We start from the raw sequence: 72,089 nt of genomic DNA, 5'->3' as shown, positions 1-72,089 counted from the left end.
AATTTACTTCAGCTTTGTCTGATTTGACTCTTCAGTTGAAAATGAAAATACACTGGAGAAGGAAATGATAAATCACATCATCTTTTGCATGAAAACCTCATGAAAACTGAGCACAAGCTCCCAGAGAGTTGAAAAACAGCCATAACTGTGTAAAGGGCAGAGCAAAGCAGTACCATCATCTCCATCATTTGGGATAAATCCTTCCTCAATATGGACATATATGGTATTAGAGTATTCCTTCTAAGTTTATTATTTACTAATGGCATAACAATACATTCTTTACAGTAACCTGGTGTCAGTTGATATGAGCTCCAAATATTTGAATGGATAATTGGTAGTATCAATTGGTAGTGCATGAAAATAAATTAAATAAATGCAATTTATTTAGGTCCCAGTTTTATCTCTGTGAAATCTGTTTGCTTTCAATTTGAAATACAGTTGCAAACCATTTCAAAGTTTCTCACTCCCTACCACAATTTCTTTTCTTTTTGGGTTTTTGCAAGACAAACGGGGTTAAGTGGCTTGCCCAAGGCCACACAGCTTATTATTATTATTATTATTATTATTATTATTATTATTATTATTATTATTATTATTATTATTATTAAGTATATGAGACCAGATTTGAACCCGGATACTCCTGACTCCAGGGCCAATGCTTTATTTACTGTGCCACCTAGTAACCTCTGCTACCAAGATTTCTTTGCTCACATTGACCATATTTAATCTTAGATAATGACCTACAAAAGTGATTGCTCTCTCAGCATATTGCCTCTGAATAGATTAGTTTCTCACAAAAAAGAAAAAAAAACAATTTTATATGTTGATGGTGTAGCAAACTCCTCAAAATTTGGGCAAGTTGTATATTCAGCTTATAAAACAAAAACCCTAGTCAACTAACCATTTACTTCATCCCAGAGAAAAATAAAAAAAAAACAGCTGAAAAAATGCCTCAGAAACATTTTTCAGACAAAGAAAACTATAAAGTAAAAAAAGATAAATTAGATAAAATGGAATTGGTATTTAAGAATACATCAGGATGTTACACTGATATTACAATGAAATATATCTTTCCCACAGGTTCAATGTTCTTTCCAGATCTTGGAATCATGGTTTGATTTATATTTATTCCTAAAGGCAATCCCATTGCCAGGCTCTTCTGTAATCATCTCCAGGTTTCTAAGAAAGAAATCATTGAACTTGAATATGAGCACTTGAAATATAGAAATCAATTAATGCTACAATCAAGACTTAATTCATAATTTTTTGAAGATTTGAATTCAAAGATTAATAGAGAAAATAATAGATTATATTTCAACATGTGCTTTTCCCTTTTCTAGAGAGTTGATACTATAGTATTTACAAACTCACCTCTCTTTTAGGAGATACTCAATAAGCAATAACATTAACGTCAGAGTTATAAATTTCAAGCCACCCATCTGATATGCTCCCAAAGTAGTGAACTATTCAAAATTATATGCTACTCTTCCTCTTTCTAGGGGATATCTACAGTGGCTATCTTGAATTTACATTTCTATGTGTAAGCTTGTGAGGTGGGCTTCAGGTGAAGCACTGGATAGAGCACTGGTATTGGAATCAAAAAGGGTCATCTTTGGGAATTATAAGATACTCTAATTCAGTTAATAGGTTGTGGCCTTGGCTAAGTCTCTGTACCTTGTGTGCCAGAGTTTATCTTCTGTGATAGGAGCTAGGGAAGGAAAAATGGAAACTACTCAAACAATTCTATGAAGAAAATCCTCAAATTAGGACACAATGAGTCAAATAAAACTGAACAACAAAGACACAACACACATATTATTCATTGTACATAATAAATTTATAAGAAAGGTGATACAAGTAAGGATTTTAAAAATGAGGAAGCTAATATAGCTACTTGCTTAGGGTTACTACTTATGTTGAAAGTCTCGAGGACAATATAAATTCAAGTCTTAACTCCAAATTGAATACAATTTATGCTTCATAATTTTGTTTTTAAAAATGAGATTACACTTTTCTGTATATATATATATATATATATATATATATATATATATATATATATATATATTTATACAAACAGTCTGATTTGGGGCAGAATGGAAAGGTAAAAATTGAAGTTTCTCTTTAAGTAAAAAGATGTAAGTAAAGTTGTCTTCCCCTCATAACTTTCCTAAAAGCATTTTTGACATCTTTGTTCCTAAGACTATAAACCATAGGATTCATCATAGGGATAATCATAGTGTAGAATACTGACACCATTTTGTCCATATCCATCGAATGGCTTGAGCTGGGTTGGAAATACATGAAGAAAATTGTCCCATAAAATATAGATACTGCTGTGAGATGGGAAGCACAGGTGGAGAAAGCTTTCTGGCGGCCATCAGCAGAATGAATTTTCAGGATGGTGATGAAGATTAACAAGTAGGAAGAAAAGGTGACAAGAAATGGGAAAAAGATAGTGAATGACCCTAAGATAAAGAATATTGGCTCAAGGATGTGAATATCAGAGCAAGACAGAAGTAGGAGAGGGGGAAGATCACAGAAAAAGTGATGGATTATGTTGGACTTACAGAAGGAAAGATTAAAGATGTTTCCTATGACTATGGAAGAAGATAACAAGCCACATATATAAGCACCACTGGCCAGATGTGCACAAAGAGTTGATGTCATGGTGATGGTATAATGCAGGGGCTTACATACAGCTACATGGCGATCATATGCCATGGAAGCTAAGAGGAAGCTTTCAGTATTAGCAAAAGCCCCAAAGAAAAACATTTGTGTAGCACACCCATTATAGGAGATGACCTTGTCCCCTGTGAGAAGACCAGCCATCACCTTGGGAGTAACAGATGAAGCATAGCCAAAATCCACCAGCGACAGGTTACTAAGGAAAAAGTACATGGGGGTGTGGAGAGCAGTATCCCAGGAGATCAGAACTACCATGCCCAAGTTCCCTAGTAGTGTGATGAGATAGATGAGGGTGAACATTATGAAGAGAGGAACCTGAAGCTCTGGATCATCGGTTAGTCCTGTAAGGATGAACTCATTCACTTTCGAACTGTTATCCATATATGTTATTGGAGAGTGATGTCATTCACCTGGAAACAAAGAATGGCCATTAGAAATAATTAACTCTGTATGTTGAATATTTTCAAGACATAAAAGCGAGTTACAGATCTATCTTTTATAAAAGCTTATTTGTGGACTTCCGGCCAAGATGGCGGAGAGAAGACAGGCACAGTTCTAAAGTCTCCTGATCCCTTCCCCATCTATCACATGAAACAAACCTCTTAAAAGAAATCTGAACCAGGAAACCCAGAAAGAAAAGCCAGGAGAGGAAAATCTACCTCAGGATTTGTCTCCCACAGCAGCCTTGGCTGAGTACCAGCAGGTGAGTCTGATTTCCCAGGGAAGATCAGCTAGACCAACAGCTGAATCAGAACCGGGAGTCTGAGGGCCCGAGAGCTGGACATGCTGGATCAGCAGTGGGGCTGGACGAAGGGGGCTTGGGTTGGCGGGGAAGCAGAGGCGCTGGTGTTGGTGCTGTCCCCCTGGTGCTTGGGGCAGGGGCTGCAGGGAGAGGTCTGGTGTAGGACAGTCTGAGAAACTCTGAACCCAAGCCTCCATTGCACTGAGGCCTCCTCCCAAACAAATGCAAATTATTTCTGCCTCAGGCCCAGGTGTGTGAGCAAAAGAACCAGCCCAGCTGAGGAATGACCTCAGGCCAGGGTAAAGCCCACCATTTATTGAAGGCAAAAGAATTCAATAGCTCCAATTCCCTCCCTCAAGCAAAAGGAGAAGGCCTCACAACCAAGGTCACAGACACCCCAGAGAGGGCAACCATCACCTCCTACTGGCCATCCCAAGAAACTTCACTCAGTAAAGACTTTAGAGATCCCAAGCCCAGGTGAACCAGCCCCACCCAACTCAAGGTCTTAGCATAATGAAGAAGGGTCAGTGGAAAGGTGGATCCATTGAAAAATTCCTGGAAGGGAAAGACCCCAACCCAGAGAGACCTGGAACATCTGAGGAGAATACAGTCTGGTCTCCAGCACAGAAAGACTTCCTTGAAGGAAGGAGTTTAAAAATCAACTGGAAAATTTGGGGGAGGCAATTAATACCTTGCAACAAGAAAACAAAATCTCAAAAAGTACAATTGGACAAACACAAAAAGAGAATAAATCTCTCAGATCATCAATTGGACAATTACAAAATGAGAATAATTCTCTCAGATCCTCAAATGAGCAAATGCAAAAAGAAATTAATTCTCTCAAAACCTCAATTGGTCAAATGGAAAGCTCTTTCAAAAGTAGAATCGACCAATTGGAAAAGGTTAATGAAGAAAACTCCTCCCCCCAAGAAATAATGGAGTCTACAGAAACTAATGACTCCACGAGATGGCAAGAGTCAGTTAAACAAAAATCAACAATTAGAAAAAATAGAAGCAAATGTGAAATACCTCATCAACAAAACCACTGACCTCAAGAATAGATTGAGGAGGGGAAACCTGAAAATTATAGTACTTCCTGAAACCATTGAAGAGAAAAAAAATAAAAACCTGGACTTAATATTACAGGATCTAGTGATGGAAAACCGCCCTGACATCATGGAATCGGAGGGCAAAGTAGTTATTGAAAGAGTACATAGGTCCCCACCAGAAAAAAGATCCTAAAATGAAAATACCAAGGAATGTTGTGGCCAAACTCCAGAACTATCAGATAAAAGAGAAAATCCTGCAAGCAGCCAGAAAGAAACAATTTAAATATCAAGGAGCCACAGTAAGGATCAAGCAGGACCTGGCTGCATCAACTTTAAGGGATCGAAGGGCTTGGAACAAGATATTTCAAAGAGCACAGGAGCTTGGAATGCAGCCAAGAATCTACTTTCCTGCAAAGCTGAACCTTCTCTTCCAGGGAAAAAGATGGACATTTAACGAAATGTAAGAATTCCAAAAATTTCTGATGAAAAGACCAGAGCTAAACAGAAAATTTGGATATCAAACAGGAGGTTCAAGAGACACATGAAAAGGTAAAAAAAAGGGGGGGGGGGTGGTAAAAGGAAAAAAATGCAATCCAGTAAGTTGAAACTGGCTATATCTCAGCATGGGGGGTGGGGTAGAGACTCTCATAAATCCTGAGAATCCTGAGAAATGTAACTCTAACAGAGAGAATATAACTAGCCAGAAATGCTGGACATCCATGACCTATCCATGAGACTGATATCTAATGGGATGTAACTGGCTTTAAGTCCACTGGGGAGAAAACTCTCAGGAATTTTTACTCTATTCAACAGAATATACTGAACTAGAAGGGACAGACACTCAGAATTTTCTATGACTTAGATAGAATGATCTAAAAAAATACACTACCTCCCTAAAAAGGGGGACAGGAAAGAGACGGGAGGAGGGAGGGGATTGGATGGGACAAATCTCATTACACTAAGAGGTACAAAAAACCTATGGTAATAGAGGGGAAGAAGGGAGTAGAGGAGAAACACCTGAATCTTCTTCTCATCAGACATGGCTTAAAGTCAACCTACACATACTCAGTTAACTTATAAAACATCTAACTTTTCAAGGAGTAAAAGGGGAAAAGGGGAGGGGCGACAGAGAAAGGGAAGGGGAGTGGAGGAAATAAGGGGAAATAACAAAAGGAAGGGAAGGGAACAGGGAAAGGGTAAAGAAAGGGGAGGGAGTGATATAGGAGGGCAAACACACTGAAGGGGGTGGTATTCAAAAACAAAATACTGGGGAATATGGATAAAGGGGAGAGGGGGAAAATACAAACAGAGGGAAGATAGGACAGAGGGCAATAAAGAATTAGTAATCATAACCTTGAATGTGAATGGCATGAACTCTCCCTTAAAACGAAAGCAAATAGCAGAGTGGATTAAAAACCAGAATCCTACAATATGCTGCTTACAAGAAACTCATTTGAAGCAGAGAGAAACATATAGAGTAAAGGTAAAAGGTTGGAGCAAAATATATTTTGCTTTAGCTGAAGTAAAAAAAACAGGGGTAGCAATCCTTATCTCAGGCAAATCAGCAGCAAAAATAGATAGTGTTAAAAGGGATAAGGAAGGAAACTTTATCCTCCTAAAAGGTACCATAGACAATAAAGTCATTTCAATATTGAATATATAGGCACCCAGTGGGACAGCACCCAAATTCTTAGAGGAGAAGCTGACAGAATTACAGGAAGACAGAGACAGCAAAACTCTACTAGTAGGAGACTTCAACTTCCCACTATCAGATCTAGATAAATCAAATCATAAAACAAACAAGAAAGAAATTAGGGAGGTAAATAGATTGTTAGAAAAATTAGATATGGTAGACTTATGGAGGAAACTGAATGGGGATAGGAAGGAATATACCTTTTTCTCTGCAGTACATGGAACCTATTTAAAAATTGACCATGTACTAGGACATAAAAACCTAATGATCAACTGCAGAAAGGCAGAAATAGTGAATACATCTTTCTCAGATCACAATGCAATAAAAGTCATATGAAATACTGGGCCAAGGAGATATAGACCCAGAGCAAATTGGAAACTGAATAACCTCATCTTAAAAAATGAGTGGACCAAAAAATAAATTATAGAAAGAATTAACCATTTTATCCTAGATAATGATAATAATGAAGCAACATACCAAAACCTATGGGATTTATTCAAAGCAACTCTCAGGGGATATATTATAGCTCTAAATGCTTATATGAATAAATTGGAGAAAGAGGAAATTAATGAACTAAACATGCAACTAAAAAAAATTAGAGAAAAAACAAATCAAAAATCCCCAATTAAATACCAAATTAGAAATTTTAAAAATCAAAGGAGATATTAATAAAATTGAAAGCAAAAAAACATTTAATTAATAAATAAAAATCAAAAGTTGGTATTATTAAAAAAACAATAAAATTGATAAACCTCTGGTCAATTTGATTAAAAAAAGAAAGAAGAAAACCAAATTGCTAGTATTATAAATGAAAAAGGTGAACTCACCACCAACGAGGAGGAAATTAAAGTAATAATTCGAAATTATTTTGCCCAACTTTATGCCAATAAATTTGATAATCTAAGTGAAATGGATGTATATTTACAAAAATAAAAGTTGCCCAGGTTAAAAGAAGAAGAGATTAAATACCTGAACAACCCTATCTCAGAAAAAGAAATTCAACAAGCCATTAGTGAACTCCCTAAAAAAATAATCTCCAGGGCCTGATGGATTCACAAGTGAATTCTACCAAACATTTAAGGAACAATTGGTTCCAATCCTATATAAACTCTTTGGAAAAATAGGGAAAGATGGAACTCTGCCTAACTCTTTATATGAAACCAATATGGTACTGCTACCTCAACCAGGAAGAGTTAAAACAGAGAAAGAAAATTATAGACCTATTTCCCTCATGAATATAGATGCAAAAATCCTAAATAAAATCTTAGCAAAATGACTACAACAAGTCATCACTAGGATAATACATAATGATCAAGTAGGATTTATTCCAGTAATGCAGGGTTGGTTCAATATTAGGAAAACTGTTAGTATACTCAATTATATCAATAACAAACCTATCAGAAACCATATGATCATATCAATAGATGCTGAAAAAGCTTTTGACAAAATACAGCATCCATTCCTATTAAAAACACTAGAGAGTGTAGGAATAAATGGACTGTTCCTTAAAATAATTAGCAGTATCTATCTAAAACCATCAACAAGCATTATACTCAATGGGGAGAGGCTAGAGGCATTCCCAATAAGATCAGGGGTTAAACAAGGGTGCCCATTATCAGCACTACTATTCAATATTGTATTAGAAATGTTAGCATCAGCAATTAGAGAAGAAAAAGAAATTAAAGGAATTAGAATTGGGAAGGAAGAGACAAAACTCTCACTATTCACAGATGACATCATGGTCTACCTAGAGAATCCCAAGAAGTCATCTAAAAAACTACTGGAAACAATTAGCAATTTTGACAAAGTTGCAGGTTATAAAATAAACCCCCATAAATCCTCAACTTTCCTATATATGACTAGCAAGAAACAGCAGGAAGAGCTAGAAAGAGAAATTCCATTCAAAGTAACCTCAGACAGTATAAAATACTTGGGAGTCTATTTGCCAAGACAGACTCAGAATCTTTTTGAAAACAATTATAAAACACTTCTCACAGAAATTGAATCAGATTTAAATAACTGGGCAAATATCAACTGCTCATGGATAGGTAGAGCTAATATAATAAAAATGACAATTCTACCAAAACTAAACTATCTGTTTAGTGCCCTACCAATCAAAATTCCAAAAAATTACTTTAATGAGCTAGAAAAAATTGTAAGTAAATTCATATGGAGAAATAAAAAGTCAAGAATTGACAGGAGCTTAATGAAAAAAATGCAAATGAAGGTGGCTTAGCACTACTCGATCTAAAATTATATTATAAAGCATCAGTCATGAAAACTCTTTAGTATTGGCTAAGAAATAGAGTGGTGGACCAGTGGAATAGACTAGGTGTAAAAGCAGGAGAGGATTATAGTAATCTGCTGTTTGATAAACCCAAAGAGTCAGGCCACCGGAAAAAAACTCCCTCTTTGATAAAAACTGCTGGGATAATTGGAAGTTAGTATGGAAGAAACTTAGATTAGACCAACACCTCACACCCTTTACCAAGGTAACATCCAAATGGTTACAGGACATAGACATAAAAAACAATACTATAAGCAAATTAGAAGATCAAGGACTAGTCTACCTATCAGATCTATGGAAAGGGGAACAGTTTATGACTAAGGAAGAGTTGGAGAACATCACTAAAAACCAATTAGATAATTTCGATTACATTAAATTAAAAAGTTTTTGCACAGGTAAAACCAATGTAATCAAAATCAAAAGAAAAGTAGTAAATTGGGAAACAATCTTTACAGCTAATGATTCTGATAAAGGATTCATTTCTAAAATATACAGAGAACTGAGTCATATTTTTAAAACAAAATGCCATTCCCCAATTGACAAATGGTCAAAGGATATGCAAAGGCAATTTACAGATGAGGAGATCAAGGCAATCCATAGCCATATGCAAAAGTGCTCTAAATCATTAATTATTAGAGAAATGCAAATTAAAGCTTCGCTGAGGTTCCAGCTCACACCTCTCAGATTGGCCAGTATGACCAGGAAGGATAATGATCATTGTTGGAAGGGATGTGGGAAATCTGGGACACTATTACACTGTTGGTGGAGCTGTGAACTCATCCAACCCTTCTGGAGAGCTATTTGGAACTATGCCCAAAGGGCAACAAAAATGTGCATACCCTTTGACCCAGCAATACCACTACTGGGTGTATATCCTGAAGAGATGAGGGAAAAGGGTAAAAACATTACTTGGACAAAAATATTTATAGCAGCCCTGTTTGTGGTGGCAAAGAATTGGAAATCCAGTAAATGTCCTTCAATTGGGGAATGGTTTAGCAAACTGTGGTATATGTATGTCATGGAATACTATTGTTCTATTAGAAAGCAGGAGGGACGGGATTTCAGGGAAACCTGCATGAACTGATGCTGAGTGAGATGAGCAGAACCAGAAAAACACTATACACCCTAACAGCAACATGGGAGTGATGTTCAACCTTGAAAGACTTGCTCATTCCATCAGCGCAACAATTGGGAACAATTTTTGGCTGTCTGCAAAGGAGAGTCCCATCTGTATCCAGATAAGGAGCTGTGGAGTTTGAACAAAGTACAAGGACTATTCCCTTTAATTCGGAAAAAAAAACCCAGATGTCTTATGGTTTGATCTGGTTACTTCTGAGAATTCTGTTCTCTTTAAGGATATGATTTCTCTCTCATCACATCCAATTTGGATCGAGGTACAACATGGAAACAAAGTAAAGACTTATGGAGTGCTATCTATGGGGTGGCATGGGGGAAGGGAAGCAAGATTGGGGGAAAACTGTAAAACTCAAATAATATCTTTAATAAAAATAAAAAAAATAAAAGCTTATTTGTATAAGCAATTAAGGAACACCTAGGTTTCTGTCATGGAAAATATACCACATACCCAATATTCACTCATCCATTTTCTCTTAATGACAGAGATCCTTGTATAATATTTTTCACTTTTTAAAAATCTACTGCAATTGTAACAATGTCCAAAGTAGCATTTCCCTATTCAGGAAAGAGAATATCCCTATTTTCTTTCAAAAATGAGCTTCAGAATGGGACTACTGCACCTCAGGGTTGGGGAATTTGATTTTTTTTCAGAAATATACTTTATTTGATGGAGTGAGAAAAAAAGAAAAAAGAGATCAAGGAGAAACTAAGTAAGAGGAAAGCTAATCAAGTGAGAGAAAGAAAGAGAAGACCGAAAAAGTTCGTCCGAGAATTTGCTGCAATCCTGCTTAGTCCTAGAATCATTGTAGTTTTATGATTTATGCAATGAAGTGAACTCACCTGTTGCAGAGAAGAGATAGTTGCCAGTGGACAGAAGTTTCACAGTTATGGGAACCATCTGTCTAAAAGAGCAATGGTGGATCATTTAATGATAAATTGATGATTTCTAAATTTGTTTCTGTTACAAAACCACTTCTTTTTCAATTCTCCACCACTGTCATTGTGGAAACAGAAGGTGATCACAAAAAGAAAAAAAAATATTGAAAGATTAATATTTCATCTTTCCAATCACTCATTAATGGTTTCAGAGATATCACTTAGAAGCTAATGACCTTTGCATTTGAGCAATAATATCACATTCAGGAAGTCCTCCTTGACCCATATCTCTCTATTTCAGTGCCTTCTTTATTTTAATTTTCTCTATTTTTCCTCATTGTAGCTTGCTATAAACTGATATTGGAATATATTTACATAGATATTATCAGCTCCTATTTGATAAGGACTGTATTTTGCCATAATTAGCGATCGGTCGGACAAATAGTGACAACTTAATAAATTTCTCTTGACTCACTGTACAGTGGTTACTTTCAATGTCTGAACTAAACTACATGGGGATTTAGATCTTAGACAGTCACATAGTCTATTCCCAGGTAGCTTTTTAAGCCTTTACCATATGAAGCACTGGCCAATATTGTGCATCATTCACTTAGTCTTTGCAAACTTAATTCATCTCTGCTATCTTCAGTTACTCAAAGTTTTCCTAGTAGTTATATCTAATCTTCCAAATGCCATTCATAGAAATGTGTACCTTTAAAAATCCCTATATTCAACAGAAGCAGAAAATCTCAAGTCAGCAAGTCTTCTCATACTCCAACCAAGTCAACTCACATCTGTTCAGGAGTTCCCTCTGTCAAAGCTAGTGAAAAGGCATAAAATATTGGAAAAGGAGGTTATGGAGGAAAGAAGAAAGAAAATAGATATAGTTCCGAGACACTGGGGTGCCGAAGGAATAATACATCATATGCATGAATTAGAATCTCTACTACATGAAAACAAATCTGACTGCTAAAATACCATTGGAATTTGATAGATGGGAGAGATTACAAAAGGCTTTTTTAATATTTTTAAACTGATAAAATACACTAATATAAGTAAATTCAATAACCAAAGTGGGAAAATTTGGTGGAAATCATTTGTGTTGCTTATTGGACTATTACTGATAGGAGTCTTCAATTATTTGGGCATCTGCATGAATGCCGTCTTTTATTCTGTCTATCTCTCCAAATACAGAATAGAGAGCACAACCCCTGTATGCCAAACCACCAGGTCTCTTCATGCAGTATAAGCATAAATTAGTTTTCTTGTTTGCCAGGTATATTATAAAGTTGTAAGAATTAAATAATTCATTTTGTCTTTCTCTCTATCATTGATCTACATCTCTATCTCTAATCTGCATCTCTATGCCTTTCCCTCTTCTCTGTTCTTCACTTTGCCTATTTCTCCCAGTATGCCTCTAGTTGCATATCTATCTATCTATCTATCTATCTATCTATCTATCTATCTATCTATCTATCTATCATTTATCCATCCATCCAAGCATCCAAGCATTCAAACATTCAAGCATCCAAACATCCATCGATCCATCCATCCATCCATCTCTCTGTCCATCCATCTCTCCATCCATCGGTCGGTTGGTCTGTCTGTCTATTTTCTGTCTCCTCCAAAAGCAACGATTGTATTCTTGTTGAAAAGGCATTTCCATAAAAGAACAATGTAAGATGGAGAAACAAATATCCTGTCCTACAGCTACTTCTCCAAAAGCATGAAGGATGATTAGGTAGGTTGAAAATATATGGGAATGATACAAAATTAAGGAGAACGTAAGTGAATCATGCTAAAAATTGAGATAGATAAGGAAAACTATTATCAATAAGGTTCATTGGTCTAGGGAAGAGTTAATTCCAGGCAATTAAGAAGAAAAAGGAAATAAAGTCAGATCATAGAAATTAAAACTATAGAAAGATTAAATTTGAAAGGATAGAAAGATCTCAAGAATGAAATTTTGAAGATTCGGGAAGAAAAGAATGACAATTATGCAGACAGATGGGAAAAATACAGAAAAGTAAAACAAAAGGAGAGTTGAGCAAGAATGATTGTAAAAGCAGATCCTATCTCAAAGTAATAGATTTGGAAGAGTACCAGGGTTCAGAATGAACTTAGGGAAGCCTAGAAATCTAAAGACGACGACAAAAGGAAGGTATTTTTTGTTGAAACATTGTCTACTATGAAACAAAGGATAATCAGTTAAGGAACTGGACTAATTCTCAAGGCTGAAGATACAAGGAAAATTAATGTAAAATGTAGGCAAAATTTCTCAGTTCTTATTTTGTTTCTATTTTCTCTGACAGAGAATCACAACTAAAATATGATACCAAAGGTAAAAATGAAGAGAGAAGGGAAGAAGCATTTAGGTTGCATTTTTTTTTGCGCCAATCACTTCAAAAATATTAATTTCATTCTGACAACAACTCTGTGAAATAGGGACCAATATTATGTCCATTTAAAGTTAAGGAAACTGCAACAAACATAAGTGGAGTGAGTGATCCAGCATCATTCCTTAACTGCCTGCACTGTTTTTGAAATTAAGACATCCTGACTGTAGTGCCATTGCTATATCCATTCCATGAGAGAAACTTCTTTTTAATTGGAAACATAGCTTAAATATATTGAATTTTTGAATTGTTAGAACAACTTTGTGACATACCTGGCAAATAAGAAATCTAATTTATCTTTACACTGCATAAAGAGACATAGTAGCTTGGCATGCAGGAGTGGTGCTATCTTTTCTATATTTGGAGCAACATATTCATTTCTAGAATCCCCATTTAAGAAGGACTTTGGTAAATGAAAAATTTACCAGTGGTACCAGCAAGATGGAGATGTACTTTGAGGACTTGCCATATTTGGGTGGGAAGGAACTGAGTGAGTTTGTATGAAGAAGAGAAACGATGAAGATCAAGATAAGTGTTGGGATTCAAAGTGTTTACAAATATCTGCAGGACTGACGTGGAGGATGGATTTCATTTGCTTTATTGTACTCAAACGTAAGAAGAAAATGGAAAAGTTAGAAATTAAAAAGAAATAAATTTAGTTTTGATATAAGGAAAATATTCCACTTACCCTGAAGTGCAAGGGCCTTTTTTTTAGCATGTACTGAATCTCCTCACTTGTATTCATGAGGGAAGGTCTAATCAATCTTTTGTTCAACAAGATATTGAACAGACAAAAATATTAAAATATATGTATATATGTTATAAGGAGGAAAACAGAATCAAAAGGTTTATTTCTCATTTTATGGTCTCCAAGCTCTTCTTATTGTCACTGTGACCATGGACAAGTCACCTCAGAGTCTTCATTCATAAGTCAAATAAAGAGTAAAGGTAAAAGCAATACATGATAAAACAATGAATCTCTGACACATAATCTATATCAAATTTAAAGATATTGATTCATCTACACAATTCTAAAATGAACGAACTTTTTATGGTGTTCAACTTGAGACAGACAGGTAAGAAAAATAGTTAACAAATGAAATGTTATCCCAAACACTATTAGAAATGTATAAATGTATATACTTTTATAACTATTGATGCTGATGGATTTACTTCTACCGTAAAGGAGCTGTAATGTTTAGAAAACAAACAAATAAGTTAGAGTCAAGGTTTATAACAACATTTTTCTCATATAAAAGATCATAAAATATGTACAGAATCCTATGACAATACTTTTCAATGACTTACTCAAGGTGAGTTCCTCTTGAATTCCTATTTTGAGAGAGAGAGAGAAAGAGTCCTTAGGAATCAAGGCTAACAGAGTGATTGATTTATTTCTCAGATATGCATAGGCCAAAGTAGGAAAATGGCATTTTCTCAGAAAGATTAATTATTAGGAATCTCAACATTGGAATTATATTCTTCCTTGTATAGTTATAGTTACTAATATATTCTTTAATTTCAAAGATCTTGATCAAACTTTCTGTACCACAATCTGCTCATTTGGAAACTGATAATATTACTTCGGGTATGAAGATCATACAGTAGGTGTGAGAAAATAATTTGTCAAATTTGTTAAATCCTGCCACAGATCTAAATTGTATAACTCTGGACAAGTGAGGTAAGACAATCAGCCTCAGGTTATTTATATGAAAAGGATGAAAGACATGACAATAATGCTATCTATCTCTAATAGTACTTGGAGATTTAAAATGAGAAAATTGAAGCTCTTTCCAGATATAATATAAATGTAAACTATTGTCAGTTAGGACAAGGACTTTATCTCATCTAAATTTTTTTTTATTAAATGTCACCCTAATGTTTTTAATGCAGTTCCATAAACAATATATTCTCTTAGCAATATATTCTCTTATTCTCTTAAGAGCTCCTTTGGACTACTCAATCATCTATTTCTAAAATTGCACCTTTGGTTATTAAATAATGATAAATTTCAAAAGCAATGAGTAATAGCAAGCTTTTATAGATTCTTTTCATGTTTGAAAATAATTGTCACATTTGAACCTTGGTAGTCTTGTGAAATTAGTACCACAAGTCTCTTTGCAAAATGTTTATAGATAAGGAAAAGCAAGTCAAGCAACTTACCAATGGGAATGTGTGTGACTTTCTGAGACACAAGTGTGTGTAGATCTTCCTCTCTCAAGGTACCACAAAGTTTTCAATAAAACATTTTATTCTATACATAAGCACTGAAATCTTGGTATTGGACATCTGAGAATTGAGCTGACTTTATTGACTTTATTTGGAGAAAGGTGGCTAAGACTCCAAAAAGGAGAACTAGACAAGCACTCTGTATGCCAAATTTGTCCTCTTATGTCCCAAACCTAAATTATCCAATAATCACATATGAGAACCTCTTCATTATTAACTGAGGCAAAGAGTTCAAAGATTCTTAGCATCAGAGGCCATTCCTGGTCATTTATATTTCATTGGCAGCAATAGAATTACTAAGCTCACTCTTACACTTAATTCTATGCTCTGTAATAAACAGAAAAGGAAGTAGATGAATATGTAAATAACTCAGGGAATTTAACTCACCTACTCATTACCCAGTTCTGGATTCTTTAGTGCATGGGGTGCTGTCAGTAGCTAAAGCCATGAAAGAAAAGGGACCTTTGCCTACCTTGAAGCTCTACTGCTCTTGGGAGATGGTGTTCCCTTGGAGATTCCAGATAGTTCTATTGCCTACTTATGAACAAAACAAACCATTAAATTCTGGTCTGACCATGGGGAAAAGCTGTTTTCTCATAGATGCTTTGGCATCTTGGCTTGTTGTTTGTAAAATGAGGTAGAATAGGACCTGGGCAAGGCCATTGACAAAAACTGATTTCTAGTCCTGCTTCTAACATCTCTTTGTTAAGAGACATTAATGTTACCAAACATGTCCAGCTCACATTTTTTTTCTTTAAAATAGATGAACTAATCTAAGAGCTGAGAACAACCAAGAGCTTTCAATGAAGAAAAATGAAATTATTACACAGATTATTACTGCTCTATCTGTTAATATACTTCTATTTTGTTCATTTTCATTTTACCTGGTTGACCACACTGGTAATTCATTCAGTGTTGCTTCTGCAACAATATAGCCAGAATACAAGTGTTACCGGAGTGGCTAGTAGAGAGGATGATGAGAATGATTGATGAGGATGAGGATGAGGATGATGATGATGATGAGCAGGATGACTAGTAATAATAATAGAACTTCAATTCACTCATTTTTCCATCTCCATTTCATCCTTTCATTCTCTACTTCTTAGCTCTGAAGACTAAACTTAGGATTCCAATTCATTGGTCACTACAGGAAATGCTGCAATAATCATTTGCCAAGGTTAGAGTGGAGTCTTTGAAAATTTCCTTCTATTCTTGAGGAAGTGTAAAAAAACAGATAGTAAATAACACAGTTTGGAAGATGATAGAATTTTTTGAATACTTAGATTCAAGGAAGATTTATTAATGACTGATCATCCACTTGGAAGGTAGTCGATCCTAACTCTTTGCCTTCAAGCTTCTCCCTCACACTTTAAATTCAATTTTTATTTGTTGATTATAAAATTTGTGTTCATTGGGTGGCGAGTTTGTGCAGTGGATAGAGCACCAGCCCTGGAGTCAGGAGTAACTGAGCTCAAATCTGGTCTCAGACACTTAATAATTACCAGCTCTGTGGCCTTGGGCAAGCCAATTAACCCCATTGCCTTGCAAAAACCTAAAATAAAAATTAAAAAAAATAAATTTGTGCTCACTCAGTTGTTTACATTTATTCTCACCTAATATAATTTGCTTTTTTCATTGACATACCCTAAATTCCTTTTGTCCAGAGCCTGGGGTATTAATTAAATTAGGGGCCTTATAAATAATTCTGGAATTCAATTATTGTATTACTTACTTGGACAATCCAATATTGCCATGCTGATAAGACTCCCAGATGACAAAATTCCAGGAGGGACAATTATCAAACTAACTGATTTATTCAAGATATAAAAATTTTGCAGGATGTTAGAATGTTCCATTAACTCAAACAATAGGAAACTTTGTAAAGGAACATTCTTAATTTTATCCAATGTGTTCCCTCACAGAAATTGTACCTAATGTCTTAATACAAATGGGCGAGTTAGATGGATATGTTTAAATGTGTTTCTTTATGTATGTATGTATGCATGCATCTATGAATTCTTCTAATAGCTATAACAATAATTTTGCCCCAAATTCTCAGAATAAAATGCTTAATGATAAAGTATCATTATGAAATTCATATTTTATTCTGACTATAATACCATAAAATGGTACAAACACAAATTTCAAAACAACCTTATATTATTAAGCATGAAACACTGAAAGAACTTAAATATTCTTATCTTTCAGATTTCTTTGTACACTTCTTATTCTTGAATTGAAATAACATTTTAATAAACTTAAGGACAAATTACAGTTTATTATCATGAAAATAAGGTATATGTGTTAATTTATGCATATCTAATTAAATTTTAATATTAAACTTTTAAATTGAACAAAGGGTTGCAACATTTGGCATGATAGCAGACTCAGTATTAAATAAATCTATATAAAGATTTTTGTGTGCATTTTGATTTGTCACAAGAAATGAAAATGTTTGCTCACATATGAGGAAGAATTGGCATTAGAAATTGTAAATGTTTTGGGAATATGATTTTTTAAAATTATGGCAACTAAACAATCTGGTAAGAATATGAATTCCTTGCTTTTTATTGACTAAAATCATCCAAGAAAAATGTATTAAGCATCAATTAGGAGCAGGCAAATTTCTAATTACTGGCAATATGAATAGGGGCAAAAGACACACCACCCTTCTCTCAAGGAAAAGTGAATTAAATTACATATATATATATATATATATATATATATATATATATATACATATATGTGTGTGTGTGTGTTCAATTGTATATAGTGTTAATAAAACCAAACTTATATATGAACTAACCTTTGAAAGGAAATAAAGTCTACAGATATTACTTTGTTCTCCTATAGGCAGTTTTTGGGCATATTGGAAAGAACCTTGCATTTTGAGTCTGCAACACTTAAATTCAAATTTATCTTCAGACACTTAGCTTAAGTTTTCTCTATTTTAAAATGTAGATAACAATAGGAACTTCCTTCCAGTGTGATTGTCATGTTTGAACATGGTTTTATTTTCATAGCCCTTACCCCAGGATGTGGCATATGATAGGTGATATTATTACCAGTTCTAATCATCCTCATCCTCATCCTCATCCTCATCCTCATCAATCATTCTCATCATCCTCTCTACCAGCCACTCTGCTAACACTTGGCTGTATTCTTGCAGAAGCAAAAACTGAATGAATTAGTGATGTTGTCAACCAGGTAAACTGAAAATTAACAAAGTAGAAGTATATTAACAGATGCAGAGAATGAGTAAACATTGAAAGCTTTGAGCCTTCATACTTCAATGAGAATCAATATCAGGTTTGTTTTGGAAGTACATTCATCATGGTCCATGCGGATTTCAAGAAATCTTGGAATGAGAATGTGCTGCTAATTTACATTCCAAACAGCCTGATCATTTGGTATGAAAGAGCACAAAAGTTTATAACATTTTACAAAATTTCAATACAAATAAAGAATATATTCAAGAGGAGAAAAAGAAAGGAGGGAGTTACTTTGGCACAATGTAAAAATGCAAAGGACAGAATGCATCTGTTTGTGATAATCCATTGAGAATCTCTTTGAATTCTAATAAACTACTCAGTATTTTGAAAATACATGGAAAAGTTGAAACACTGAAAAAAAAAACAACTCTTACAATTAGAAATTATTCAAGAACTTAAATGAGGCACATGCCCTCAAATTATAGTGCACCTGCTCTTACCAGCTTGAAATTTCTGAAAAAATAAGCTGAAAATGCTTGAAATAAATGCATGCTTGTCTCAGAGGAGAAATAGCTTTATTAGATAACATAATTTTCTGCTTATGGTAACAATTAAATTTGATAAGCTCCAACTCTTTGAACTACTACTGCAAACCAATGAAGTGCTTGTGAAGCACTAAGTGAGAAATGCTATAGAAAACAAATATACTTCTTCCCTGTGGAACATTTCTGGATCTTAGACCAGCCATTCACAAAGCGGGTGATTAGTTAATTTTGTGGAATGTCCTTGAAAAACTGAATGGAAACTCAACTCTGTACCACACAACCCAAGTGTAGATCCATGATGAGGTCTTCGAAATGTACATTCTTCAAAACCTAGATTGACTGTAATTTTCCTGGTATTTTGTCTGTATTGAAGTGAATCATCTTGGTATCTTGTATCTTCTGCTGGCCACCAAATATTGTAGTAAAGCAAAAGTGAGTCATCTAAATGTATTTATTGGATGCCTCCTGCAAAATTGCTAGTAATACACATTGAAAAGGAAATCACCCTCTACATTGCATTTCTTGATTTTTTTCAACTACATATAAAAGTCATTTTCAACAATCATATTTTATTTTACATTTTTCTCCTTCCCTCCCTTCCCTACACCCTCCCCATGACAGAAAGCAATCCAATATGGGCACTATATCTAAACCCATGCTATATGTAGATCTATATTAATCATGTTATAAAAGTCAAATCATATCAAAATGGAGGGACAAAATAAAAGAGAAAATATGGCATAATTCATAAAAGAATTTTTAAAACTTGAAGATATTAAACATCAGTCTGAATTTAAACTCCACAGTTCCTTCCTTGGATATGAATGACATTCTCTATCACAAGACTTTTAACATTTTCTTTGATTCTTTTGCTGCAGAAATGATCAATTCCAGCATAGTTGATCAACACCCCAGGTTTCTCTTTGTGTATATGATATTCTTCAGGTTCCAATTACTTCACTCAGCGTCTGTCCATGCAAATCTTTCCATATTCTAAATTCCTGTCCCTCACGGTTTCTTCTAAAACAGTAATGTTATATCACATTCATATACCACAGCTTGTTAAGTCATTTCCTAATTGATGAGCATTCCTTGAATGTGCAATTGTTTGCCCCTACAATAAGATCTGCTATAAATATTTTTGTTCGTTGGCTTTTTGCCACTTACAGCAATATTTTTGTGATATAGACCCAGCAGTGATAGTGCTAGAACAAAAGATATGTATAGTTTTGTTGTTTGGGGAACATAGTTTCAAATTGTTCTCCAGAAATTTTGGGTTATTTCACAACTCCACCAACAGTACAATAATTCCCCAGTTTTTCCACACCCACTCCAACATTGGTCCTTTTCCTTTTAGTCATAAACTGATAGATGTGAGGTCATACTTAAGAGTGGCTTTAGTTTGAATTTCTCTAATCAATTATAATTTCAAACATTTTTCCTTTGCCTATAAAGAGTTTTAATTTCTTCTTCTGAAGACTGCTTTTTGATATCCTTTGACCATTTATCACTTAGTGAATGACTTGTATTCTTATATATTCTCTCTATATTTTAGAAATGAGTTCTTTGTCAGAAACAGTAGTTGTAAATATTTTTCCCAGTTTACTGCATTCCTTTTGAGCTTGGCTTCCTTGGCTTTATTTGTGGTGAATCTTTTCTATTTAATGCAACAGAAATATCCAATTTATCTAGAAATATTCTCCATGTTTTCTTTGGTCATAAACTACTGCCCTTTCCATAGATCTGAGAGATAAGCAATTTCTTGTTCTCCTAACTGGCTTCTAGTATGACCTTTTATGTTTAAATTCTGTATTTATTTCCACACTTTCTTGATACAGGATGTGCGGTGTTGTTCTATGCCTAGGTAATGCCATATTATCTTCCTCTTTTCCCAGTAGTTTTTATCACAGAGGGAGCTCTTCCTAAAAGCTGTAATCTTTGGAATAATCAGGTAGCAGAATCCTTTAGTAATTTATCAGTTTCTTTTGCACTTAATCTACTCCATTGATCCACTACTCTGTTTCTGAGCCAGTACCAAACAGCTTTGATGAATGCTGCCTTAAAATAGAATTTTCGATCTGGTTATCCTGGGTCACTTTACTTTGCATTTTTGCCTTTAATTCTCTTGGAATTCTTGACTTTTTGTTCCTCTATATAAATTAAGCTACTATTTTTTTAGCTCAATAAAGTAATTTTTGTTAGAATGATATGGCACAGAATAAGAAGTTTAATTTAGGATTAATTGTCATTTTTATTATATTTGTTCAGGCTTCCTATGAATAAGTGACTTCTTCCCAGCTGCTTAGATCTGATATTATTGTTTGGAAAGTGTTTTATAGTTGTTTTCATAAAGTTTCAGAATCTCTCTTGGCAGATAGACTCACAAGTATTTTATGTTGGCTGCAGATAGTTCAAATGTGGAATTTTTCTTTCTATCTCTTGCTGTTTTGCCTTCTTAGCAATATATAGAATGGCTGCGATTATTTTATACACAAAAGTTTGGTAAAGGTACTAATTGTATCAAGTATACTTGGCTTTTTCTTGACTTTTATTATGAAAGAAGACCAAAAGTGACATCGCTGTATTTGAGACAAATTCCAGTGTAGTTAATCAGACCAATACATGCGCGTTATGTTCTACCACAGTCCAGGGTCAAACAATCCAAGTGAATGGAGATTATTGGCTCTAAGTTTACTTATGCTGCATGTACTTTGAGATGCTTCAACTCTCCCTTCCTCATAGAGTATATTTAAAGAACCCTAGAAAATCAACTGAAAAGCTAATTGAAGCAATGAACAACTTGAACAAAGTAGCATGATATAAAATAAATCTATATGAATCATCAGCATTTCTATATACAAATAACAATGTCAAAGGCAAGAGCTAGAAGGAGAAATTCAATTTAAAGTAAATATAGACAACATTCAATAATTGGGATTCTGTCTTCCAAGACAAGAACAGAAACTATATAAAAATGATTACAAATTACTTTTCATACCAATAAAGTCAGGTCTAAGCAATTGGGCAAATATCACTTGGTTAGGCTGGTATAAAATAAGAAAAAGTATAATTCTTTCTAAATTAAGTTGCTTGTTTAGTGACACACCAAACTACGAAAAATTATTTTACAGAGCAAGAAAAAATAGTTACAAAATTTATCTGGAGCAATAGAAGGCCAAGAATCTCAAGGGAATTGAAGAAAAAATGCAAAGGGAGGTGACCTACCTATACCAGATCTCAAACTTTAATATAAAATGGCAGTTAAGAGATATCTTAATAGACAAATGAATTATAATGGTCTCAAAAGAAACAGTAGTAAATTACTATAGTAACCTACAGCTTTACAAATCTAAAAACATTTGTTTCTAGTATAAGAACACACTATTTAACAAAAACTGTTAGGAAAACTGGAAAATATTTGAAAAGATTAGGCATAATCACACTTCTCACAATATGCATGGAAATAAGGTCAAAACTGGTCCAGGATTTATATATAATGATCCTAAAGACAGGTTAAGAGATGAGGAAATAGTCTACCTGTTGGATATCTCAAAAGCAGAGAAATTTGTCACCAATCAAGAAATAGTGTTGCAGAATATAAGCTGCACAATGGATAATCTTGACTATATTACTTTAAAATGGTGTAGCACTAACAAAATCAATACAGAGAAGTTTAGAAAATAAAAAGCTGGAAAGCCACTTTCACAGTTAGTGTTTCTAGTAGAGGCATCGTTGCTAAAATATATAGAGATTTGAATCAAATGAATAAGATCAAAAATCATTCAACAATTGATAAACAGTCAAAGATATGAACAGGGAAATTTCAGATAAACAAATTAAAGCAATACATATATTCCTAGTTATATGAAAAATAGTCCAATTCAGTTATTATTAGAGAATGGTAAATTAATCACATATATCAGAATAAGATGAATAAAAAGGAAAATGATCAGTGTTGGAGAGAATGGGGTGATAATTGAGACATTAAAGCAGTAGTAGTGGAGTTGTATATTGATCCGGCCAATCTTCAGAACTATTTGGAACTGTGCCCAAAGAACAATAAAACCGATAATGCAGTAATACCAATAGTAGACCTAAATCCAAAAGTAATTATATAAAAGTGGCAAAGTTTCACAGGTTCAAAAAAATCATGACATCTGTTTTTGTTGTGGTAAATAACTGAAAATTGGGGGAATACCCATAGATTGGCAAAGGGCTGAAAAATGCTAGTATACAAATGTTATGGAATAGTATTGTTCTATAAGAAATCATGAATGGTTAGACTGTAGGGAAGGATGGAATTAATTTCATGAACTGATGCTGAGTGAGGAGAGCAGAATGAAGATATTATTGTATATATTAACAAGATGGTGAGTTGTTCAAGTATAATGAAAGCAGCTCCTCTCAGCAGTTTAGAAATCAAGGAAAGTCTTGGAAGAACTGCTATGGACAATGCCTTTCAGTTCCAGAAGGGACAAAAATAAAATACACAATCTGAACATGTAGTGTTCACTTTTTAAAAACTTCTATAGTGTTTTTCCTTCCTACCTCAAGCTTTTCTTTCTTTTCTCTCATTCCAAATTTTTCTTACATAAAATGACCATTGTGTGACTATGTTAAGCACAAATGCACATGTATAAGTTTTATCAGAGTGTTCCCAGCCATGAAGAGGGACAGGGAAGTGAGGGTGGAAGAAATATGATAAATTTGTGAATGTATGAATGTTGAAAAACTACCATAGTAAGAAATTGGAAAAAAAAAATGAAACTAGAAAAATATAACAAAAACAGGATGTAGGATGTGAAAAATATATCATTTCATATGCCTAAGGTATTTACAATCATATGCAAGATGATATATGTAATCCCTAAGAAGTTTATCTCTATTGAAAATAATATATTGAAATAGCTAGGTCGAGCAGTGGATAGAACATTGGTCCTGGAGTTAGGAAGATCTGAATCCGAATCGAGCCTCAGAGACTTGATAATTACATAGCTATGTGCTCTTGGGCAAGTCAGTTAATCCCATTATCTTGTCAAAAACTGAAATATATTTAGAGTGTATGTACATAAGCTGATTTTGGTGTGATGATATCAAAATTATTTAAGATATGAAAAAATAATTCTATTGGGAAGAGGGAAGGCAGAACAGAGCAAATTACATTGCATAAAGACATACAAAATACCTATTAAAGTAAAGTGAAAGAAGGGGCAGAGAGTTATATGAATCTTATTTTCATCAGATACGACTCAAAAGGACAAAACAATGCAATCAGATGGGTTGAAAATTTTGTCTTTCCCAAAAGGAAATGAGGAGGGGAGGGGTGGAAATAGAATCAGGGATTGAAAGAAAGGAAGGAGAAGTTTTGCTATAAGTTAGTGTGGAAAGGGGAAAGAACAAGGAGGGCAGTTAGAACAGGTTGGGCAAACTGAGGTAGGTGTTTCTCAGAAGGAAAACACTGGTTCGGTGGGATAAGATGAAGGAAGGATAGAAGAAAAGCACAAACAGGCAGGGTGTGGATAGGATGAGAGTAGTCCAGATTATGTAAGCATAAGTATGAATGTGAACGAGATTAACTTTTCCATTAAACAGAAGGGGATAACACAGTGAAATGAAAGCCAGAATCGTACAATATGTAGTTTACAACTAAATCACATGAAGCTTTGAAGTAAACCCAGAGGAAAGGCAAAAGTCTAAAGGTGGAAGTAGCATGCTTCAGTTAATATTTTTTTGAAATATTTGAGAAGCAATCCTGATCTCAGACAAAGCAAAGGCAAAAATAGATCTAATTAAAAGGATAATGAAGGAAATTCAGTCTTTGTAAATGTTACTATAGACAATGAAAATAAATCAATACTAAATATATAAGCACTCTGATTTTAAGAAGAGAAGTTGAAAGAGATACAGGAAAACACAGACAGCAAAACAATATTGATGGGGAACCTCAAACTTCCAGTTTCACAATTAGATAAATCTTTTTAATGAATATTAAGTTTTATTTTTCTAAAAGCAGTTTATGGCAGTATTTCAACATTTATCAACATGGATATGTATATTTTTAAGGTACAAAATTTCCTTCCATTCTCCCTTCCCAGCCCCCTCCCCTCAATGGCGAACAATCCAGTGAATATTATACAGACACACATTTGTGATTAACATGTTTATAGATTAGGTATTTTTCTGATGAGTAATTAGAATTAAGAGAAAAGAAAGAAAACCATGAAACAGGAAAGAAATACACAAGACACGTTTTTTTAAAAGTGAATATACTATTGATTCAGCTTCTAAAGGGTTTTTTGTTTTGTTTTGATTTATTTTATTTTTCTTAGAGATGGGGAAAGCATTGACAAAGTAAGTCTCTCAGGGTTATCATACCTCTTTGAACAGCTGAGAGGAGATGTATCCATCAAGGTTGATTAGCTCACAAAATTGTCTTTAATATGTACAGTGTTGGGAGCAGCTAGGTGGCTCGGTGGATAGAGCACTGGCCCTGGAGTCAGGTGTACCTGAGTTCAAATACAGTCTTAGACACTTAATAATATGTACAGTGTTCTCTTGGTTCTGCTCCCTTATCTCGGTATCAGGTCCTACAATTCATTCCATGCTTATCTAGACTCTGAACATTTAGAGTTTCTTATAGATTAGTAGTATTTTATAACATTCATATAACATACCTTGTTCAATCATTCCCCAATTCATTGGCATCCCCAAAATTTCCAGTGCTTTGCCAGAAGAAAAAGAGCTGCTTTGAGTACTTTGGGAATGTGGGACTTTTTATGATTTTTTCTAGTTATGGTGCTACTATTACAATTGCTGAATCAAAGGGTAAGATCAGTTTTTTTTTTTTTTTTTTTATGATCAGTAGGGGCATTGTTCCATATAGTTCTCCCGAATGATTGCATCGGTTCACAACTCCACCAACAATACATTAATGAACCAATCCTCCCAAAAGCTCTTCAATATTAATCATTTTCCATTTTTGATATCTCAGTTGATCTGATAGGTGCTATGTAATACTTCCTAGTTGTTTTAATTTGTATTTCTCTAATCAGTATTAATTTAGAGCATTTTCTCATATATTTGTGTATGGTTTTAATTTCATTATTTAAAATCTGCCATTTCATATCATTTTCTATTCATCAAGAATTAGATCAATCTAACCACAAAATAAACAAAAAGTCAAGGATATGAATAGAATTCTAGAAAAGTTAGCTACAATAGACTTTTGGAAAAAAATTAAATGGCCATTGAAAAAAATATACCTTTTTGTCTGCAGTACATGATAACTATACAAAAATTGACTATGTATTTGGTCATCAAAATCTCATAATCAAATAGCAAAAAGCAAATAAAATGGATCCCTTCAGGTCATGATGCAAAAAAATTAATTTAAGAAAGAACTATGGAAAAAAAGAATAAAACTAAATGAAATAATTTTTTAAAATGAATGGATCAAACAACAAATCATAGAAATAATTTAAAATTTTGGGGTGGAGTCCATATTTGATTGCCAAGGACATAGTTGGCCAAACATTTTCATTAGTATCATGGGTTTGACATCTGAACCTAATAACTGTGTATTAAATGCATTTCAAGAAACTCTTCCCTATTCCATGTTGCCATCTACCATAGTCATTTACTCACTGTTTATATTCCAGGGTGTGGACACAGACCAAGTGAGCTTCCTTTTTGATCAATGTCAAGCTGAACAATAGAAAAAAGATGAATGACTATGTGACTGTAAAGATAGCTTCTCCAGGAATACAAACAGTTCTTCACTTGACAGTCAAAGCTTAGTTTCTAACCTTCACATTTACATAATATGAGTCATTCTATTCACAAGTATGATAAGGATAAAAATCTCGAATCTGTATTGAAAAATATTTTGGGGACCAAGCTTCATTGGATATGAAAGATGTAGAATGGCATGGGGAAAAGATTATTTTACTTCAACTAGAAGATAAAAACTTGAAATCCTTGCTCCCTATTATCTTAGTTTCAAAAATGTATTGATCTAATTGAATTGAATCCAACCATGACATAAATAAATGCAAATGTGTCACGCTTATTACATTTCCAGATGACTCATGTGTAAGACTAGCTCACCTTAGATTGCTGTTTTTCTTTGAACTTTGAAATTTATATTCATAATGACATGTGAGGATTTACACAGACAAAACTTGTGGTACATGTTTTTTATGTTCCAATAGGGCCACCAGTAAGCGGTGATAATATGTGAACACCGGATCAAGGACCAAAAAGTTCGAGATTATTTTGGGAGTATCAGAGTGAGGTGGAGGGTGGGTGCAATCAGTCAGGCTATAAAACAAGTATAGGGTAACATAGATGATAAGAATCTGAGTTTACATTTTTATTAACATGTTCCTGAGTCTGTGATGCTATTTGATCCACTCCACCATTTCATGTTTCTATTGGGAAAATTTTTGAGAGTGAACCAGGAGGTAATCAAAGAATTTTAGAATCAGATGTCTTTCATTGCATTCCTGTCTGAAAAGAAATATTTTCTATAGCACACCCCCCAAAATGATTAACTCACTATAGGAACTACAATAAAGATGAAGTCAATGGATGCTGCCAATTTTTAATTGATCCAGTTGTTAAGAAAAATGTTTTTATTGCTGCAAATCAAAATGTGTGTTTGGATGTTCCAGTCATCATTGTTCTAGCTTTTAGGATCCATCGGAATGTGTTCCATCTCTCTTCCACAAGACACATCTTCAAATACTTCACCAACCTACAATGAAAATTTTTTTACATCAAGATAACTATCCTCATTCCTTTAATTGATGTTTATATAGAATTGTTTCCAGTAAATCTCATTTTATTCATGATCCAGGTAGCAACGTCCATCCTCAAATATGACAATTAGGACTGAAGAAAATGTTAAAGTGTACTCAGAACGGGGCAATTTAGATGCTTCTGTGGGTAAAGCACTGTCATCTTGAGCCAGGATGGTCAAAATTCAAATGTGACCTCAGATATTAATTAGCTACATTACCCTGCACAATTCACTTAAAGTCTATTTTCCTTGGCTCTTCATCTGAAAATGAAAACACACTGGAAAAGAAATGGCAAAATACTTCAGGATTTTTTCCATGAAAACCTTATGAGCAATGTGCATGGGGCCCCAGGGATTGGAAAACAAAGAAAACTCTGAAAAGGGAACAGGATAGCAATACCATCACCTACTCATTTGGGACAAATCATTTTTCAGTATGATCATGTAAAAAATCCACATTTTTTATGGATATTATTTACCGATTTGACATGAACCCTTAAAATTTGAATTACAAATTAGGAATTGGTTGTATCAATGTGTGAGAAGACATGTCAAAGATATACAATGTACTCATTTACTTCTTATGTGAAAACTATGATTTCTTTCAATTGAAATCCAATTGTAAACCTTTTCAAAGTCCTTCACTCCCCTCCATGATTTCTGGGCTTGCTAATAATCCAATGCTACAAAGATAAAGAGGAACACAGAAGACCAGGAAAGAATTTTCATAACTAGAAGTTATTATCTCATTGCTAAAATGCATAAAGAATTGCATCAAATTTATAAGGTCACAATCAACTCCCCAATTGAAACCTGAAAAATGGAATTAAACAAGCACCTTACAAATGAAGAAATTACAGCCATATATAATCATATGGGTAAAATGCTTTAAATATTAGTGATTAGAGAAATGCAAATTAAAACAAGTATGAGTTTTAACCTCAAACCATCAGATTGGCTATCATGACAAAAAGGGAAGACAATCAATATTGGAGAGGTGGTGGGAGGATTGGGACATTGATGTATTACTGGTGGAGTTGTGAGTGCAGTCAACCTTTTTTTGTTTTTGTTTTTGGGATTTTGCAAGGCAAATGCGGTTAAGTGTCTTGCCCAAGGCCACACAGCTAGGTAAACATTAAATGTCTGAGGCCAGATTTGAACTCAGGAACTCCTGATTCCAGGACTGGTGCTCTTATCCATTTTGCCACCCAGTCGCCCCTGAGTCAACCATTCTTGAGAGCATTATGGAACTATGCTCAAAGATAAATAAAACTTATTATGCCATTGACCCAACACAATTAATTCTAGGCCTATATCTAGAAGAAATCATGGAAACTAGGAAAAGTCCCATATAGTCCAAAATCTTCATAGCAGCTCTTTTAGTCATAGTAAAGAAATTGAAAGTGAGGGGATGCTCAGCAATTGGGGATTGACAGAAAACGTTATGGTATAAGAATGCTATGGAATAGTATTCTATGAAACACCATGAAAGGTCAGACTCTAGAGAAGCATGAAAAGAATTACAAGAACTGTTGCTAAATGGAGGGAACAGAACTAATAGAACATGTGATTTGATAAACTTTGATAAATGCAGCTCATAGTTCACAGAGGTAGAACAACTCTGGGAGATCTTCTTTGCATAAAGCTATCCACAACCACAAAATAAAATAAATTGCAGAAAAATCTATAGAATCTGAATAAGTACTACATTCACTTTTTAAATTTTTTTTTCATCCACAAGCACATGTATATGTTAAAGTTACATAATTTCCTTCCACCCTCCCTTCAGTGGCAGTCAGGTTAACATTATACGTACATATTTTTGATAAACATATTTATAAATTAGTCATTTTGGGTATGAGGAATTAAGATTAAGAAAATGAGATGCTTAAGAGATGATGTTTTTTATAAAATGCTCATCAGATACTGAAGGGTTTTTTTTTGTTTGTTTTCTTTTGATTTGTTTTCCTTCCTCTTGAAGGGGATAATATTGTCCATAGTCTGTCTGATAGAATTGTCCTAGCTCACTGAACTGCTGAGATGAACTATTTCCATTAAGGGAGATCATGTCATAATGTGGTTTTTATGTGTACATTGTTCTGTTGGTTACATTAACTTTTTAACAATTTCTCTCATGTTTTTCTTTAATATCTCACAGTTTTCTATCTTTTCCCTTAGCCCTAATACTTCATACAGAAAAAGACTAATTAGTAAACATGTTAAACACTAATATAAATGTGCAATGATCACCAGATTTCTTGCTGTTTAGGGTGGGTGATTGTGTGGAAGGAAATTATGTAATGGATGAATATGTATGTGCATCGGGATGAATACTGGAAAAACTTTCATAACATGGAATTGGGAAAAATTACAATTGGGAAAAATAAGATAAAATAAAAAGTACTTCTGTGATTACATTGGGCATGTTTAATTTTGGAAAATTACTTAGAATAAAAATAGTTCAGGTTGAGGAGGTGAAGTCAAGGTGGCAGCTGGAAGGGAGGAATTCCAAGAAACTCCTTTCTCCCCAAAACTCCAAAAAACATTCCAATTATGACTCTAGCTAAAATTTAGAGGGACGGAACCCACAAGAAGACTATGTGATACAATTGCCTGGTCCAAGGTAACAGAATTTCTGCAGAAAAGATCTGTTTCACCAGAACTGGGGGTTGGAAAAAGCTGCAGTACAGCTCAGCCAGACTGGGAGCCTAGCTTATAACAACGGGGGAAGTTTCCAGTCCTTTTGGCCCAGAGATAACCAGGGACAACTATAACCAGTGGTGGGAGAACTCTGCCACCACAGACTGTGTGTGGAGTGAGCACCACACTCAGAGTGGCCCTGTGGTGAGAACCTGAAGCAGGAGTCAGCAGAGCCCCCCAGCATGTCCAGAGTGCATCCTACAGCAGTAAGGGGGTTAAGGGAGACTGTAGATGTCTCACTGCTCTCCCTGGGGCAGGACTCAGCTGTTTGGCCACACTCAGAACCAGCTTACAGTCTGGGCCCCCATACCACCATAGACAAACATGGATGGGAAGGCTTGTGGTCATCCACATCTCAGGACACAGGCGAGAGAGCAGTTAGAGCCTCTCATAAGATATGGGAGGAAATAAGGTCCCTGTGGGCAGGGGAACCCTAAAGCCTGGGAAGTAGAGTAAATCTGTCATAGGCTGAGGAAATGAGCAAACAATAGGAAAAAGAAGATTCTGATCATAAAAAAAATTATTTTGGTCACAAGGAGGATCAAAATACATACTCAGATGATGGCACAATTGAAGCTTCCATATCCAAAACCTCCAAGAGAAATAGAAAATAAACTCAGGCTTTAGATGACCTCAAAATACTCTTTGAAAAGCAATTGAGAGAGATAGAGAAAAAATTGGGAGGAGAACTGAGAACAATGTGGATAAATCATGAAAACCAAGACAGCACCTTGGTCAAAGAAACACAAAGGAGTATTGAAGAAAATAGAAGTATTAAAAACTAGTTTAGGTCAAATGGAAAAAGCCACACAACAGACAAATGAGAAGCATACCTTAAAAAAGCAGAATTGGCCAGCTGTAAAAGTAGATAAAAAAATGTCTTAGAAGAAAATAGCACCTTCAAAAGCAGAATGGAACTAAAGGAAGTCAATGTATTTGCATGAAAACAGGAAGAAATAAGAATATTTAAAAATAATAGAAGAAAATGTTAAATAATTCATTGGGAAAACAACTGACCTTGAAAACAAATCCAAGAGAGATAATTTAAAAAGAAAATTATTCACCAGACTAAAGTCACAACAAGGAAAATAGCCTAGACTTCATTTTACAAGAAAAATACATCAAAATTGCCCTGAAATCACAGAAGCAGAGGGTAAAATAGAAATTGAGTGAATATACCAATCGCCTCCTGAAAGAGATCCCAAAAGAAAAACTTCCAGGAATATTATAGCCAATTTCCAAAACTCCCAAGTCAAAGAGAAAATACAAAAAGTGGCCAGAAACAAACAATTCAGCTACCATGGCTCTATAGTCAGGATTGCACTGAATCTGGCAGCATCTATATTAAGGGCACATAGGGCTTGGAATATGATATTCCAGAAGGCAAAAGATCTTGGTTTACAACCAAGAATCAACTACCCATCTACCCTGAGCATCCTCTATCAGGGGAAAAGATGAACTTTCAATGAAACAGGGGTCTTTCAAACTTTCCTATTGAAACAAGAGCTAAACCAAACAGTTGATCTCCAAATATAGGACTCAGGTAAACCATCGAGGGGGTAGATGTGAAAAACTAACTGTGAGGGACTTAATGATGCTGAAATGTTTATATTCCTGCATGGGAAGAAGATACTGATAACTCATGAAGTTTCTCATTAATAGAGCAGTTAGAAGCAGCATATATAGAGAAGGCTCAGGAAAGAGCTGAATATAATGGTATAATATAGTAAAAAGATGGAGTCAATGGGTGATAAAGGAAAGTACTGGTAGGAAGAAAAAGGAGAGGAAGAAAGGGATAAGATATTTCACAATAGAGTAAAGAAAAATCTTTTTCAATAGAGTGGAACAAGGGAAGGCAAGGTGATTGAGTGATTCTCCATTCTCATCATAAATGGCTCAGAGAGGAATAGCATACACAATAGGGTAGAAAAATATATCTTCCCCTAGAGAAAAATGAGAGGAAATGGACAGGATATGGTGGAATGGGGGGAGGGAAGGAAGGAGTAAGTTATACAAGAGAAGGAAGATCATGGAAGTGGGTACTCAGATAAAACAGAGTTTTGAACAAGGACAGGGTGAATGGAGAGAGAGAGAATAGAATAAATGAGAGTGGGAAGGATTAGAAGGAAATGAAATACGGCTAGTAGTAGCAACTATGGAAAAATATTGAAGCAACTTCTTTGGTAGACTTATGATAAAGAAGGCAACTCACCCCAGAGACAGAACCATTAGAATCTGAATACAGACTGAAGTACCTGTTTTTGCTCTCATCATTCTTGAGGCTTCTTATCTTCTTGGGGTAAGGTGGAGGAGGAGGGGCTTTATGTTTACTTTCATAACAAGATATTTTAATTATAAAAAAATAAACTAAAAAAAATTTACAATCTTTGCTAAATGGCAAATTCTGAGAAAAGCTACATACAACGATTGAGAATAATTCTGTAAAGCATTTAGAAATATCTTATTCCAGATTTATTGAAAGGATATATCAATGAAGATTAGATGGTTTAAAAAATTAGGTGCATTCTGAATTGGTAAGAAAGGCTGAATGCAAAAGTAACAAAATAATCCCTTGATGTCGGATTGAAAGAATGTACCCAATGATATTCTCCGTGGATCTAGTCTTGCACCAAGGATGCTGTTCCTTTCAAATATAAATATATGTGTTTGTGTGTGTTTGTATACATATATATATATATATATATATATATATATATATGTGCATGTGTGTGTTTTCAATATTTTAATAAAGACGTAGTGGATAAATTTATTGTTTGACAACAATAGAGTTGGAAGAAAGAATTTGAATTTAAAAATTAATAAGTTGAAATGTTAAATTGTTTCTAATACTATGGTATTGAAGAAAAATGGCTATAAAGACTTATCTGTGTGCAAAAATAATTTTGCCAGTGCAAAAAACAAAAGACAACATTTTTTGGTTTTAGTGACTGAAAATTTAACTGTTAGTAACAAGAAATGCTCAAGGATGAAACTCAATATTTAGTGCATTGAGAATCACAGCATGCAGAAATATTACAAGTTTGGAATAATATTATCAGTTATTTCAGCTTTATTTGATTTGCCTCTTCATTTGAAAATGAAAATACACTGGAGAAGGAAATGATAAATCACAACATCACTTTTTTCCATGGAAACCTCATGAAAAATGAGTATACACTCCCAGAGACTTAAAAAACAGCCAAAACTCTGTAAAGGGCAGAGGATAGCAGTACCATCATCTCCATCATTTGGGACAAATCATTTCTCAATATGGACATCTATGGTATTAGATTATTCCTTCTACCTTTATTATTTACTAATGGGATATCAGTGCCTTCGTTAGAGTAACCTAGTGTCAGTTGGTATGAGCTCTGAATATTTGAATGGATAATCGGTAGTATCAATTGGTAGTGTATGAAAATAAATTAAATAATTATAATTTAGTTAGGTCCCAATGTTTTCCTCTGTGAAATATGTTTGCTTTCAATTTCAAATACAATTGCAAACTGTTTCAAAATTCCTCACTCCCTAACAAGTTTTCTGTGCTCACATTGACCATGCTTAATCTTAGATAATGACCTACAAAAGGGATTGCTCTCTCAGCATATTGCCTCTGAATAGAGTAGCTCCTCAAAAAAAGAAAAACAAATATATATGTTGATGGTGTAGCAGATTCCTCCAAATTTGGGCAAGATGTATACTCAGCTTATAAAATAATTCAAATTAGTAAACTCTAGTCAACTTTTACTTCATCCCACAGAAAAATCAAAAAAAAGTTGTAAAAAATGCCTCACAGAAACATTTCTTCAGACAAATAAAAATATAAAGTACCAAAAGATAAATGAGATAAAATGAAATTGGTATTTAATAAATACATCAGGATGTTACACTGATATTACAATGAAATATATCTTTTCCACAGGTTCAGTTTTCTTTCCAGATCTTGGAATCATGGCTTGATTTATATTTATTCCTAAAGGCAATCCCATTGCCAGGCTCTTCTGTAATCATCTCCAGGTTTCTAAGAAAGAAATCATTGAACTTAGAGTATGAGGACTTGAAATATAAAAATCAATTAATGCTACAATCAAGACTTCATAATTTTTTTGAGGATTTGAATTCAAAGATTAATAGAGAAAATAATAGATTATATTTCAACGTGTGCTTTTCCCTTTTCTAGAGAGTTGATACTATAGTATTTACAAACTCACCTCTCTTTTGGGAGATACTCAATAAGCAATAACATTAACATCAGAGTCATAAATTTCAAGCCACCCATCTGATATGCTCCCAAAGTAGTGAACTATTCAAAATTATATGCTGCTCTTCCTCTTTCTAGGGGATATCTACAGTGGCTATCTTGAATTTACATTTCTATGTGTAAGCTTGTGAGGTGGGCTTCAGGTGATGCACTGGATAGAACACCAGTATTAGAATCAAAAAGAGTCATCTTTGGGAATTATAAGATACTCTAATTCAGTTAATAGATGTGTGACCTTGGCTAAGTCTCTTTACCCTGTGCCAGAGTTTATCTTCTGTGATAGGAGCTAGAGAAGAAAATGGGAAAATACTCAAACAATCCTATAAAGAAAATCCCCAAATTAGAACACAAAGAGTCAAATACAACTGAAGAATAAAGAGACAACACACATATTATTCATTGCAAATAATAAATTTTAGGCTTTTTTAGGTTTTTGCAAGGCAAATGGGGTTAAGTGGCTTGCCCAAGGCCACACAGCTAGGTAATTATCAAGTGTCTGAGACCGGATTTGAACCCAGGTACCCCAACGCCAGGGCTGGTGCTTTATCCACTGCTCCACCTAGCTGCCCCCACACATAATAAATTCATAAGAAAGGTGATACTAGTAAGGATTTTAAAAATTAAGAAATTTATATAGCAGCTAGCTTAGGCTTACTACATATGTTGAAAATCTCAAACACAATATAAATTAAAATCTTAACTCCAAATTGAATGCAATTTATTCTTCATAATTTTGTCTTTTAAAATGAGATTGCACTTCTCTGTATATAAGAAAAACAGTCTGATTTGGGGCAGAATAGAAAGGTAAAAATTGAAGTTTCTCTTTAAGTAAGAAGATGTAATTAAAGTTGTCGTCCTTTCATAGCTTTTCTAAAAGAATTTTTTACATCTTTGTTCCTAAGACTATAAACCATAGGATTTATCATAGGGATAATCATAGTGTAGAATACTGACACCATTTTGTCCATATCCATCGAATGGCTTGAGCTGGGTTGGAAATACATGAAGAAAATTGTCCCATAAAATATAGATACTGCTGTGAAATGGGAAGCACAGGTGGAGAAAGCTTTCTGGCGGCCATCAGCAGAATGAATCTTCAGGATGGTGATGAAGATTAACAAGTAGGAAGAAAAGGTGACAAGAAATGGGAAAAAGATAGTGAATGACCCTAAGATAAAGAATACTGGCTCAATGATGTGAATATCAGAGCAAGACAGAAGTAGGAGAGGGGGAAGGTCACAGAAAAAATGATGGACTATGTTGGACTTACAGAAGGAAAGATTAAATGTGTTTCCTATGACTATGGAAGAAGATAAAAAGCCACATACATAAGCACCACTGGCCAGATGTGCACAAAGAGTTGATGTCATGGTGATGGTATAATGCAGGGGCTTACATACAGCTATGTGACGATCATAAGCCATGGAAGCTAAGAGGAAACTTTCAGTAGTAGCAAAAGCCCCAAAGAAAAACATTTGTGAAGCACACCCATTATAGGAAATGACCTTGTTCCCTGTGAGAAGACAAGCCATCACCTTGGGAGTAACAGCTGAAGCATAGCCAAAATCCACCAGAGACAGGTTACTGAGGAAAAAGTACATGGGGGTGTGGAGAGCAGTATCCCAGGAGATCAGAACTACCATGCCCAAGTTCCCTAGTAGTGTGATGAGATAGATGAGGGTGAACATTATGAAGAGAGGAACCTGAAGCTCTGGATCATCGGTTAGTCCTGTAAGGATGAACTCATTCACTTTAGAACTGTTATCCATATATGTTATTGGAGAGTGATGTCATTCACCTGGAAACAAAGAATGAGCATTAGAAAAAATTAACTCTATATGTTGAATATTTTCAAGATGAAAAAGAGAGTTAGAGTTCTATCTTTTATAAAGGCTTATTTCTATAAGCAATTAAGGAACACCTACAGTTCTGTCATGGCAATTACTCCATATACCCAATATTCACCGATCCATTTTCTCTTAAAGACAGAGATTCTTGTATAATACTTCTCACTTTTAAAAATCTACTGCAATTGTAGCAATGTCCAAAGTAGCATTTCCCTATTCAGGAAAGGGAATTACCCCATTTTCTGGCAAAAATGAGCTTCAGGATGGGACTACTGCAACCTAGGGTTGGGGGATTTGATTTTTTTTTCAGAAATATACTGTATTTGATGGAGTGAGAAAAAAAAGGAAAAAGAAATCAAGGAAAAACTGAGTAAGACAAAAGCTAATGAAGTGAGTGAAAGGAAGAGAATGAAAAAATTTGTCCGAGAATTTGCTGCAATCCTGCTTAGTCCTAGAATCATTGTAGTTTTATGATTTATGCAATGAAGTGAACTCACCTGTTCCAGAGAAGAGATAGTTGCCAGTAGACAGAAGTTTCACAGTTGTGGGAATCATCTGTCAAAAAGAGCAATGGTGGCTCATTTAATAATAAATGGATGATTTCTAAATTTGTTTCTGTTACAAAACCACTTCTTTTTCAATTCTCTGACACTGTCACTGTGGAAACAGAAGGTGGTGACAAAAAGAAAAAAAAGGAAAGTTTAATATTTCATCTTTTCATTCCCTTATGAATGGTTTCAGAGATATCATCACTTAGGAATTAATCGCCTTTGCATTTGAGCTATAATCTCACATTCAGGAAGCCTTCCTTGACCCATATCTCTCTATTTCAGTGCCTTCTTTATTTTAATTTTCTCTATTTTTCCTCATTATAGCTTGCTATAAAATGATATTGGAATATATTTACATCAATATTATTAACTCCTTTTTGATAAGGACTGTGTTTTGCCATAATTAGCAATCGGTTGGACAAATAGTAAAAACTTAATAAATTTCTCTTGACTCACTGTACAGTGATTACTTTCAATGTTTGAACTAAACTAAATTGGGTTTTAGATCTTAGACAGTCACATAGTCTATTCCCAGGCATCTTTTTAACCTTTTACCATATGTAGGACTGGCCAATATTGTGCATCACTCACTTAGTCTTTTTTATACTTAGTTCATCTCTGCCATCTTCAGTTATTCAAAATTTTTCTAGTAGTTATATATAGTCTGCCACATGTTATTCATAGAAATGTGTACCTTTAAAAATCTCTACAGTCAAAAGAAGAAGAAAATCTCAAGTCAACAAGTCTTCTCACACTCCAACCAAGTCAACTCACATCTGATCAGGAGTCACCTCTATCAAAGCTAGTGAAAAGGCATAAAATATTGGAAAAGGAGGTTATGGAGGAAAGAAGAAAGAGAATAGATAGAGTTACAAGAGATTGGGGTGGCCAAGGAATGATACCTCACATACATGAATGAGAATCTCTACTACGTGAAAACAAATCTGACTGCTAAACTACCATTGAAAGTTGATAAATGGAAGAGATTACAACAGGCTTTTATAATTTTTTAAACTGATAAAATATACTGATACAATTAAATTCAATATCCACAGTGGGAAAATTTGGTGGAAATCATTTGTGTTGCTTATTGGAATATTACTGACAGGAGTCTTCAATTATTTGGGCATCTGTATAAATGTTGTCTTTTATCCTGTCTATCTCTCCAAATGCAGAATAGAGAGCACCACCCCTGTATGCCAAGCCACCAGGTCTCTTTATGCAGTATAAGCATAAATTAGTTTTCTTGTTTGTCAGGTATGTCATAAAGTTGTTGTAAGAATTAAATAATTCACTTTGTCTTTATCTCTAAACTGCATCTCTATGCCTTTCCCTCTTTCTCTGTTCTTCATTTTGCCTGCTTCTCCCAGTATGTCTCTAGTTGTATATTTGTCTATCTATATACCTATCTATCTATCTATTTTATCCATCCACCCAAGCATTCAAGCTTCCAAGCATCCATCTCTCCATCCATCGATTGGTTGGTCTGTCTGTCTATTTTCTGTCTTCTCCAAAAACAACTATTGAATTCTTGTTGAAAAGGCATTTTCATATAAGAACAATGTAAGATGGAGAAACAAATATAGGGAGAACGTAAGTGAATCATGCAAAAAAATGAGACAGATAAGGAAAACTATTAGTTATCAATAAGGTTCATTGGTCTAGGGAAGAGTTAATTCCAGGCAATTAAGAAGAAAAATGAAATAAAGTCAGATCATAGAAATTAAAACTATAGAAAGTTTAAATTTGAAAGGATAGAACGATCTCAAGAATGAAATTTTGAAGATTCGGGAAGAAAAGAATGACAATTACGCAGACAGATAGGAAAAATACCGAAAAGTAAAACAAAAGGAGAGTTGAGCAAGAATGATTGTAAAAGCAGATCCTATCTCAAAGTAATAGATTTGGAAGAGTACCAGGGCTCAGAATGAACTTAGGGAAGCCTAGAAATCTAAAGACAAAAAAAGGAAAGTAGTTTTTTGTTGAAACATTGTCTACTATGAAACAAAGGATAATCAGTTAAAGAACTGGACTTATTCTCAAGGCTGAAGAGACAAGGAAAATTAATGTCAAATGTAGGCAAAATTTCTCACTTCTTATTTTGTTTTTATTTTCTCTGACAGAGAATCACAACTAAAATATGATACCAAAGGGAAAAATGAAGAGAGAAGGGAAGAAGCATTTAGGTTGAATTTTTTTGTGTCAACCACTTCAAAAATATTAATTTCATTCTGACAACAACTCTGCGAAATAGGCACCAATATTATGTCCATTTAAAGTTAAGGAAACTGCAACAAACACAAGTGGAGTGACTGATCCAGCATCATTCCTTAACTGCCTGCACTGTTTTTGAAATTAAGACATCCTGACTGTAGTGCCATTGCTATATCCATTCCATGAGAGAAACTTCTTTTTAATTGGAAACATAGCTTAAATACATTGAATTTTTGAATTGTTAGAACAACTTTGTGACATACCTGACAAATAAGAAAGCTAATTTATCTTTATACTGCATAAAGAGACATAGTAGCTTGGCATGCAGGAGTGGTGCTATCTTTTCTATATTTGGAGCAACATATTCATTTGTAGAAACCACATTTAAGAAGGACTTTGGTAAACAAGAAATTATCCAGTGGTACTGGCAGGATGGAGAAGGAATTTGAAAACTTGCCATATGGGGGTGGAAAGGAACTGAGTGAGTTTGTATGAAGAAGAGAAACGATGAAGATCAAGACAAAGGTTGGGATTCAAATATCTGCAGGACTGACGTGGAGGATAGATTTCATTTGTTTTATTGTACTCAAATGTAAGAAGTAAATGGAAAAGTTAAAAATTAAAAAGAAACAAATTTAGTTTTGATATAAGGAAAATATTCTGAATACCCTGAAGTGCAAGGGTCTTTTTTAGCATGTACTGAATCTCCTCACTTGTTTTCATGAGCGAAGGTCTAATCAATCTTTGGTTCAACAAGATATTGAACAGAACAAAATATTAAAATGTATGTATATATATATATATATATATATATATATATATATATATATATATATATATATATTATAAGGAGGAAAACAGAGTGAAAATGTTTACTTCTCATTTTATGGTCTCCTAGCTCTTCTTATAGTCATTGTGACCATGGAGAAGTCACCTACCTCACAGTCTTCATTCATAAGTCAAATAAAGAGTAAAGGTAAAAGCAATACAAGACATGTTTGCTTTGAATAATGGGTTAAATCATGTAAAAATATATTTGAAAATCTTAAAGCTCTCAAAAAGTGTTGTTCACAATAATTTTTATTATCATTACAACTATTATCTTTCATAAATCCCTTATTGTCTTTTACTCCTGTTATTTCATGGGCCTCAGTTGGCTCATGACTAAAGAAAAGATTTTTGACTATTTGACCTCTGTGATCCTTTCCATTTCTAAAGTGATGATTTTCTAACATAATCTATATCAATTTTAAAGATATTAATTTATCTACACAATTCTACAGTGAAAGAACTTTTTATGGTGTCCAAATTGAGACAGATAAGAAAGAAGTTATCCCAAACACTATTAGAAAAGTAGAAAGATATCTACTTTTATAACTATTGATGCTGACGGATTTACTTTTACCATAAAAGGAGTTGTAATATTAAGAAAACAAACAAATAAGTTAGAGTCAAGATTTATAAGAACATTTTTCTCAGATGAAAACTCATAAAATATGTACAGAATCTTCTAACAATCCCTTTCACTGACTTACTCAAGGTGGGGTCCTCTTGAATTCCTATTTCTAGGGAAAGAGAAAGAGTCTTTCTTAGTAATCAAGGCTAACAGAGTAAGTGGTTTCCTTCTCAGATATGCATAGGCCAAAGTAGGCAAATAGCATTTTCTCAGAAAGATTAATTATTAGGAATCTCAACATTGGAATTATATTCTTCCTTGTATAGTTATAGTTACTAGTATATTCTTTAATTTCAAAGATCTTGATCAAACTTTCTGTACATCAATCTGCTCATTTGGAAATTGGTAAGATTACTTTGGGTATGAAGATCATACAGTAGGTGTGAGAAAATAATTTGTCAAATTTGTAAATCCTGCCACAAATCTAAATTGTATAAATCTGGACAAGTGAGTTAAGTCAATCAGCCTCAGGTTATTTATCTGAAAGGATGAAAGACATGACAACAATGCTATCTATCTCTAATAGTACTTGGAGATTTAAAATGAGAAAATTGAAGCTCTTTCCAGATATAATATAAATGTAAACTATTATCAGTTAGGACAAGGACTTTATCTCATCTAAATTTTCTTATCAAATGTCTCCCTAATGTTTTTAATGCAGTTCTATAAACAATATATTCTCTTAGCAACATTATTGAGTTAAGAGCTTCTTTGGACTACTCAATCATCTGTTTCAAATATGCCACCTTTGGTTATTAAATAATGATAAATTTCAAAAGTTGCAAGCAATGAGTGACAACAAGCTTTTATAGATTCCTTTCATGTTTGAAAATAATTGTCACATTTGAAGCTGAATAGTCTTGTGAAATAAGCAGCACAAGTCTACTTTGCACAAAGTTTATAGATAAGGAAAAGCAAGCCAAGCAACTTACCCATGGGAATGTGTGTGACTTTCTGAGACACAAGTGTGTGTGAATCTTCCTCTCTCAAGGTACCACAAAGTTTTCAATAAAACATTTTATTCTATACATAAGCACTGAAATCTTAGTATTGGACATCTGAGAATTGAGCTGACTTTATTTGGAGAAAGGTGGCTAAGACTCCAAAAAGGAGAACAAGACAAGAATTCTGTATGCCAAATTTGTCCTCTTATGTCCCAAACCTAAATTATCCAATAATCATATATGAGAGCCTGTTCTTTTGTCACTGAGGCAAAGAGTTCAAAGATTCTTAACACCAGAGGTCATTCTTAGTCATTTATATTTCATTGACAGCAATAGAGTTAGTAAAGCTCACTCCTACCCTTAATTAAATGCTCCCTCAGTAAATAGAAACGGAAATAGATGAATATGTCAGTAACTCGGGGAATTTAACTCACCTACTCATTACCCAGTTCTGGATCCTTTAGTGGAAAGGGGTGATGTCAGTAGCTAAAGTCATGAAAGTAAAAGGGACCTTTGCCTACCTTGAAGCCCTATTGCTCTTGGGAGATTGTGCTCCCTTGGAGATTGCAGATAGTTATATTGCCTACTTATGAACAAAACAAACCATTAAGTTCTGGTCTGACCATGGGGAAAAGCTGTTTTCTCATAGGTGCTTTGATATCTTAGCTTGTTGTTTGTAAAGTGAGGTAGAATAGGATGTGGGCAAGGCCATTGACAAAAACTGATTCCTGGTCCTGCTTCTAACATCTCTTTGCTAAGAGACATTAATAATATTACTAAATATGTCCAGCTAACATTTTTTTCTTGAAAATAGATGTAATAATCTAAGAACTGACAATAATGAAGAGTTTTCAATGAAGAAATATGAAATTATTACACAGATTATTACTGCTCTATCTGTTAATATACTGTTTTGTTAATTTTCACTTTACCTGGTTGACCACACTGGTAATTCATTGAGCGTTGCTTCTGCAACAGTACAGACAGTGTTAGCAAAGTGGCTGGTAGAGAGGATGATGAGAATGATTGATGAGGATGAAGATGAAGATGAGGATGAGGATGACGATGATGATGAGCAGGAGGAAAGTAATAATAATAGAAATTCAATTTATTCATTTTTCCTTCTCCATTTCATCCTTTCATTCTCTGCTTCTTAGCTCTGATGTCTAAACTAAGGATTCAAGTTCAATGGTCACTAAAGGAAATGCTGCAATAATCATTTGCCAAGGTTAGAGTGGAGTCTTTGACAATTTCCTTCTATTCTTGAGGAAGTGCAAAAAAGGGACAGTAAATATCACAGTTTGGAAGAGAAAAGAATTTTTTGAATACTTGGATTCAAGAAAGATTTATTAATGACTAATCATCCACTTGGAAGGTAGTCTATCCTAAATCTTTGCCTTCTAATTTCTCCCTCACACTTAAAATTCAATTTCTATTTGTTGCTTCTAAAATTTGTGCTCACTCAACTGTTTACATTTATTCTCATCCAATAAAATTTGCTTTTTCATTGACATACCATAAATTCCTTTTGTCCAGAACCTGGGGTCTGAATTAAATTAGTGGACTTATGAATAATTCTCTGATTCATTATATTACTTACTTGGACAATCCAATATTGGCATCCTGATAAGATTCCCAGATGACAAAATTCCGGGAAGGACAATTATCAAACTGAGTCACCTATTCAAGATTTAAAAATTTTGTAGGCGGGTACAATGTTCCATTAACTCCAACAATAGGAATCTTTGTACAGCAACATTCTAAATTTTATATTTGTTTTACCTGCAGTCCAATGAGTTCCCTCACAGAAATTGTGCCTCATGTCTTAACACAAATGGGCAAATTGGATGGATATGTTTAAATGTGTTTCTTTAAGTATGTATGCATACATCTATGCATTCTTCTAATAGCTATAAAAATAATTTTGCCCTAAATTCTCAGAATAAAATGCTTAATAATAATTATGAAATTCGTATTTTATTCTGATTATAATTCCATAAAATAGTACAAACACAAATTTTAAAACAACCATAAATTATTAAGCATGAAATATTGAAAGAACAAAAATACTCTTATCTTTCAGATTTCTTTGCTCACTACTTACAGTTGAATTGAAAGAACATTTTAATAAACTTAAGGACAAATTAGAGTTTATTATCATGAAAATAAAGTATATGTGTTAATTTATACATATCTAATTCAATTTTGATATTAAACTTTTTAAATTGAACAAAGGGTTGCAACATTTGGCATGATAGCAGACTCAGTCTTAAATAATTCTGTATAAAGATTTTTCTGCATTTTGATTTGTCACAAGAAATGAAAATGTTTGCTCACATATGAGGAAGAATTGGCATCAGAAATTGTAAATGTTTTAGGAGTATGATTTTTTAAAATTACGGCATCTAAACAATCTGGTAAGAATATGAATTCCTTGCTTTTTATTGACTAAAATCATCCAAGAAAAATTTATTAAGCATCAATTAGGAGCAGGCAAATTTCTAATTACTGGGAATATAAATAGGGGCAAAAGACACACCCTTCTCTCAAGGAAAAGTGAATTAAATTAAATATATATACATATATATACATATATATATATATTTGTGTGTATGTTAAATTGTATATAGTTTTAGTAATACAATACTTATATGTGAACTAACCTTTGAAAGGAAATAAAGTCTCCAGATATTACTTTGTTCTCCTATAGGCGGTTTTTGGGCATATTGGATAGAACCTTGCATTTGGAGTCTGCAACACTTAAGTTCAAATTTATCTTCAGACACTTAGCTTAAGTTTTCTCTATTTTAAAATGTAGATAACAATAGGACTTTCTTCCAGTGTGATTGTGAGTTTCGAACATGGCTATATTTTCAAAGCCCTTATCCCAGGATGTAGCATATGATAGGTGATATTCTTACAAGTTCTCATCATCCTCATCCTCATCCCCATCATCATCCTCATAGATCGTTCTCATCATCCTCTCTACCAACCACTATGTTAACACTTGGCTGTGTTGTTGCAGAAGCAACACTGAATGAATTAGCAATGTTGTCAACCAGGTAAACTGAAAATTAACAAAGTAGAAGTATATTAACAGATGCAGAGGATGAGTAAACATTGAAAACTTTGAGCCTTCATACTTCAATGAGAATCAATATCAGGTTTGTTTTGGAAGTACATTCATCATGGTCCATGCAGATTTCAAGAAATCTTGGAATGAGAATGTGCTGCTAATCTACATTCCAAACAGCCTGATCATTTGGTGTGAAAGAGCACAAAAGTTTATAACGTTTTACAAAATTTCAATACAAATAAAGAATATAATCAAGAGGAGAAAAAGAAAGGAGGGAGTTACTTTGGGACAATGTAAAAATGCAAAGGACAGAATGCATCTGTTTGTGATAATCCATTGAGAATCTCTTTGAATTCTAATAAACTATTCAGTATTTTGAAAATACATGGAAAAGTTGAAACACTGAAAAAGAACCAACTCTTACACTTAGAAATTATTCAAGAACTTAAATGAGGCACATGCCCTCAAATTACAGTGCACCTGCTCTTACCAGCTTGAAATTTCTGAAAAAATAAGCTGAAAATGCTTGAAATAAATGCATGCTTCTCTCAGAGGAGAAATAGCTTTATTAGATAACATAATTTTCTGCTTATGGTAACAATGAAATTCGAAAAGCTCCAATTCCTTGAACTACTATTGCAAAACAATGAATTGCTTGTGAAGCACTAAGTGAGAAATGCTACAGAAAACCATAATAGTTCTTCCCTGTGGAACATTTCTGGATCTTTGAACAACCCTTCACAAAGCAGGTGATTAGTTAATTTTGTGGAATGTCCTTGAAAAAGTGAATGGAAACTCAACTCTGTACCACACAACCCAAGTGTGGATTCCTGATGAGGTCTTCAAAATTTTCATTCTTCTAAATCTAGATTGACTGTGATTTTCCAGGTCAATAGTCTTTTGAATGTTTTGAAGTGAATAATGTGGCTATCTTCAATCTTCTGCTGGCAACCAAAAATTGTACTAAAGAAAAATGAGTAATCTAAAAGTATTTATTGGGTGCCTCCTGCAAAAGTGCTAGCAATACACATTGAAAAAGAAATCAGCCTCTACATTCCATTTCTTGATTTTTTCAACTACATATAATGGCCATTTGCAACAATCGTGTTTTATTTTACATTTTTCTCCCTCCCTCCCTTCCCTACACACTCCCCATGACAGAAAGCAATCCAATATGGGCTCTATATGTATACCCATGCTAAATGTAGATCTATGTAAAACATGTTATAAAAGACAAATCATATATAAATGGAGGGACAAACTTAAAGAGAAAATATGGCATAATTCATAAAAGAATTTTTAAAAATTGAAGATGTTAAACATCAGTCTGAATTCAAACTCCAGAGTTCCTTCCCTGGATATGAATGACATTCTCTATCACAAGTCTTTTAATATTTTCTTCGACTCTTTTGCTGCAGAGATGATCAAGTCCAGCATAGTTGGTCAACACCCCATGTTGCTCTTTGTGCGTATGATATCCTTCAGTTTCTACTCACTTCACTCAGCATCTGTCCATGCAAGTCTTTCCATAGTCTAAAGTCTTGTGCCTCATGAATTCTTCTAGATCAGTAATGTTATAACACATTCATATACCACAGCTTGTTCAGCCATTCCCTAATTGATGAGCATTCCTTCAATTTACGATTGTTTGCCACTACAATAAGATCTGCTACAAATATTTTTGTTCTTGTTGGTTTTTTGCCACTTATAGCAATATTTTTGTGATATACACCCAGCAGTGATATTGCTAGGAAAAAATATGTATAGTTTTGTTGTTTTGGGGGCATAATTTCAAATTGTTCTCCAGCAAGTTTGGATTATTTCACAACTCCACCAACAGTACAATAATTCCCCAGTTTTCCCACACCCACTCCCACATTGGTCGTTTTCCTTTTACTCATAAACTGAAAGTTATGAGATCAAACTTTAGAGTGGCTCTAGTTTGCATTTCTCTAATCAGTTATAATTTGAAACATTTTTGATTTGCCTATAAACAGTTTTAATTTCTTCTTCTGAAGACGGCTTTTTGATATTCTTTGACCATTTATCACTTAGTTAATGACTTGTATTCCTACATATTCTCTCTATATTTTAGAAATAAGACATTTGTCAGAAACAGTAGTTGTAAATATTTTTCCAACTTACTGCATTCCTTTTGAGCTTGGCTTCCTTGGTTTTATTTGTGGAGAATCTTTTCAATTTAATGAAATCAAAATATCCAGTTTATCTATTAATATTCACCATGTTTTCTTTAGTGAAAAACTAACCCCCTTTCCATAGATCTGACAGATAAGCAATGTCTTGTTCTCCTAACTGGCTTCTGGTATCACCTCTTCTGTCTAAATTCTTTATTGATTTTGATACTTTCTTGGTACAAGATGTGAGGTGTTGGTCTATGCCTAGTTAATGCCATATTATCTTCCTGTTTTCTGAGTAGTTTTTAATCACAGAGGGAACTCTTCCTATAGAAGCTGTAACCTTGGAAATAATCAGGTAGCAGAATACTTTAGTTAGTTATTACTGTTTGTTTTGCACTTAGTCTACTCCACTGATCCACTACTGTATTTCTGTGCCAGTACCATACATTTTGATGACTGCTGCTTTAAAATAGAATTTTAGATCTGAGTAGCCTAGGTCACTTTACTTTGCGTTTTTTCCCTTAATTTTCTTGGAATTCCTTTTCTTAGTTTTTTTGAAAGGCAATGGGGTTAAAGTGGCTTGCCAAGGCCACACAGCTAGGTAATTTTTAAGTGTCTGAGACTGGATTTGAACCCAGGTACTCCTGACTCCAAGGCTGGTGCTTTATCTGCTGTGCCATCTAGCCTCCCCTCTCTTGGAATTCTTGACTTTTTGTTCCTCCATATAAATTTAGTTACTATTTTTTCTAGCTCAATAAAGTCATTTTTGTTAGAATAATTGATATGGCACAGAATAAGAAGTTTGATTTAGGATTAATTGTCATTTTATTATATTGGTCATATATATTATATTTTATTATATTGGTTCACGCTACCTATAAATAATTGACCTTTTCCAAGCTGCTTAGGTCAGATATTATTTATTTGGAAAGCATTTTATAGTTGTTTCCATAAAGTTTCAGAATCTGTCTCGGCAGATAAACTCAGAAGTATTTTATGTTGTCTGCAGTTAGTTCAAATGCGGAATTTTTCTTTCTGTCTCTTGCTGTTTTCCCTTGTTAGCAATATATAGAAATGCTGAGGACTTTTGCTGGGTTTATGTTATACACAAAATTTGGTAAAGGTAGTAATAGTATCAAGTAGCTTTCTCGATGGTTTTCTAAGGGTCTCCAAATTCTACCGTCATCTCATCTGCTAAGATTATGGGGAATGCTTCTATTTTTCCCTATTATATATAAAAGTTATGGATGATTTTAGATAGATATTGCTTATCATCCTAGGGATGCAAGAGTCCAGAGATGCATAAAAATGTCAATGGAAGATAACACTTGCTATTCATGAGAATTTTATTTCTCTTTGGATAGTTAAAAGAAGCATATTTAGAGAGTGGAAAGAAGAGGACCAAGAGGGTCTATAGATAAATAAATTATACTTTAGTTAAGGAAGGGTAGATAAAAACAGGTATGAGTGTTTTTAGGAAGGTTGGAATAAGTAGACCATGAAGTGATCTTACATTATTCTTAACTTTAATAAGGGCTACAATAGTATAATTGGAGCACTATTGGAAAAGGGGGATTGGATATGCAAAGATCATGAAGCTTTTCTTGAAACTTTGATTTTAGTTGTAAGAGAAGAAAATTAAGTTGAAGAAATTGGAATTCACAGTGAGGAAGCAAAACTGTAACTTGTTCCAGATGATGTGATAGTAGACTTGGTTTGTTCTTGACCTTTATTATCAAAGAAGACCAAAAATTACATCGCTACATTGGAGACAAATTGCAGTGTGGCTAATCAGACCAATATAAGCTTAAAATGTTCTACCATGGGCCAGGGACAAACAATTCAAATAATTGGAGATTATTGGCTGTATGGAACTTTATGTTGCATGTCCTTTGAGATACTTCAACTCTGCCTTCCTCATAGAGTATACTTAGAGAACCCTAGAAAATCAACTGAAAAGCTAATTGAAGCAATGAACAACTTGAACATAGTAGCATCATATGCCAAAGGCGAGAGCTAGAAAGAGAAATTCAATTTAAAGTAACTGTAGACCTTAAATAATTGGGATTCTGTCTCCCAAGACAAAAACGGAAACTATATAAAACAATTACAAAATACTTTTCACACAAATAAAGTCGGGTCTAAGCAATTGGGAAAATATCACTTGGTTAGCCTGGCATAATATAAGAAAGAGTATAATTTTATCTAAATGAAGTTGCTTTGTTTAGTGCCACACCAATCAAACTACCAAAAATTATTTTACAGAGCAAGGAAAAATAGTTACAAAATCATCTGGAGCAACAGAAGGCCAAGAATCTCAAGAGAATTGAAGAAAAAAATGGAAAGGGAGGTGACCTACCTATACCAGATCTCAAATTTTACTATAAATTGTCAGTCATCAAAATTTCCTGTGACTTGTTAAGAAATATCTTAATAGACAAGTGAATTATAATAGTCTGAAAAGAAACAGTAGTAAATGACTATAGTAACCTACTGCTTGATAAACCTAAAAAACATTTGCTTCTAGGATAAGAACACACTATTTAGCAAAAACTTTTTGGCAAACTGATAAATAGTATGGAAAATATTAAGCATAAACATACTTCTCACACTCTGCATGGAAATAAGGTCAAAATTGGTCCAGGATTTAGACACAAGGATCCTAAAGACATGTTAAGAGATGAGGAAATACTCTATCTGCCGAATCGCCGAAAAGGGGAGAAATGTATGACCAATCAAGAAATAGTGTTGCACCATGGATAATATTGACTATATTACTTTAAAATGGTTTAGCCCTAATAAAATCAATGCAGACAAGTTTAGAAGAAAAAAAAAACCTGGAAAACAGCTTTCAAAGTTAGTGTTTCTGGTAGAGGAATCATTTCTAAAATATATAGAGAATTGAAACAAATGGATAAGATTAAAGATCATTCAGCAATTGATAAATAGTCAAAGGATGTTTCCAGGGAGATTTCAGTTAAGCAAATTAAAGTATTACATTATATATATATATATATATATATATATATATATATATATATATATATTTCTAGTTATTTAAAAAATAGTCCGATTCAATTGTTATTAGAGAAAGGGAAATTAATCACATACATCTAAGATGAACAAAAAGGAAATGATTAATGTTGGAGAGGAAGGGAGATAATTGGGAAATTAAAGCAGTATTACTGGAGTTGTGTATTGATCCAGCCACTCTGGAGAGAAATTTGGGATTGTGCCCAAAGAACAATAAAACTTGATGATCCAGTAATGCCAACAGTAGACCTATAATCCAAATAAATTATATTAAAGATAAACGTCTCACATGTTCAAAAATATTATATCATCTGTTTTTGTTGTGGTAAAGAACTGAAAATTGAGGGAATACCCATGGATTGGCAAAGGGCTGAAAAATGCTAGTATACAAATGTTATGGAATTGTATTGTTCTATAAGAAATCATGAATGGTTGGACTTTAGAGAAGGATGGAAATAATTTCATGAACTGATGCTGAGTGAAGAGAGTAGAATTAAGATATTACTGTATATATTAACAATATTGTGAGTTGTTCAAGCATAATGAAAGCAGCTCCTCTAAGCAGTGTAGGAAACAAGGACAATCTTGGAAGACCTGCTATGGACAATGTCTTTCAATTCCAGAGAGGGGGAAAAAAATCACACAATAGAGCATGTACTATGTTCACTTTTGATAAACTTCTCTAGTGTTTTTCCTTCCTATCTCAAGGTTTTTTTTTTCCCTTTCCTCTTATTCCAGATTCTTCTTACATATAACGACTATTATGTGACTATGTTAAGCACAAAAGCACAATGCAACTTTTACCAGAGTGTTCACAGCCATGAAAAGGGACAGGGAAGTGAGGGTGCAAGAAATATATGAAACTGATAAATTTGTGAATTTATTAATGTTGAAAAACTACCATAGCAAGAAATTTGAAAAAAAAAAAGAAAATGAAACTGGAAAATATGACAAAAACAGGATGTGAAAAATTTATTATTTCATATGTCGAAGGTATTTACAATCATATGCAAGATGATATATGTAATCCCTAAGAAGTGTATCTCCATTGAAAAGAATATATTGGGACAGCTAGGTAGAGCAGCGGATAGAGCATTGGTCATGGAATTAGGAAGATCTGAATTCAAATCTGGCCTCAGAGACTTGATAATCACTTAGCTGTGTGCTCTTTGGAAAGTCAGTAAATCCCATTATCTTGCCAAAAATGAAATATATTTAGAGGGTATGTGCATAAGTTGATTTTGATATGATGATATCAAAATTACTTAAGATATGAAAAAAATTCTACGGGACAAAGCAGGAAGGGGAGGCAGAATAGAGAAAATTACATTGCATAAAGACATGAAAAAGACCTATTAAAATAAAGTGAAAGAAGGGGCAGGGAATTATATGAAGCTTACTCTCATCAGATTTGACGCAAAGTGGGAAAAGTAATGCACTCAGATGGGTTGAAAATTTTGCATTTCTCAAAAGGAAATGAGGAGGGGAAAGGGGGGAAATGGAATGAGGAAGGCAATAACTAAATGTGGAAAGGGGAAAGAACAAGGAGGGGCAGTTAGACAAGGCTGGGAAAATTGAGGTAAGTGCTGCTCAGAAGGAAAACACAGGTTCGGTGGGACAGGATGAAGGAAGGAAAGGAGAAAAGCACAAATGGGGGGTTGTGAATAGGATGCAGAGTAATCCAGATTTTGTAAGCATAACTGGGAATGTGAACAAGATTAAGTTTTCCATTAAGCAGATGGAGATAACACAGTGAATTGAAAGCCAGAATCTGACAATCTTGTGTAGCATTGAAGCACACCTAGAGGAAAGGTAAAAGACTAAAGCTGGAAGTAGTATGCTTCAGTTAATATTTTTTTGAAATATTTGAGAAGCAATCCTGATCTCAGACAAAGCAAAGGCAAAAATCGATCTAATTAAAGGGATAATGAAGGAAATTTAGTCTTGCTATATGGTACTATAGACAATGAAATTATATCAGTACTAAATATATAAGCACTCTGATTCTAAGAAGAGAAGTTGAATGAGATACAGGAACACATAGACAGCAAAACTATATTGACAGGGAAACTCAAAGTTCCAGTATCATCATTAGATAAATCTTTTTTAATGAATATTGTATTTTATTTTTCCAAAAATAGTTTATGAAAGTTTGTCAATACTTATCAACATGGATATGCATATTTTAAGGTATATAATTTCCTTCCATCCTCCCTTCCCAGCCCCCTCCCCTCAATGGCGAACAATCAAATGAATATTATACAGACACATTTGTGATTAATATTTATACATTAGGCATTTTCAGGATCAGCAATTAGGATTAAAAGAGAAGAAAGAAAACCATGAGATAGGAAAGATATACACAAGACACATTTTGTAAATGTGAATGTACTGTTGATTCAGCTTCTAAAGTGTTTTTTGTTTTGTTTTGTTTTATTTTATTTTTCTTAGGGATGGGGAAAGCATTGGAAAATGTAAGTCTCTCAGAGTTGTCCTATCTCTCTGAACAGCTGAGAGGAGATGTATCCATCAAGGTTGAATAGCTCACAAAGTTGTTTTTAATGTGTACAGTGTTGGGGGCAGCTAGGTTGCTCAGTGGATAGAGCAACTCAGGAGTTCAAATCTAGTCTCAGACACTTAATAATATATACAGTGTTCGATTAGTTCTGCTCCCTTATCTTAGCATCAGGTCCTACAATTCATTCCATGCTTCTCTAGAGTCTGATCATTTAGAGTTTCTAATAGAATAGTAGTATTTCATAATGTTCATATAACATACCTTGTTCAATCATTCTCCAATTGATGGGCATCCCCAAAATTTCCAGTGCTTTGCCAAAACGAAAAGAGCTGCTTTGAGTACTTAGGGACATGTGGGACTTTTTATGATTTTTTCGAGTTATGGTACTACTATTGCTAGGTCAAAGGGTAGGATCAGTTTTATTATGATCAGTAGGGGCATAATTCCATATTGTTCTCCAGAATAATTAGATCGGCTTACAACTCCTCCAACAATACATTAATGAACCAATCCTCCCACAACCTCTTCAGTATTAATCATTTTCCATTTTTGATATCTCAGTCAATCTGATAGGTGTGATATGATTCTTCATAGTTGTTTTAATCTTCATTTCTCTCATAAGTATTTATTTGGAGAATTTTTTCATATATTTATGTATAGCTTTAATTTCATTATTTAAAACCTGCCATTTTATATCATTGACTATTTCTCAAGAAAAAGAAAAATCTAACCACAAAATTAACAAAAAAGTTAAGGACATGAATAGAATTCTAGAAAAGTTAGATATGGTAGACTTTTAGGAAAGAACTGAATGCACATATAAAAATAAATATTTTTGTCAGCAGTACATGACACCTTTACAAAACTTGACTATGCATTTGGTCATCAAAATCTCATAATAAAATATAAAAAAGCAAAAAAATGGATTCTTTCAGGTCATGATACAAAAAAAATTAATTAAAGAAAGAACCATGGAAAAAAAAGAATAAAACTAAATAATTTTTAAAAATGAATGGATCAAAGAGCAAATCACAAAAAATAATTTAAAATTTGGGAGTGGAGTCAATATGTGATTGCCAAGGAGATAGTTGGCCAAACATTTTCATTAGTATCACGAGTTTGACATCTGAACCTAACTGTGTATTAAATGCATTTCAAGAAACTCTTCCCTATTCCGTGTTGCTACCTACCACAATCATTTACTCACTGTTTAAATTCCAGGTTATGAACACAGACCAAGTGAGTTTCCTTTTTGATCAATCTAAAGCTGAACAATAGAAAAAAAGATGAATGACTATGTGACTCTAAGGATAGCTTCTCCAGGAATAGAAAAAGTCTTGACTTGACAGTCAAAGCTTAGTTTCTAACCTTCACATTTACATAATATGAGGCATTCTATTCACAAGCATAATAAGGATAAAAATCTCAACTCTGAATTTATTGAAAAATATTTTTGGAATCAAGGTTCACTGGATAAGAAAAATGTAGAGTGGCATGGGAAAAGATTATTTTTACTTCAACTAGAAAATAAAAAACTTGAAATCCTTGCTCCTTATTATATTAGTTTCAAAAATATATTGGTCAAATTGTATTGAGTCAAGCAATAACATGAATAAATGCAAATATGTCACACCTATTACATTTCCAGATAACTCATGTGTAAGACTAGCTCACCTTAGATTGCTGTTTTTCTTTTAAACTTTGAAATTTACATTCATGATGACATGTGAGGATTCACACAGACAAAGCTGAGGTACAAGTTTTATACGTTCTAATAGGGCCACCAGTAAGTGGTGATATTATGTGAACACCAGATCAAGGGCCAAAGAGTTCGAGAATTATTTTGGGAGGACCAGAGTGAGTTGGAGGGTGGATGCAATCAATCAGGTTATGAAACATGCATAGGGTAACATAGATGATAAGAATCTAAGATTACATCTTAATTCACTTGTTCCTGAGTCCATGATGCTTTTTGATCCACTAGACCATTTAATGGTTCCTTGAGTAAAAATTTTTGTGAGTGAACCAGGAAGGAATCAAAGAATTTTAAGAGTTAGAGAGCTTTCATAATGTTCTAAGTTTCATCCATGTCTGAAAAGAAATATTTTCTATGGCAAAACCCCTCAAAATGGATAACTATGGGAACTATAATAAAGATCGATTCAAGGGATGCTGCCAATTTTTAATTGATCCAATTGTTAAGAAAAATCTTTTTTATTGCCTCAAATCAAAATGTGTCTTTGGACATTCCAGTCATCATTCTGCTTTCTAGGATCCAACGGAATGTGTTCAATCTCTCTTTCACAAGACACATCTTTAAATACTTCACCAACCAAAAATGAAGATAATTATCCTTATTCCTTTAATTGATGTTTATATAGAATTGCTTCCAGTAAATCTCATTTTTTCATGATCCAGGTACCAATGTCCATCCTAAAATATGACAATCAGGACTGAAGAAAATGATCAAGTGTACTTGGAAAGGGGCAATTTGAATGCTTCTGTGGATAAAGCACTGGGTCTTGAGCCAGGAGGGTCTAAATTCAAATGTAGGCTCAGATATTAATTAGCTATATAACCCTGGACAATTCACTTAATGTCTATTTGCCTTGGCTTCTCATCTGAAAATGACAACACAGTAGAGAAGAAATGGCAAACCACTTCAGGATTTTTTCCATGAAAACCTTATGAGCAATGTGCATGGGGCCCCAGGGATTTGAAAAACATAAAAAAAAAAAAACTCTGAAAAGGGAAGAGTATAGCAATACCGTCACCTACTCATTTGGGACAAATCATTTTTCAATGTGATCATGTAGGAAATCAACTTTTTATGGATATTATTGACCGATTTGATATGAACCCTTAAAATTGGAATTACAAATAAAGAATGGGTTGTATCAATGCATGAGAAGACATGTCAAAGATATACAATGGACTTATTTACTTCTTATGTGAAATCTATGATTTTGTTCAATTGAATTCCAATTGTAAACCATTTCAAAGTCCCTCACTCCCCTCCAAGATTTCTGGTCTTGCTAATAATGCAATGCTCCAAAGATAAAGAGGAACACAGAAAACCAGGAAAGAATTTTCATAACTAGAGGTTTTAATCTCATTTTTAGATGCATAAATAATTGCAACAAATTTATAAGGTCATGATCAATTCATCAATTGATACCTGAATAATGGAATTGAACAAGCACATTTCAAATGAAGAAATTAAAACCATATATAATCATATGGGGAAAATGTAATAAATCATAACTGATTAGAGAAATGCAAATTAAAACAACTATGAGGTTAAACCTCAAACCATCAGATTGGCTAAAATGACAAAAAGTGAAGACCATCAATATTGGAGAGGGTATGGGAGGATTGGGACATTGATGCATTACTGGTGGAGTTGTGAATGGAGTCAACCTTTTTTTTGTTTGTTTGTTTTTAGGATTTTTGCAAGGCAAATAGGATCAAGTGGCTTGCCCAAGGCCACACAGCTAGGTAAATATTAAGTGTCTGAGGCCTGATTTTAACTCAAGAACTCCTGACTCCAAGACTGGTGATCTATCCACTTCGCCACCTAGTCACCCCTGAGCCAACTATTCTTGAGCGCATTATGGAACTATGCCCAAAGAGCAATAAAAATGAGCATGCTGTTGACCCAGCAAAACCAATATTAGGCCTATATGCAGAAGAAATCATGGAAACTGGGAAAAGTCCCATATAGTCCAAAATCTTCATAGCAGCTCTTTTTGTCATGGTAAAGAATTGGAAAGTGAAGGGACGCTGCTCATCAATTGGAGATTGGCAGAAAACGTTATAGCATATGAATGCTATGGAATAGTATTCTATGAAACACCATGAAAGGTCGGATTCTAGAGAAGCATGGAAAGAATTACAAGAACTGTTGCTAATTGGAGGGAGCAGAACTAATAGAACATGTGAGTTGATAAACTTTGATGAATGCAGCTCACAGCTCAGAGAGGTAGGACAACTCTGGGAGATCTGCTTTGCATAATGCTATCTACATCCAGAAAATAAAAAAAAAATTGCAGAAAAATCTATAGAATTTGAATAAGCACTACATTCACTTTTTAATTTGTTTTTCATCCACAAGCACATGTATATTTTAAAGTTACATATTTTCCTTCCACACTCCCTTCAATGGCAGTCAGGTTAGCATTATACATACATATTTTTGATAAACATATTTATAGATTAGTCATTTGGGGTATGAGGAATTAAGATTAAGAGAACGAGATGCTTAACAGATGTTTTTTTTTATAAAATGTTCATCAGATTCTGAAGGATGTTTTTTTGTTTGTTTTCTTTTGTTTTGCTTTGTTTTCCTTCCTCTAAAAGAGGATAATATTGTCCATAGCCCTTCTAATACAATTGTCTTAGTTCACTGAACTGCTGAGAGCAGCTATTTCCATTAAGGGTGATCAACTCATAAAGATGTTTTTAATGTGTACTTTGTTCTATTGGTTACATTCACTTTTTAAAAATTTCTCTCACATTTTTCTTTCATATCTCATAGTTTTCTTTCTTTTCCCTTAGTTCTAATTTGTCATGCAGAAAATACTAATATAAAAGTACAATGATCATCAGATTTCTTACTCTTGAGGTTGGGTGGGTGGAAGGAAATTATGTAATTTATGAATATGCATGTGCATAGGGATGAATATTGAAAAGCTTTCATATCATGGAATTGGGAAAAATGTCAATTGGGAAAAATAAGATGAAATAAAAAGTACTGCTGTGATCACATTAAGCATGCTTCATCTTGGAGAATTACTTAGAAAAAAGATAGTTCAGGCTGAGGAGATGAAGTCAAGATGATGTCTTGAAGGGAGGAATTCACAGAAGCTCCTTCCCCCAAATACTCCAAAAATAGTCAAATTTAGAGGGACAGAACCCACAGAAATACTAAGTGATACAATTTCCCAGTCCAAGATAACTTAGAATTTATGCAGAAAAGATCTGTTCCACCAGGAGTGGGGGGTTCGAAAAAGCTGTAATTCAGCTTAGCTAGACTGGGCACCTGGACCCATGACAGCAGGGCTCACATTATTGCTTTATGATGATTTAGATTCAAAAAGGTAATAGAGAAAATAACAAATTAAATTTCAAAGTGTGTCATACATATTTTTTTCAGGAGAGACTGTACTTCAACATGTTCAACAAATCTTTTAGGAACTACTGAATAAGCAGTGTCATTAACATTAAAATTACAGCTTTCCAACAACCCTTTGAATTTTCTCTCAAAATGGTAAACTGTTCAAAAATCTTTTGCTTTTTAGAAAAATGTCTACAGCTGCTACCTAGAACTTACTTGTCTATGTGTGACTGTAAGGTGGGGGTATTGGGTGGTGCACTGGATAGAGCACTGGTTTGGAATCAAGAAGACTCATCCTCATGAGTTATAAGAAAGTCTAAGCAACTTAATAGATGTGTGACCCTGCTCAAGTCCCTTGACCCTGTTTGCTAGAGTAGATCATCTGTCAAATTAGTTGGAAAAGGATTGAGAAACCGCTCAAATAACTGTGCCAAGAAAATCCCCCAAATGAGGACATAAAGAGGCAAATGCAATTGAACCACAAGAGGACAACACAAATACTATTCATTTCACAAAACAATCTTATAAGAAAGGAGATAATACTGAGGATTTGAAACATAACCAAACTTTAAAAAATAGACTACACTTCTCCATGCATCAAGAAAATACCCCGATTTGGAGCTGAATCCCAGACTGGGAAAGGCACAAATGAATTTTCTCACTAAATAAAATTATCTAATATGAATGTCTTCCCCTCATAGCTTTCTTAAAAGCATTTTTGATGTCTTTGTTCCTAAGAAAAGACCATAAACTAAAGGATTCACCATAGGAATGACCATTGTGTAGAATACTGAGAACGTTTTTTCCATGTGCTTAGAATGGCTTAAGCTGGGTTGGAAATACATGAAGAAGATTGTCCCATAAAATATACACCCTGCTGTGAGATGAGAATTGCAGGTGGAGAAGGCTTTCTGGCAGCCATCAGAAGAATGAATCTTCTGAATTGAGATGAAGATGAGCAAGTAAGAAGTAAAGATGACAAGAAATGGGGAAAAGATAGTGAATGTCCTTAAGATAAAGAATACTAACTCAATGGTATGAATATCAGAGCAAGAGAGAACTAAAAGAGGGGGAAGATCACAGAAAAAGTGATGGATTATGTTGGACCTACAAAAGGAAAGGTTAAAAGTATTTCCTATGACTATGGCAGAAGATAAAACACACAGATATAAGAACCACTGCCCAGATGTGCACATAGGGCTGATGTCATGGTGGTGGTGTAGTGTAGGGGCTTACATACAGCTACATGACAATCATAGGCCATGGAAGCTAAGATGAAGCTTTCAGTAGCAGCAGAAGCCCCAAAGAAAAACAATTGTGCAGCACACCCATTATAGGAGATGATCTTATCCCCTATAAGAAGACCATTACCTTGGGAGTAATAGTTGAGGAATAGCCAAAGTCCACCAGAGACAAGTTATTGAGGAAAAAGTACATGGGGGTATGGAGGGAAGTATTCCAGAAGGTCAGAATTATTATGCCCAAGTTTCCTACAAGTGTGATGAGATAGGTGATGGTGAACATGATGAAGACAGGAACCTGAAGTTCTGGGTCATCTGTGATTCCTGTAAGGATGAACTCATTCACTATGGATCTGTTCTCCATTTATCACCTGAGAATGTTGTCAAACACCTGCAGCAAAAGAATAACCATCAGAAAAAAGTTGATTCTTCCTCATGAATGTCTAAGACATAAAAGACAGAGACCTATCATAAATGAGGCCTTAGTTTTCATAGCAGTTACTCCATGTACCCAACAGTCACCCATTTTCTCTTAAAAACAGAGCAACTGTGTAATATGCTTCACTTTTTGAAGTATTCTACAAATGTAACCATGTGTAATGCTCTGGAAAGGGAATTCCCCTATTTTATGGAAAAAATCAGTATAAGGAAGGGTTTACTTAAGTCAGGGTTGGGGAACTTGATATTTTCATAGGAATATACTTCATTGGGTTGAAGTGAGAAAAGGATAATAAAGCAGAAGGTTAACTAAATAAAAGGAAAGCTAATAAACTGACAAGGGAAGAAGGGATCAAAGAATGTTGCCAAGAATTTGCTGGGATCCTAATTATTCCTAGAATCATTTTAAATTTAAATTTTGACTGAAGTCACCAGTTCTTGAGAAGAGACAGTTGACAATGGACAACAATTTCATTATTGTGGGAATCATTTGTCAAAAAGAACATTGGTGGATCACTTATTAATAAATATACAATTCTTAAATTTCTTTCCTTTACAGAACCTGTCCCTTTTTCAACTCTCTACCCTGTCACTGTAGAGATGACCATGATAAAAAAAGAAAGATAAATATTTCATGCTTTCATTTACTCTTTGGATTTGGGGGTTCCAGAGATATCATTCTTTAGGATTTAGCCCCCTTCTAGTTTGAGCTATAATCTCACATACTAGAAGCCTTTCTTGATACATTCCTCTCTATTTCAGTGCCTTAGTTCTTTTGATTATCTCTATTTATTCCTGGTTATATCTTGCTATAAACCAATATTTGCATATATTTGCCTAGAGATTAACTCTTTGTGTACAAGAATTGGATTTTTGCCATATTTAGCAATCTGTTCAACATATAATAGCAACTTAGTAAAAGTTTATTGACTCACTGGTCATTGGTTACCTTCAATGTCTAAATTAAGCTAAATTGAACTTTAGGTTTTAGACAAATATATAGTCTATTCTTCCCAGGAACCACACCATGAGTTATTTAGAGTTTTCCTAGAATTTACACACACACACACACACACACACACACACACACACACACACACACACAAATATATATATATATATATATATATATATATATATATATATATATATATATATACTGGTAAAAGAGCAAGAATGAAAGAGATTAGATCTTTAGCTCAACTAATAGATTGGATTCCCTAAGAAATTATGCTTCATGTGCCTAAATTGTAATCTCTACTTCATGAAAACAAATCTGACTGCAAAAATACCACTGAAATTTAAAGAATGGCGGGGCAGCTAGGTGGCATAGTGGATAAAGCATCGGCCCTGGAGTCAGGAGTACCTGAGTTCAAATCTGGTCTCAGACACTTAATAATTATCTAACTGTGTGGCGTTGGGCAAGCCACTTAACCCCATTTGTCTTGCAATTAAAAAAAACCCTAAAAAAAGAAATTTAAGAGATGGGGAGGTTACAGCAGGCTTTTATCACATTTTTCAACTGTTAATATATACTGATATTAAATTCAAGAACCACAGTGAGAAATTTTAGTGGAATCTTTTTATGTTGCTATCAGTATATTGCTGACAGTTTTCAATCATTTAGGAATTTGTCAGAATGTCATTTCTTATTCTCTCTATCTCACAGTTCCTTTCACTTTATCTCTCTATCTCTATAACTGTATCTCTATACATTTCTCTTTCTTTCTGCTCCTTTGCCTATTTCTCCCAGTTTGTCTTTAGTTGCATATCTATCCATCTATCTCTATCTTTCTCTATATCTTTATGTCTGTCTATTAACTACTAATCTATTTTATGCCTCTCTCTTGAATGAACAGCTAATGATTTCTTATTGAAAATATATTTTATTGAAGAAAATGCAAAATGGAGTAACAAACATGAGAAAATTCTATCCTGCAACTCATTCTCCAAAATTCTTGAGAAATTAGCAGTTAGGTTAAAAATAAATGGGAATTACAAAAGTAGAGGGAAAGAATTAAAATCATTCTAAAATTTCTTATAGATTAAGGAACACTAGCAATTATTGATATGCATCCTTTTGGGGGGGGATTTTGGAAGGCAAATGGAGTTAAATGGCTTTCCCAAGGCCACACAGCTAGGTAATTATTAAGTCTCTGAGGGCAGATTTGAACTCAGGTATTCCTGACTCCAGGGCCAGTGCTCTATCCACTGCACCGCCTAGCCACCCCTAATATTCATTATTCAAAGAGAGAGAGAGAGTCAATACAAGGAAATTTAGATGAAGGATAAAGTAGGATCCTAAAGATCAATTCTACAAAAAAAGGTCAAATTAGAAGAAAGAGAAAAATCTCGAGAATGAAAATTTAAATAACTGCATAGAAAACAATGGCAATTATGTAGACAGACATGAAAAAATTTACAGAAAATAAACCCCAAAATAGAGGTTATCTATAATCATTGCAAAAGCAGAACCTGTCTTTTAGTAATATACTTGGAAGAGTTCCATGTCTCAGGTTGAATTGAGGGAACCTCAGAAAACTACAGAGTACAGAAGGCGTGTATTTTTAATTAAAAAGTTGACTACTTGGGTGGCTAGGCGGTACAGTGGTAAGAGCACTGGCCCTGGAGTCAGGAGTGCCTGAGTTCAAATCCGGCCTTAGACACAATAATTACCTAGCTGTGTGGCCTTGGGCAAGTCACTTAACCCCATTGCCCTGCCAAAAAACCTAAAAAAATTGACTACACTGTGAAACATAGGATAATCAATTAAAGAACTGAACTGATTGTCAAGTTTGAAGGGAGAAATAAAATTAATGTCAAATGATGGCAAGGTTTCTTATTTTATATTATGTTTCTATTTTCTCAGAAAAAAGGAATATCTTTGGGTTTAGATGAAGAGAATGACTAAGATTTGATAAAGGTAACAGGAAGTAGCATCTGTTTAATGGAGAGGAGTGAAGAAACATATGGCTTCTAATTTGTGTCAGGGTCTTCATAAATATTATTTATTTGATTTTCACAGCAAGTCTGCGAAATAGGTGTGGATATTATCCCAATTTTCAAGTTAAGAAATTTGAAGAAACATGAGTGGAGTGACTAAACAAGGATCTTTGCTTAACTGTCTAAATTCTATCTGAACTGAAGATATCCTGACTCTAGTGCCAGAGCTGTGTCCATTCCACTACAGCAACTTCTTAATAATTGGTAAAAATTGTTTCAGTCAGGGCTGTCCAATCTTACTTTTAGAAGTCTTTATTGAAAAATAGATAAAATATTCTGATTTGTTATTTTAGTGAAAGTCCTGTGGTTGCTTAACTTCATTTACTCAAGCATTTAGTAAATGTAAAGGGCACCCTAATAAAAACTGCACTGCAGCTGCATTTTGGACAGCCTGGGGTTAAATATATAAGATCCTTTATTGCAACAAAAACAACTTTATGACATACCTGGGAAACCAGAAAGCAACGTTTCTCTTTTACTACATAAAGAGACATAGTATCCTGGTATACAGGGGTGGTACTCATTATTCTACATTTGGAGCAACGGGTACAGTTACTGGGTCCAGATTTAAGGACATTGATGGGGTGGGGGGCAGGTGATCCAGTAGATAAAGCACCAGTCTTGGAGTCAGCGATCTGACTTCAGATCTGACCTCAGACATTTAATAATGACCTAGCTAGGAGACCTTGGGCAAGTCTCTTAACTCCATTGCCTTGGAAATATAAAAAAAAAAATGAAAGAAAACAAAGGACATTGGTAGACTAGCGACTTCCCAGTGGTGTACAGTCATGATGATGAAGGACTTTGAGATCTTCCCATATTGGAATTGGAGGGAAGTGAATGAGTTTTGTGTAGAGAAAAAAAAAGATGAATATCAGGGCAGGGGTAGGGACTAAAGGTCAAATATCGACAGGACTCACTCGGAAGAAGGATTTCATTTCATTTGTTTTAATTGTTCCCAAAGGGAAGACACAGGTGGAAAAGTTAGGAGTTAAAGAGAAATAGACTTGGTTTGGATTTAAGGAAAATATTTCTAAAAAGTCTCCTGAAGTACAAGGGCCTTTTTTAATATTTACTGAATCTTACCTCACTTGAAGTCCAGAGGGAAGGTCTTGCTGATCTCTTGTTCAACAGGATATCACATATACTCATATGAAATATATACATATAATATATACATATGTATATATATGTAAACATACATTCATACATTTGGTAGAGTGATGAAAGCAAAAGACACAAAAGGCTTATTTCTCATTCTATAGTGTCCTAGCTCTTTTTATTTTAGACAACTCATCTACCACAGAGTCTCTATTCAGTCATACATCAAAAAAGGCTAAAGGTCATAACTACATGTGATAGAGCTGTTTGGAATAAAGGAGTTAAATCTGTAAAATTATTTGAAAATCATAACTTTCTCCAAAAGAGTTGTCTACTTATTATTTTAATAAGTAAATTATCTTCCAGAAATTTCTTAATGTCTTTTACTCCTAGGATTTAATGGACCTCAGTTGGATCATTGATAAAGAAAAAATGCTAGACTGTATGACCTCTTTCTTTCCATCTCTGACACTTAACCTTTATCAATTTAAAACATATTCATTAGTCTTTATAATTCTGGAGTGAAAGAACATTTTTTTGTTTAATATGAGCCTCTTCTGTACTGCATTTAATAAACATATATAAGTTGAAGTGATGAAAAGAGAGACAGAAAAGGTTTATTTTTAATTTCATGTTCTCCTAGCTCTTCTTAATATCACTGTGGCCATGGACTCACCTACCTCTGAGTCTGTTCAGTCAAAAGTCAAAAAAGGCTAAAGAATAAAGAAGTCAATTCTGTAAAATTATTTGAAAATGTTAATACTCTCCAAAAGAGTTTCTATAGATATTTTAATTAACATTACTGCTATTATGTGTTATCTTTCACAAATCCCTCCATGTATTTTACTGCAAGAATTTCATGGACTTCAGTTTGCTCAATGATAAAGAAAAGATGTTAGACTATATGACTTTTGTGATTCTTTCCACATATGAATTGATGACCCTCTGACATATTCTCTATCAGTTGTAAGGGTATTCATTAGTCTTGTAATTCTACAATGTGTTTAATGTGAGGCTGATAGGTAAGAAAAAATAATATAAATAAAACTTTATTTCATAGACTATTAGAGCAGCAGAATGAAATTTACCTTTATAATTGTTGAACTTGAAGTATGTACCATTGCCATAAAGGGAGCTATGGTGTTTAGAAAACAAGCAAATAAGTTAGAGTCAAGATTTATGACAATATTTGTCTCATCCTAAATAACATCAAATAGGTACAGACATATTCTATGGCAATCCTTTTTCACTAATGTATTTGAGGAAGGAACCTCTTGAATTCCATTCTCTAGAGAAAGATAACTTATTGATAAGCAGGGATGGCAAAATGAATTTTTTTTCCTACTAAGATATGCAAAGGTAAATAGCACTTTCTCAGAAAGATTATTGATTAGGAGTCTGGATACTTGAATTTTCACATTTTGTATAGTCAATGATATGTTCCATGATTTCAAGAATGTTGATCAACCCTTTTATACCTCATTCTACTCATTTGGAAATTGTCAATATATCTTTGGGTATGAAGATCACATAGTACTTGTGAGAAAAAAATTTATAGAATTTATGAAATCCTATCACAGATCCATATTAATTGTATACATCTGGGCAAGTCAATTAAGTCCATCAGTCTCAGGTTATTTATCTGTCAAGGAAGAAAGACATTAGTAATAATAATAATAATAATAATAATAATAATCTATTGCCAATAGGTTTTGGGAGCTATAAATGAGAAAATTGAAACTCTGTCCAAATTTTATATAAATGTGACCTATTATCAGTTAGGGCAAGGACTCTATCTCACCTAAATTTTCTTATCAAATATTTCCCTAAAATTTTTAGCAGTCCTATGAGCATAGTGTGCTGTAAATCAACCTTATTAAGTTGTGTTCATTTGGACTACTCAATCATGCGTTTTTAAAATAGCTGTCATTACTAAATAATGATAAACTTGGAAAATTGAAAACAGGGGACAAAAACAAGTGTTTATAGATTCCTTGCGTGTTTGAAAATCATTGTCCCATTTGAGTCTTGAGACTCCTTTGAAATAAGCGCCTCAGGTATATTTTCAGAAAGTTTATGGATAAGGAAATAGAAGTCAAGCAACTTACCCATGTGAACATGTGTCATTTTCTGAGATACAGAAGGCTTTGTGTAAATCTTCCTCTCTCCAGGGCCAGCAAAGATTTCACTATACCATTTGAATGCATATATAAGTGCTGAAATCTTGGCTTTGCATATCTGAGAATTGAGTTGACTTGATATGGAGAAAGGTGACTAAGACTCAAAAAATGAGAGCGTTCCATTCCACATTTGACTCAAGTCACAATGCCAAAAAAGTCCTGTAATCATATTGGTCAAACTCTTCATTAGTCACTGGGGCAAAGAGCTCAAAGGTTCCTAGCATCAGAGAGGTCATTCCTAGTCATTGATGTTTCATTGGCAGCAATAGAGTTAGTGAAATCCACTCCCACACCTAATTCAGTGTTCCCTCAGTAAACAGAAAAGGAATTAGGTCAATGAAATAATGTTCCATGGAATGTAACTCACCAGCTCTTTCCCCACCACCAAGTCCCATAAAAGAATGGTCCAAAGTCAGTAACTGAAGTCATGGAATAGAGAGAGTGAAAGAGATATTTTGTACATCTGGAAATCCAATAACTCTTGGGAGATGGTGCTCCCTTGTTGATACCAAGTAGTTTTGTTGCCAACTCATGAACAAAACAAATCATTAAATTCTGCTCTGACCATGGGGGAAAAACTGTTTTCTCATAGGTACTTTGGCATATTAGTTTATTGTTTAAACAGTAAGGTAGAAAGGGTCTAAGCAAGGCCATTGAGACAAGGTGACTTCTATCATCCCTTTTCTATGTGACAGTGACCAAGTTACTGAACATCTCCAGGTCTCATTTTTTTTTTCACTGAAATGGAAGGAAGAATATCAGACCCAAACACAATCAAAGAGTTTAAGTGAAGCTCCAGTGTTATACTGGAAAGGAATGAGACTTAGTTATTTCATCATCATTGTGAGCATAGTTCTTTAAAATAATATTCTGGGGCGACTAGGTGGCACAGTGGATAGAGAGCATTGGCCCTGGAATCAGGAGGATCTGAGTTCAAAATTGGCCTCATATACTTAATAATGACCTAGCTGTGTGGTCTTGGGCAAGCCACTTAATCCCATTGCCTTGCAAAAACCTAAAAATAAAATAAAATGATGTTCTGATTTTATGGAATATTACTACTCTTTTTTTAAAAAATCTACACAGAGCTCCAATTTGTCTATTTTCTCAAATTCCATCTCATCGTGTTCTTCTCATCCTTAGCTCTGAAGACCAAGGTCCTTAGAGTTCTCGTTCAATGGTAACTAAAGTGAATGCTGTGATAATCACTGGTCAAGGTTAAAGAGGAGTATTTGACAACTTCCTTCCTTCTTTCCTTGAGGACTAGGTGTAAAAAAAGGACAGTTAATATCACAGTGTGGTAGATTAAGAATTTTCTCAATACTCAGAGTCAAGAAAGATTTATCAATGACTCATCAGCTATGAAGGCAGTCTGTTCCACATCTTTGCCTGCTAGTTCCCATTGCAGTTTCACCTATTTGCTGCCTATAAGTTTATGTTCACTCACATGTATACAATTATTTTCATTCAACAAAATTTGCTTTTTCACCAAGATAAGTTATATTCTATTTTTCTCAATATATCCGGAAACTATGTTGGGTTTTAATTAAATTAATGGCCTAAAATTATTCTGGAATGAATTGACGTATTATTTATTTGGACGAACCAATGTTGCCATCCTGATAAAGTTCACAGATAACGAAAATCCAAGAGGCACAACTATCAAACTATGAATCAAAACCATTGTAGCAGGGCAAAACTTGCCATTAAATCTAACTATAGGAAATTTTGAAAAGAAATATTCAAAATTTTGTTTCTGTTAAATTCAGTCCAATATGTTCCCACACAGAAATTGTACCTCTTCTCTTAATTGACCAGATTTGGTGAATATTGTATAAATGTGTACAAACTATGCCTTCTTCTAATAGCTTTAAATAATTTTTGTCCCCAATATATCAGAATAAAATGCTTATTCTGACCATAATATCATAAGAGGCTACAATCATAAATTTTGAGAAACAAGAACTACTTGTTAAGATTACATTACTTGACCAATGCTGAAAGCATGGAAGGAACTAAAATGCTTACTCTTCTCAGATTTCATTGTTCAATTCATATAGGTGAATTGAAATAATTAATTAAGGGACAAAACAGAGTATATTACCATGATAAAAATTACACATGTAAATTTATTCATATCTGGTTCAATTTTAACATTACACATTAAAAAAATTAGACAAAGGATTGAAATATTTGGATTAATACTAGATACAATATTAAACTTGATTCCACATAAAGTTTATGTCTGCATTTTGATTTATTACAAGAACAAAATGCAAATTGTTGCTCTCATGTGAGGTAGAAATGGTAGGAAAATTTGTAAATGTTTTTATGATATGATTTTTCAAAAATTTAGCCATCTAACCAATCATTGAAAATATCTAGCTATTCTATGAATTATTTACTTTTTGCTGATTAAAATCAACCAATAAATAATTATTAAGCATCCACTAGGTTCTAAATTCTGGGAATGCAAAAAGGGACAAAAGATACTCCCTGCTTTCAAGAAGAAGTGAATAGAATAACACATATATGAATATTTATGCACATATATATTTATGTACATACATAAATTCAATTGGGAATATTGGTTTCAGACAATATTAATATGTGAACTACTCTTTGAAAGAATAATGGTTACAGATATTACTTTGTTCTCTTAGAGGCAGCTTTTGGGCACATTGGATAGAGCACTGGGCCTGGAGTCTACAACACAAGTTCAAATATAATCTCTGAAACTAGTAGTGTGACTAAGGGCAAGTCTTTTCATCTCAACTTCAGTTTCTTCAGTTTTAAAATGCAGGTAATAGGATGCTTCTTCCAGTGTTACTGTGAGGTTGCAAAGCCTTTAGCTCAGCATCTGGCATATGATAGGTCTTATATTATTGCTAGTTGATATCATCACCATCACCACCACCATCATCATTATCAATCATTCTCATCATCCTCATTGGTATTACTGCTCTACGAGCACTTATATTCTGACTATAATGTTACAGAGCAGTAGTGAATGAATTACCAGTGTTGTCATCAAGGTATTTTGAAAATTCACAAACTGAAAGAACAGTAACATGTGCAGCAAGTGAGATTAAACTGGAAGGTATGAACTTTCATACTTCAATGAGAACCAATATCAGGTTTGTTTTGGCAGAACATTTATTATGGTCCATGATGATTTGGAAAAAATCTTGTTATGGTTTTATTTATGGGGAAATATTTCAATTTAATGTAATGGAAATCATCCCTTTAGTCTTTTATAACACTCCCTATGCCTTCTTTGTTCATAAACTGGAACCCTTTCCATAGCTCTGACAGATAAGCTTTTCATTCATTGTTCTCCTAATTGGCTTATAGTATCACCCTTTATGTCTAACTCCTTTACTCCTTTTGATCTTTTCTTGGTACAGGGCATGAGATGTTGGTCCATGCCTAATTGATACAATATTTACCTTCCAGTTTTCCCAGAAGTTTGTATCAAAGAGTGAATTCTTATCCAAGCATCTGGAATCTTTGTGCTTATCAATGGCAGATCACTTTAATACTTTACTACTGTTTTCTTTTGCATTTAATCTATTTCACTGATCCAGTGACTATTTCTTAGCCAGTAGCAAACATTGATGACTGATGCTTTATAAAATAATTTTAGATATGGTATGCCTAGATCATCTTTCATTGCATTTTTTCATTAATTCCCTTGGAATTCTTGACCTTCTGTTCCTCCACAAAATTTAGTAACTATTTTTTCTAGCTCAATAATATAATTTTTGTAAAGATTGATTTATATATCCCTGAATAAATAGTTTAATTAAGGTAGAATTGACATTCTAGTTATATTGACAGAATCTATCCATGAGCAATTGACATTTATCCAAGTAATTAAATCTGATTGCTTGTTTGGAAAGTGTTTTATAGTTCTCTTCATAATGTTTCAGAATCTTCTTTGGCACAGAGACTCCCAAGTATTTCATGTTATCTGCAGTTACTTGAAGTGGAGTTTCTCTTTCTATCTCTTGTTGCTGTGTCTTGGAAGTAATATATAAAAATGCTGAGGATTTACGAGGGTTCATTTTATACCTTAGAACTTTGCTAAAGGTTCTTATTGTTTCAAGTGGCATTTTTAGATGATTTTCTAAGAGTCTCTCGGTATACCATCATGATGTCATCTACAAAGATTATAAGGACTGCCTCTGGCTTGTCCCCATTACACATAAAGCTTATTGATGCTTTTAAATGAATACAGCTTATCATTTTAAGAAATGTTCCATTTATTCCTATGCTCTTTAGAATCATTGGCTTATCTTACAGGGAATTGGAGGGGAAAGTAACAAGGGTTTAATAGAAGGGAGGGAAGAAGGAAGAGTGTAAGTAAATGGTGAAAGGGGAAAGAAAAAGGAGGGAGGCTAGAAAAGGCTGCATATATTGGGGAAGGTGTTGCTCAGAAGGAAAACCCTGGCTAAGAGGGATAGGGCAAAAGAAGGGAGAAAAGTTCAAATAGGTGCTTGTGAATAGGATGAAGGGTAAATCCAAAATTAATAAACATAACTGTGGATTTGAATGAAAGGAACTTTTCCAGAACACAGAAGACAATGGTTTTTAATCCAGAATCCTATAAAAGTCTTGAGCATGTATAGTATGTTTCAGTTAATAGGTTTTTTTAAATAAATGAGAAAATATATCCTGATCTCATACCAAGCAAAAGCAAAAATACATCTAATTTAAAGGGATAAGGATGGAAATTCAATCTTCCTAAAAGTTACAATAGAAAATGAAATAGCATCAATACAAAACTTATATGCACTCAGATTCTTAGTGGAGAAGGTGAATGAGATAAAGGAAGACATAGACAGCGAAACGATATTGATGGGGGATCTCAAACTTCCCATATCAGAAATTGATAAACCTTTTTCTTCCAATATCTATTTCACTACATTTTTCTCATTATAAGTTATGCATGGTTTCCAACTTTCATGCACATCGACATGCATATTTTAAGTTACATAATTTCCTTCCACGTTCCCTTCCTGCTCCCCTCCAGTCAATGACAAACTGTCAGGTGAGTAATGTACATACACATTTGTGATGAACATGTTTACAGATCAGTCATTTTGGTATGAGTAATTACAGTTAATGGAAAAGAAAGGAAACCACGATATAGGAAATAAATCCATATGACAATTTTTTAAATTAAATGTACTATTCATTCAGATTCTGAAGTGTTTTTTCTTTTGTCTTGCTTTGATTTTCTTGGGGTTGGGGATAGCATTCTTCACAGTCGTGCTCCTAGAGTTCTATCCCTTTGAAATGCTGAGAGGAGCTGCATACATCGAGGTTGATGAACACTCAGTGTTGTTAATGTGTAAAATGTTCTCTTGGTTCTGCTTCCTTCATTTAACATCAGATCCTATAAGTCATTCCATGCTTCTCTAAAGTTTGACCATTTATGGTTTATTATATAACAAGAGAATTCCATAACATTCATATACCATAACATGTTCAACCTGAGCATCTCCTCAATTTCCAGTTCTTTGCCATTGCAAAATAGATACTATGAATATTTTGGAAAATGTGGGACTTTTCCCATTTTTATGATTTCTTCCAGATATAGGCTTAGTATTGAAATTCCTGAGTCAAAGGGTGTGATAGATCTCCAGAATGGATGGATTGGTTCACAACTTCTTCAACATGCCTTAATTTATTTTTTTATTTTAAAGATTTTATTTATTTTAAGTTTTATAATTCCCCCCCCAATCTTACTTCCCTCCCCCTACCCCCCCACAGAAGGCAATTTGTCAGTCTTTACATTGTTTTCATGGTATACATTGATCCAAATTGAACATGAACATGCCTTAATTTCTCAGTCCTCCTGTCACCTCTTCAACATTGATCATTTACCCTTTTGTCATCGTAGTCAATCTAATAGATGTGTGGTATCTCAAAATTGTTTTAATTTGCATTCTGCTAATCAATAATGATTTGGAGCATTTTTGATGTTTATTTATAGTTTGAATTTCTTCATTGAAAAATTATTTGTTCATATTCTCTGACCATTTATCAAGAATTAGATAAATCTAACACAAAATAAGCAAAAAGTTAAGGAGATGAATAGAATTCTAGAAAAGTTAGATATGGTAGACATTGCAGAAAACAACTGAATGGAGATGGAAAGGAATATACCTGTTTCTTAGTGGTACATGATACCTATGCTAAAAGAGACCATGTATTAGGACATGAAAACCCCATAATCAAATATAAAAAAGCAGAAATTTTAAATGGATCATGATACAATAAAAATTACATTAAAGAAAGAACTATGGGAAAATAAAATAAATAACTGAAAACTAAATAAAGTAATTTTACAGAATGAGTGAATGGAACAAAAAATTGCCGAAATGGAGCAGCGTTAATATGGGATTGCGAAGGGGATAGTTGTCCAAACATTTTCACTAGTATCTTGTATTTGATGTCTGAATTTTAGCATGTCCTCAGTGCTTTTCAAGAAACTCTTCCCTATTCCCTGCTGCTGTCTACCATAGTCATTTTTTTCTACCATAGTCATTTAAAGAGAACTAGTCCTTGTTTAAATTCTAGGGGAATGGAGTCAGAATTACTAACCTTTCT

The 72,089-nt window shown here is 34.0% G+C and overlaps 2 protein-coding genes across 9 annotated transcripts; both read right to left on the bottom strand.

Annotated features, from left to right (window-relative positions):
* Positions 1-2,124: 2,124 nt before the first annotated feature.
* LOC141516686 (olfactory receptor 5B2-like) lies at positions 2,125-3,081 on the bottom strand. The gene has a single exon (XM_074227686.1). It carries the CDS (start codon positions 3,067-3,069, stop codon positions 2,125-2,127), a length of 945 nt encoding a protein of 314 aa, XP_074083787.1. The 5' UTR covers positions 3,070-3,081.
* Positions 3,082-27,455: 24,374 nt separating this feature from the next.
* On the bottom strand, positions 27,456-65,772 carry LOC141516684 (olfactory receptor 5B2-like). 8 transcript variants are annotated; one of them, XR_012476777.1, is made up of 5 exons: positions 65,400-65,772; positions 64,380-64,426; positions 37,708-37,815; positions 36,960-37,119; positions 27,456-27,609 (listed from the first exon to the last, which is right to left on the bottom strand). XR_012476777.1 is itself a non-coding variant. In XM_074227683.1 (5 exons), exon 5 carries the CDS (start codon positions 36,382-36,384, stop codon positions 35,458-35,460), a length of 927 nt encoding a protein of 308 aa, XP_074083784.1. In that variant the 5' UTR covers positions 36,385-36,413; positions 36,960-37,119; positions 37,708-37,815; positions 64,380-64,426; positions 65,400-65,772; the 3' UTR covers positions 35,406-35,457. The 8 variants fall into 8 exon arrangements, 4 of the variants coding, with proteins under 4 accessions (XP_074083784.1, XP_074083785.1, XP_074083783.1 ...); XR_012476778.1 differs by lacking the exon at positions 27,456-27,609 and adding an exon at positions 34,202-34,375; XM_074227683.1 differs by lacking the exon at positions 27,456-27,609 and adding an exon at positions 35,406-36,413.
* Positions 65,773-72,089: the final 6,317 nt, after the last annotated feature.

Source organism: Macrotis lagotis, chromosome 3 (genome assembly GCF_037893015.1).
Source record: "Macrotis lagotis isolate mMagLag1 chromosome 3, bilby.v1.9.chrom.fasta, whole genome shotgun sequence".
NCBI classification, from domain to species: domain Eukaryota; kingdom Metazoa; phylum Chordata; class Mammalia; order Peramelemorphia; family Peramelidae; genus Macrotis; species Macrotis lagotis.
Note: the sequence above shows the minus strand (reverse complement) of the source record. Positions and strands in the feature narration are given on the sequence as shown.

Excerpts from the sequence above, each read along its gene's own strand:
- LOC141516686 (XM_074227686.1), bottom strand. The coding sequence starts at position 3,069 with ATGGATAACAGTTCGAAAGTGAATGAGTTCATCCTTACAGGACTAACC.
- LOC141516684 (XM_074227683.1), bottom strand. The coding sequence starts at position 36,384 with ATGGATAACAGTTCTAAAGTGAATGAGTTCATCCTTACAGGACTAACC.